The sequence below is a fragment of the Adiantum capillus-veneris genome, chromosome 14 (genome assembly GCF_014529385.1).
Source record: "Adiantum capillus-veneris isolate H3 chromosome 14, ASM1452938v2, whole genome shotgun sequence".
NCBI lineage: Eukaryota > Viridiplantae > Streptophyta > Polypodiopsida > Polypodiales > Pteridaceae > Adiantum > Adiantum capillus-veneris.
In genome coordinates this window covers 68,054,372-68,122,523 of record NC_140944.1, presented here as the reverse complement: position 1 = coordinate 68,122,523, position 68,152 = coordinate 68,054,372, and the positions used below count along the sequence as shown (strand labels likewise).

Genomic DNA, 68,152 nt, shown 5'->3' with positions numbered 1-68,152 from the left:
CTGCTAGCTAGTTAATCCGCCTCTTGATTCTGCTCTCTCCTCACATGCTTGAATTGGACTTCTTCAAAAGACTTCAACATCTTCTTGATAGAAAAGAACCAATGCTTCAAAGAATCGCGCTTTACCTGCCATTGGCCTAACAGTTGAGTGATGACTAGCAATGCATCTCCCTTCACCACCAACCTTGAAATGCCGAACTCTATGCATTGCTTTAAACCCAAATGCAGAGCGAGATACTCTGCCTCATTATTGGTGTGGACATCCTCTAAATCATACGCCTTTGAAAATATTGTTTTGCCATGTGGGTCATGTATCACCACACCTCCTCCTGCTTTCTGCACTACCCTTCGATATGCTCCATCGAACCACATAGTGAAAGAATCTTCCAAGTCGGGTTCCTCCTTAGCTTCATCTCGCACCACTCTTGGATAGGTCGGCAAATCGATAGCTTTGCTGACAAGAATGTCTGCCAAGTGAGACCGACTCGTGTGATCCACCTTAAACTCGAACTCGAACTCCTGTAGCTCCAACACCCACTTCATAATCCTCCTTCCTGGCTTCAAATGTAGCACTACCTCTGGCAATAGATTGTTAGCCGTCAACACAAAAAACTTACGCACAATCAAATGGACTTTGAACTTCCTGCAAGCGAAGACTAGAGCCATCACCCACTGCTCCGCCTCGGTGTAGGTAGCCTCTCCTGGGCTAATAACCCTGCTCTCGAAGTATATCGGCTTGTAGCTTCTCCCTACCTTTTACAATAGAACTGCTCCAATAGCAATTGTGCCCACTGTCATAGACACATAAAAGTCGTCCTCTCGATTGGGAGGACACACCGTTGGCAACTGGCACAAAATCTCTTTAACCCTATCAAAAGCCTCTTGAGCTTCCTCATCCCATCCATAGCCATGCACTTGCTGAGCTCTCTTTTGAAGAGGATGCACATATTGCGACAGCATCCAAAAGAAACATGATAAATACTTCAACTTATGAACAAATGAAGCCAAACCTTGAGCATCTGATGGCGGCTCCATCAACACCAATGCCTTCACCTTCTCAGGATCTGCCTCTATACCGTTTTGCGACACCACATGACCTAACAGCTGCGCTCGAGGCTGTGCTAGCTTGCACTTTTTGGGATTCAACTGGCCTTCTTCTTCATCAAGCCTTTGAAAGCATAGTTGGAGCTTCGATAAGTGCTCCAACCTTGAACTGTAGCAGCCGATATCATCCATGAAGACCCTAATAAAACGGCCCAAGTATGGACCAAATACCCTGTTCATCCAACCTTGGAAGGTAGCGTATGCATTCACCAATCCAAACGGCATCTTGCAGTAAGCAAAACAGCCCCATGGAGATATGAATGTGGTCTTCAGCTGGTCTTCAAGTGCAATCCCTATCTGAAAGTACCCCGAAAAGTCATCCATAATCGAGTACCTCTCATGCCCAGCCACCTGGTTTAGGATTTCGTCTTGAAATGGCAAGGGGTAGTGATTCCTCTTGGTCACGGCATTCAATGGCTTGTAGTCGACACACACTCTCCATTTCCCATTCTTCTTAGGGGTTATGACCACTTGCGAGACCCACTCTGACTCCTTCACAGGATATATGATGCCTACATCCAATAGTTTATTGATCTCCTACCAAAGGGCTTCTTTTTTAATTTCTCCTAGCCTTCTTAGCTTCTGTGCTTTAGGCTTATACCCCTCCTTAAGAACAATCTTGTGCTCTACTCCTTTTGTACCTCGCAAATGCTTGTACTCCGTAGCAAATAGATTTGGATAGGATCCACACAGTTGAACATAGCCCTCCTTTTCCCCTTTGGTAAGGTCTTCAATTATCATGCTCGAAACCTCCTCTATGCTTAAAACATGAGCTTGAGGCTGCATACCTTCTTCTTTAGGTGGAGAGTCGTCTATGGTGACTCCGAACAAATCCGCATCTATCTTCAGCATGTCATCCTCGCTCTCCTCTTCCTCTGTGCTAGTATAGCCTTCATCATAGCCCGTCTCAGTCTCGTACTCATAGCTCGTCGTGTCGCCCTCGTCTTTAACTGCCCTAGGACGAGAACTGCTCTCGTCGTGTCGCCCTCGTCTTTAACTGCCATAGGACGAGAACTGCTCTCCTTGGTCTTCAAATCAAGCACAATTTGTCTGCCTCTCTCTTTGTCAGGCAAAGTGAACACTTTGCTCTCCCAATCCTGCTTTGCACCTATTACCAACAGCCATGGCCTACCCAAAATGATAGGGTAAGCATTATCCCCTGCTTTCATCACAAAGAAGTCAATCAGGCACTCTATGCCCATCACCTTGACCTTCACATCCTGCGCCACACCCAGACACCTGGCTTTAGTATGGTTAGCCATCCTCATGCGCACATTTGACCTGACTACTGCCTTGACTCCCGTCTCTTTCATGGCTGCCTCTGTCATGACGCAAACCTGTGCTCCACCATCTATGTAGGCTTGTACCTGCATCCTCTTCTCTATAATCGCATCCACCAGTGGAAGAACATCAGTGGGGCTACCTACTCTCAAAGCCATGTTTTGCACTGCTTGGACATTTCCCTTAGCTAAGACACCTAGCTTTAGTATGGTTAGCCATACTCATGCACACATTTGACCTGACTACTGCCTTCACTCCCGTCTCTTTCATGGCTGCCTCTGTCATGACGCAAACCTGTGCTCCACCATCTACGTAGGCTTGTACCTGCATCCTCTTCTCTATAATCGCATCCATCAGTGGAAGAACATCAGTGGGGCTACCTACTCTCAAAGCCATGTTTTGCACTACTTGGACATTATGAAGTGGAGAGGGGGAATGGGGGACGACACCCGGCACAACCAGCAACCACATTGAGTGTATGGTTTCATCTATGCGTGACAAATTGTATCAACCGACTATGGCAAGATTCATCATTACAGAGAGCCTTCTTGGACAAGATTCCATACCTTTTGATCGTCAAGCCACAGATGATTGGGATTTTCAACTCACTTATGTGTTGGATGTGCATGTAGAGTCCATACCTGAATTGAGCCACATGGCCCCCCATAAGATGTTTGTAGTTTGGGATGGCAACCGCCGTCTTCGTGCCTAAAATGAGTGGGACAAGTAGGAAAAAGTGGTTAACTTGTGTCCACAGTTGAGTGCACATGCATCAAATTTGAAGAAAATGACAAAACCGAGTTTCTAATGGTACTACACACTATCAACAAGTAAGTGTTTTTATTTATTGAATTGACCTCAATGAAAGGTATTTTTGTAAGTATTGTGCTTAATTAAGGGATTTTTATTAATGAACAAAGTGACCCCCATCCACATATCAAATACCCCTAGGCACGATATTTTCATGATGCAGAAGGTGGGATTTTTGCTTATTTCATAATTCACAGGTACTGATCGTGAATGGACTGAGAAGGAACTAAGCACAAAGCCACCAATAAATCAAAGTGGCTCCATCTTTCAATGGCTCTATTGTCATAATTGGTTTTCAAGGTAAGTGAATGACCTCACAAGGTAGATGAAGATCTTCCATTTTTTATGTTTGAAAAGGATTTTGCAATCAAGAGCATTAAAATTGTTTTGTCTGTGCATTGGTAGTCGGAGTTTGACGGGACATACAATGCAAAGGTTAGTTCATTGGCAAAGAAAGATTCACTTGACTACCTATTTGCCCCATAAGGATACTCCAAAAAGTATGATGATGCATTTAAGGATATTGAAGCCCTCTTTGTAAAGTGGGGTTACAAGCTTGCACAGATCACCAACCCTAACAATGGTAAGAAATTCTTTCGCAAAGAAATTTCTTATACGGGTTGGAATGAGAAGGGGAACAGGTTCACCCTACCAAAGCTTATAGAGATTGTTCAACCACGTAAATCCAATGAGGAGTAAGTTTTTGAAATTCGTTACATTGTGTGCACTATGTAACATTCATTTGTCTAATAGTTGAAATATAAAATGCACAAAGTGTTGATTGCTAGATATTTAATCTAAAGGTCAGGAAGCACTCAAGGAAATCAAAATCCCCCTAGCAAACAAAATTTCTTTATATGGCTCTGATGCCATACATATTGATGGCAATTGTAAGAGTTTACTCTCAACCTCCTTGTGAAGCTAGAGAGCTCCTTTCTCGAGATGAAAAAAGTACATAGAGAGGCTAGAGAGAAATCATGGGTTACTTTAGCATCCACCTTGTGAGCCGATTGCACACTCCATTTTGAGAAGGGCTTTCGCGCCAAGTAGAACAGTCGAATGTGTGCCACAAATGAGCCACATGAGCAACCGCACATGGCATGCATAGCATGTTGCCTTCTTTATATGTAAGTTGCAAATAAAATTTTATTTCTCTAAGTTATACTTTCTCTACCTCTTTCTCAAGCTGAATTGCAAATCATGTAGATGGTGGAGAAAGTGCACACGTAACTAGCTACTCCACCCAGAATATCCATTTGATGCATGGGTTGACTCAGAGAGAGAGGAGACCAATCATAGAGGATTGGATCAACAATCTTTGAAATAAAACTTTGTGGAGGATTCGTCCATGGTGGTTAGATTACCTCGATGGAGAGTTTCTAGCAGAAGAGGCTATCGAGTATAATGGCTAGTAAACACACTTAGAAATAGACTTTGTCTTTATTTTCTTAAGTTAATTTTCTCACAATACAAAAACAATCTTTGGATTATAGCTTCTAAAGAAATACCCGCCCCTAACAAAAAAAGCAACGGAGTGAGGATAACCATGAAGCTTAGTCATCTAGTAGAAAAACACAAAAAGAAGGCCATGGGCGAACAAGATGGGGAAAATGATGAGGTTTCAGTGGTAGGCCATTGAGAAGGCAACAAAGATAGTATCCGCCATAGCCCACGCTCGCATGTGAACACCGATGTTGATGGGAGAGCAGAGTCTTATGGTGTGGGGAAAACTCTCCATACGGCATTGCATGTGCAACAAACGGAAGCGCGGAGAACCCTGCAAAATATTGAGAATCGTGCACTACAAACCATAAATGATAAATATGCATACATGGCAGATCCACAAGCACATAACCCAAGCTATACGTGAACATAGAAAAGACAGCGAGCGACAAAGAGTAGGAAAACAGGTACAGGCGCACCTCCTAGAGCGGAGTGCTACTCTGGCACGCTGAGAGAGAAGAGAAGAGAAGAGAGGAGAGAAGAATAGACAGACACTGGGTGCAATCTCCCCTCCTGCAAGAGTGAGCATGTCCCTCTTGCACGTATTTAATTTATAGAAAAGTTCATGCTCAAAAAATGAGTTACATCCAGTTCACACTTGGGCATAAAATAGTCATGGCTCATAAAGAGCTCAATGTAACAATTAATAACTGTCTACATCTTAACTTATAATTAAACCATAAAATACTAAAGCTTGCCATGAAATCCAATGGTGGCAGTTTTATTTCGAATAACTGCTATCGCCTTATTGTCCAGCACGTGCCAATCACTGATCTACTCACACAACACCCAACAAGTGATCATATTCCACAATTCAAATCAACATTGCAATGCTTCATCAAAATATCAAATATTTAACAAATATATCATCAAAATACCAATTCCATTACATACCCCGGGGTTGAAAGACAATTGTCCCCAATTGTCCCCAATTGTTACCAAAACCAAACTAGCGACAGTGGTGACTAGTAATTTGGTGTTGCTTAGATCGGAGGATCTACACCAATGGTCGTGCTGCCTAAATCGGCGGATCTGCACTAATGCTGCCTAAATTGGCGGATCTGAATTTCAAAAGATAATCATCATATAGAGAATCCGACTTCAATTCCAGTTCCAAATATAATCCAAATCCAAAATATCTTTCATTTTCTATACCCGAGTAACAAAATCATACCAGTTGTAGTGGTGGCCAGCCACTACAACATGATTTTGTGATCGGTGTTGCCTAAATGTGTGAATCTACACCAATACGACGTGCAAATCTGCACTAATGCTGCTACAAAACGGCGAACATGGTGGCCCTGCAAAATATCAAGAACGATATGCTACAAGCAATAAAACCATGAATTTGCATACCTAATGAATCGAATAACCATAATCGAGATTGCACACGACAAAGAGGCAAAGAGTGGGAGAGATTGAGAGGGCACGTGCGGATGCACCTCCTAGAGTGGAGTGCTACATCGGCACGACGAGAGAGAAGAGAGGAGAGGAGAGAAGAATAGACACGAGCACTGGGTGCAATCTCCCCCCGTGCAAGAGTGACCATTTCCCTCTTGCACGTATTTGTTTTATAGATTTCTTAAGTGGTCAATTGTGAGTACAAACTGGCCGGCCGGTCATAAATGACCGAAGCTCATAAAGAGTACTTGAATAATACATGAAATATATTTCTGTATGCATAGGCCTAGCTTGGTCAAGCCTTTTCCACCTATCAGCTGCAATAATTAATAGAAATATCAATTCTAGTACATACCTCTCCATTGGAAAGCAACTGTCCTCAGTTGCGAAGATAAAAATCTGCAAACAATACTTGTCAAAAACAGTGATTAGTATGTTGTGTCAAAAACATCACATAATAAAAGAAAAATTTATGAAACTAAACAACATTAGCTTATGCATGCCGTCATCCACATACTACCTATTCTAGTGTCCCATACCACTAGAATAAGCAGTATATGTCATACCACCGCCGGCACCCACAACCTTAGTAGCTTACAATGGCTGTCGTCACCACTCCATTAACCTCACCTTTTCAACCCCTCTCTTGTATGTTGCTATGCAAGGCGGACGACTAGCACAGAGTGTCCACAGTACACACTCCCACCTTCCTATCAGCTAGCCACACTTAGGCATAGCATGCCAGCTCAAGCATGATCTCTCTTTCATAGAATCCTGGTCGCACCTCCATTGTCTTGGCAACTACAGAGATCATGACTTTCTCTCTCTGTTTCAACTAAAGAGCTTTACTACAGACGAGGGAGATGAACGACATGTACTCAACGAATTTCTTGATCTCCACCAAGCAGCAGTCTCTGTCTCCCTACTCCTAGTACGACTACTTACAGAGACAGACATTGAAAAAGCTCTTCAGCGACGGCTGCAATGCTTTCATGAGCATTGACGACTATGCTGATGACGAAATTTTTTTTCCACTCTTTTATTTGTCTTTCATTTTATTTTATACCCAGATATTGTATTCGATCCTTATGACATTGAATTAGATCATTAAGGATTGTATCAACATGGTCTCCTAGGCTTTTGAACACAAGTAATTTAACATTTCATTTCATTTCACTCTCTTTCTTCAGTATGACTACCTATAGAGGCGGACATTGAGGAAGCTCGGCAGCGGCCGCTGCAAGACTCGAACGACGTCAGAGCATTGGTGATATTGCTTGATGATTTTATTTTTTTTACTTTGCTTCATTTCAATTTGTACCCAGATTGTATGAGTGAGGTCCCATAGGCCTTTGGAAGATGGTTAATAAACTATTTCATTTCATTTCACTCTCTCTTCTTTCTCCCCCTATGACTCCTTATAGCAGCGGACATTGAGGATGCTGTCCGGCGACCACTCCAATACTTTCTCCGGATGCCATACATCCACGGGCATTAATGATGCTGAAGATGATTTCATTCGATTTCAGTCTGACGCTTTTCAACTTTTAGTTTTCATTTTTTCCACTTTCTTCATTTTATTTCTATACCCAAGCATTGGTTTAGATCCACAAGAATTGTATCAACTCGCATCACAAGTAATATGTACCCTTTCATCTCACCTTGCTCTCCCTTTCTCCCTCTTCCTGCTCTCCCCCTACCACTACTGCAAAATTAATGGACATTGAAGACGCTCTTCAATGACTGATGTACTACTTCCTGCAATAACACCCATTGTCGAGCATTCTTAGACATTGGCCATGATGATGATCCTTTTAGTCTGATGTTTTTAAGCTCTTGGTTTTTACATCTTTTGCTTTACTTCATTTTAATTTTGTACCCATATATTGGATTAGATCCATCCGGATTCTGTCCGTTTGATCTCATTATTCTAAATGTCTAGTCTCTACTCTCACGTAGTCAACATCTCCCTCTGTGAATGTCTCTCCTCGTGTTGGCCCACTCTAGCATAAACAACCTGAGGATTCTCATAACTCTAATCAGTGGTCTCTCACTAAATAGACAATGCAAGTGGCTTCATATCTCATAGTATATTGGACGATGACATATGTGATGTAGCTTTATCTTTGTCTCTATACCCTAGCCTCTACTCGTATCCCCCCCCCCCCCCTCAGATTTACATTGACGATATGCCCCATCGAAGATTACAATGTGACTAGATGATAATGAATGCACAAATTTGACTAGAAGCATACTGAGGGATATTGACGAATGGTACAAATTTGCAGTGGGTAACAACACTAATTAAGGCAGAAAGTATTTGGAACACAACTACAAAATGATATGTTGGAGACGGCCACAATCAAGCTTCATAAAGTGATCAAAAGACCTAGGTTTATGTAACTCTAATATCTTCAATGGATTCCATCACACTATTTGCAGAGATTTTATTTTACTTATAATCTATGGATTTTATGGCATGATTTGCATGATGTTTTTTCTGTACATAGCACAATATTTTAAATCCTTTGCGATACCTAGCAATGTTGTTAGCATTTTATTTTCAGTTGGTTAACGTTTTAACTAGCACAAGCTGGTACAAAATGTTCTATGCTCATACTCCTACTGCCAGCTTGCTCGGTGACCACTTTTTGCAACTTCATCTAATTCCGGCTAGGCTATATTGCATGCTCTTTGTGCAATTCCTTGTATCGATCAACATTATCAAATGTCATGCATTCTTAATTGGTGACTTACAATTGGTTGCACTTTTAAAATTTTGAAGATTTTCTAGGTTTCCTCCTCTTCGGATGGCACATTGTGATATTTTACTAGTTGTTGTACAGTAGCACTGCTCAACACCATTACCTTTATTTGGTTTACCACAATTTTAAGGGAATTAAAATATATGTCTTACTTGACCTTAATCAAATGATTTTTATCATGATCTTCATTTGTTTTTGTTACATTTCTCTAACTCATGTAAGGATTCACAAAAATCTATGCAAACCATAATGCGAGGACGTCAGATAAGTCATCTTCTAACTCTAATTGAATTCAAAGGAATTTTTGTGAGATAATTTTGTTGAGATGCTTTGTCAGTAAGCTATGCAGCTACTAATGCGAGCTAAGGTGCTCTAGGATAGTGCACAACCATTTGTAAATCCTTTGGTGATATACTGCACTCTGATGTCGACAACGTAGTAAATAAACTTTTTTTTTCCCTTTATGTCTTGTCTAGTCCATTGGTCACAAGCACACAGATTCGCCGGTTTAGGTAGTGTGTAAATGCTCATCCTAGTGCCGATCTACCGATTTAGGCAACATTAGTGCAGATTCGCCGATTTAGGCAGCACATTGATAAATTGGAGATTCATGATTTTTAAACTTAAACCAAATGCAGAGTCACCGATTTAGGCAGCATTAGTGCAAATTCGCCGATTTAGGCAACACCGATCACAAAATCATGCTATAGTGGCTGGCCACCACTACAACTGGTATGATTTTGTTACCCGGGTATAGAAAATGAAAGATATTTTGGATTTGGATTTGGAATTGGTATATGATGATTTTCAGTTGCGACAGTATTTATGGAAGCAAACTTGAGATTGATGAGAATTGATTTATACAATGCTGAGTGTGACCAATGATATCCTGATTCATCAGGGTATGACATATACTGCTTATTCTAGTGGTATGGAACACTAGAATAGGTAGTATGTGGATGACGGCAGGCATAAGCTAATGTTGTTTAGTTTCATAAATTTTTCTTTTATTATGTGATGTTTTTGACACAACATACTAATCACTGTTTTTGACAAGTATTGTTTGCAGATTTTTATCTTCGCAACTAAGGACAGTTGCTTTCCAACGGAGAGGTATGTACTGGAATTGATATTTCTATTAATTATTGCAGCTGACAGGTGGAAAAGGCTTGACCGAGCTAGGCCTATGCATACGGAAATATATTTCATGTATTATTCAAGTACTCTTTATGAGCTTCGGTCATTTATGACCGGTCGGTCAGTTTGTACTCACAATTGACCATTTAAAAAATCTATAAAACAAATACGTGCAAGAGGGAAATGGTCACTCTTGCACGGGGGGAGATTGCACCCAGTGCTCGTGTCTATTCTTCTCTCCTCTCCTCTCTTCTCTCTCGCCGTGCCGATGTAGCACTCCACTCTCGGAGGTGCATCCGCACGTGCCCTCTCGATATCTCCTGCTCTTTGAATCTCTTTGTCGTGTGAAATCTTGATCATGGTTATTCGATTCATCAGGTATGCAAATTCATGGTTTTATTGCTCGTAGCATATCGTTCTCGATATTTTGTAGGGCCACCGCGTTCGCTGTTTTGTAGGAGCTTTGGCCATTTATGACCGGCCGGCCAATTTGTAACCAATTTGACCATTCAAGAATCTATAAAACAAATACATGCAAGAGGGAAATGGTCACTCTTGCACAGGGGGAGATTGCACCCAGTGTCTGCGTATTCTTCTCTCCTCTCTTCTCTTCTCTCTCAGCGTGCCGACATAGCACTCCGCTCTAGGAGGTGCGCCTGTACGTGTTTTCCTACTCTCTGGTGGTCGCTGTCTTTTCTCTGTTCGCGTATAGCTTGGGTTATGTGCTTGTGGATCTGCCAGGTATGCATATTTATCGTTTATGGTTTGTAGTGCACGATTCTCGATATTTTGCAGGGTTCTTCGTGCTTCCGTTTGTTGCAGATGTTATGGAATTGATATTTATCCATTTATTGCAGTTGACAGGTGGCAAAAGCATTAGCTAATAATGGATTATGCAAAAGGATATTATATTTGATTATTCAAGTGCTCTTTATGAGCTTTGTCCATTTATGATCGGCCAGCCGGTTTGTACTCACTTTGACCATTCAAGAAATCTATAAATAAAATACATGCAAGAGGGAAATGGTCACTCTTGCACGGGGGGAGATTACACCCAGTGCTTGTGTCTTTCTTCTCTCTTCTCCCCTCTTCTCTCTCGTTGTACCGGCGTAGCACTCCGCTCTAGGAGGTGCGCCTACACGTACCCTCTCGCTCTCTCTTCTTCTTTGTTCATGTACGATTTGATTATATGCTCACAGGATTCGTCAGGTATGCATATTTGCGGTGTTTTATTGTTTCTATCATGCTACAGTCGGAAACGTCGCGAGCCCTGCAAAATAGCAAAAACAATATACTACAATCCATGAAACGAACAAATTTGCATACCTCGAATCACACAGACAAAGAGCAAGATAGATTGAGAGAGCACGTGCATGCGCACCTCCTAGAGCGGAGTGCTACGCCAACACGGTGAGAGAGAAGAGGGGAGAGGAGAGGAGAGGAGAATAACACAAACACTGGGTGCAATCTCCCCCCGTGCAAGAGTGAGCATTTCCCTCTTGCACGTATTTATTTATAGATTTCTTGAATGCTCAAAAATGAGTACAAACTGGTCGATCGGACATAATTGGCCAAAGCTCATAAAGAGCACTTGAATAATAAAATATACATAAAATGTACTATCCTTTTGCATAATCCATTATCTGCTGATGCTTTTGCCACCTATCTGAGAATTGATATTCATCATATAGAGAATCCGACTTCAATTCCAGTTCTAAATATAATCCAAATCCAAAATATCTTTCATTTTGTATACCTAGGTAATAAAATCACACCAGTGAAAGTGGTGGCCAGCCACTGCAGCATGATTTTGCGATTGGTGTTGCCTAAATCGGCGAATCTACACCAATAAGACGTGCTACCTAAATCGGCGAATCTGTACTACCTAAATCGGCGAATCTTTTGATATAACTTCAAAAAGCGTGAATCTGTAGTTTGTTGTTGTGCTGCCTAAATCGATGAATCTGCACTAGATGAGCATTGACACTCCGCCTTTCTCTCTCCTTAGCCGTAGGAACAGAGCCCCATGAGACTTCCAGGGTATCAAAAATTTCAAATTATCGTCTATTAATTTGACAGATTGGCCTGGCTTGGTGATAGTAGCCATAGCTCTAAACTCTGCATCGGCTGCTACATCCACGAGAATTGATCCTCAGCGATGTCATCCATAGCCAATGAACATGAGCAATCATAGCATCAACCGCCCAATATTAACCTGCTAACGATGACTCCTCACGAGCTCCAATACTTTGGCCGTGAACATTCAGTTAACTACAGGTTCGCCACTCGCGTGCCCTCGCTCCTCTTGCAAGCCTACGGTTGCAGTCTCATAGACTGAGGTCATGTCAACCACCACCATACGATGACCACCACCATACGATTTTCCTTCATCTCGACCAGTTGTCCCACACACCACCCTCTATTCCTGTGCCTACCCCAACCAACTCTTGGCCCACCCGCATGCAACGGATGAACTGGTGCCAGCAAACTTCTCTCTAGCTCTCAACCACTGCACACAAAGAGTCCAACAGCCCCCATAGGTCATCGCCCGTTTTCCCATGCTTTACAGCCAGTCTCTCTCTCTCTCTCTCTCTCTCTCTCTCTCTCTCTCTCTCTCTCTCTCTCTCTCTCTCTCTCTCTCTCTCTCTCTCTCTCTCTCTCTCTCTCTCTTTCAACCACCAAAGCCGCCAAAACCTAGCATTGACACTACTTCTTGACGTAATATAACCACTCCCATGCACACATCCACAGAAAAGCAGTCAAGCTCTCTCCCTCTCCACAAATCTCACAAGAAGCTCTAGACCGGCAGTTAAGCTCGCTCCCTCTCTCAATTGCTCATAGCCATGAAACATCATGCAGTTCACGCATCACCTGCCTCAACTCCCTATCTCGTTCTCTCCTAGCCACCGAATTCTCTCTCGCTCTCTGTTTACTGAACCATACGTACACTCTCTCTCTCTTTACTGAACCATACGTCCACTCTCTCTCTGTTTACTGAACCAACCCCCGCCTGCAGAACTAACCACCAATTTTTTTTTCTTTTTGAAGTACTGCTATTACGTAATGGCTTTGAGCCATTCCTTCTCACTACGCAGCACGTAGTCCACCACCATCAATATATATATATATATATATATATATATATATATATTGATAGCCGTTTTTCGGCTTTCCATAGTTGCCATAGTAAGCTACCTCACCCTATCAAATCACTCAAACATTTTGGTTATCCCTACCATTTCACTGTACATAGGCGTGTGTGAGTTAGGGACTTTCTCCATATTTTCTTAAAAACCCTCAATTAGCTAGTCACTGCGCTAGTTGAGCCAAAAAATAAAAAATAATAAAAAATATAAGTATATTATGGCCCACTTGTGTGTAAATATTTCATTGTATATAGGACCTAAATAAAAGGATTTTTCATAATTATTTTGGTATTTATTTAAATATTTCTACTGATGGTGTGTTATTTATGCTATGTACATTGATTCAACATTACCATATTTTTTCTTACCATTTTGCATACTCTGTATTCCATATAAAAATAGTTTCATGCAAGCTTCTCTTATTTTTTGTGTAACTCCATCCCAACAAAAATCCAAAAAAAACTAGTTTATTTATGTGTATATTTTTTCACTATTGTCATTTTTTCCTTCCTACATCTATTCTCTATTACTCTCATAAATTAGACCACCAAAAATATTCATCTTTTTATGGTAGACTTATAATGAGAGAGATTTATTTTGACCCCTTTATATTTTTTCCACCTATATTATTTATATTTGACATATACATATTTTTTTAGACCCCTCAATATTTGATTTTCTTAGTTGTACTATTCACTTATATCATGATCTCAACAATATCTTCAATGATAGACCTACCAAATAAGGTCAAGGGTATGTGGCATGCATGCATGCACCATGGGGAGCTCACTCTTGGAGGTATTCAAAAGAATCATCCAAAGAAGGACCTCACAAGGACCTTGTGCAGTGGAAAAAACAGTCGGTTTTGCTGAATTTTTAAAGATCACATGCTCCCCGAATTTGAAAAGGTGATACAAAAAAAAGTTGTAGCTCGTGAGCTGAACTTTCACCTCAAATTTTTTCATATTTTTTTGAGCTACGAGCTGTGAGCTATGATTTTATTGGTGGACCCCAGTTTGCCCGTGCTATGCAGCCACACTCCCTCTTCCACTTTATCATTTTCCTCTTTCACACACACTCCTCCCTCTCCTTCCCACTCCCAAACCTGCAACTCCCATGTCCTAATTCACCCTCTTCACCATTGCCACATCTCTCACACCTCCATAGCCTTCATCCTCCATTTCTACACCCTATGTGTCCCCCTTTCTCTATACATATATGTCCATATTACCATAGTCTCTTCAACTTTGTAAAGAACTTCAAAAAATCAACAAAAATCCAAGGATAACCTCTGCAAATGAAGGCTTTTATCATGAATTTTCCAAGGTTTGAAGATAACATAGCTTCATCGACACGCGCTACTTCGCCATGCTGACCGCTTCTTCTTCCGGTGCTGTAAAGATGCGAATGTCAAAGCTTCAACCTCTCTTTACAAGCCCATCCCTTCTCTAACTTTTCTCATCATATATCTCACCATTTGGTGAATGATTTTGTAAATATTTTTTAGTGATAATTACTAACTACTAACCACTAACCTTATTGTAAAATGCACCCTCTACTAGAGTAGGCACTCCCAAATATTCACTCCATCCTCTCTCCTTTCATCCTCAATAATTCTCTTCCCTTGAGCCCACATCCGTGTGACTCAAAGGACAAGAGAGACCCACCCTCATTAAAAAAAATAAAAATATGGATAATCTTTTATTCCTTCAAATAAACTTGATTAGGCCTAATCCAAATCGGGGCTTCTAAAACCTATAAAAAGAGCCCTTCTCTCCCTTGTAAATCATCACATGATCACACTACACCACACCATTCTCAACACATAACACACCACTCTTCAAGCCTAGTTGTGTAGAGTGTGTGCATTGTGAGTGCTCTATTCCATTACTACACATAGGTGCATGGAGAAGCTTGAAGTTAGTTATGCCATCTAGAGGAGTGGAGTGATACTATACTCTGCAATCACACTTGTAGCATACTCTTGTCCATAAATAAGATTCATAGTTTTGGGTGCAATTGTATGCTGCAACTACGACTCTTCTCTCCAAATTGACTTGATAAGTTGGCTCATCAGGTGGTTGAAGGTATATTGTCCTTGAAGTTTGTTGTGCCATTTCATGCTTGGTGGTTTGAGGGCTTGTTGAATTGTTTGCCAAAACTTTCAATTGTAAGAGGGTGCTCGGTGAGAGGGCTCCCGTGACCCTAAGACAATTTGTGTATTGGCAACAAGGTCAAGTTTTGTGTTTTCTCTCTATTTCTCATCAAGCTTTGTGTGCATCTAGTCTTTAAGGCTAAGACTGAGTTGCTCAAGTTGATTTGTGCGCTTTACCTCTCTCTGGCGTGGTGAATGTTTGTGTTTGGTGTGTGTGGCTATCTTGCATTCCCCTCTCTTTGTGCGTTTGAGTACAAGGAGATATCACGTGTGTCCTAGTTCGCATCTACAACTAGGTGGTGCCCCTTTTCTTGTTTGGTTTCTGGTTGTGGGTTGTTGTTGTCTCTGATTGTGCTTGCCCCAACCCCAATTGAGCAGCACGGGAGCCTCGAAGGGTGTTTAGAGGCCGCTCTTCTTGTTGCCCGCCCCGGACCGCCTCAATATATATATATATATATATATATATATACTCTGGCGTGGTGAATGTTTGTGTTTGGTGTGTGTGGCTATCTTGCATTCCCCTCTCTTTGTGCGTTTGAGTACAAGGAGATATCACGTGTGTCCTAGTTCGCATCTACAACTAGGTGGTGCCCCTTTTCTTGTTTGGTTTCTGGTTGTGGGTTGTTGTTGTCTCTGATTGTGCTTGCCCCAACCCCAATTGAGCAGCACGGGAGCCTCGAAGGGTGTTTAGAGGCCGCTCTTCTTGTTGCCCACCCCGGACCGCCTCAATATCTATATATATATATATATATATATATATATATATATATATATATATATATATATATATATAAATCTCTTTGCGGCCGTGGTTTGCCAAACCGCACATCTCGCTCTCCTTCTCTCTATTGCATGGTGGCACCAACAACACGCGGTTATTGTTCCCTCTCTCTCTCTCCAACTCCACCACGCAGTGCTTATTCCTTGCCTACCCGACTGCAGACATCATCCAAGGGCACGCAAACTTTCACCCAACAGATTTTGTATTGGTTTCTATACTGCTGCAGTTAGCGCTGCAATCACAGCCGTATGTCCTCTCTCTTCAAATGCATGCTCCTCATGTATCCTAAAATTGCCACCCAGTCTCTCTCCCTTCCCCTCCTGCGACCACCTGCAGCACATTAACAAAGCTCTGCAGCGGCGAACCTTGATGAATCTCTTGCAGAGGCAGACCTTGACGAAGCTCTTCAGCGACATACGCCCACTGTCTGGCATCCTCCGATAATGATGATGATGACGACATTGATTATGATAACCTCAGCCTAACAAAATTTTATCCTTCATTTTACATCATTTTATTTTGTACCCACATTGTATTAGATACAAAATATTCTATCAGTTTTTCCCATAGGCCTTTGGCAACCGGATAATAAAATACTTCATTTCATTTTGCTCTCTCTTCCCTTTCCCACTACGATTTTTTATAACGACAAACATAGGCGAAGCTCTTCAATAAGCATCCACTAGTTTTTCGGACATCACCGGACTGCCAAGCATATTCAGACATCGACAAATCTCCTCAGCGACCAGCTTCCTGCGACAACGGTGCCTGATGCCGACCATACCAGGCATTGAGATGATGATGATGATGATGATGATTTCAGTCTGACGATATTACTTTTAGTCTTTTAATCTCATTTTTCACTACACTTCATTTTATTTTGTACGCGATATTGTATTAGATCCATGAGGATTATACGAGTTTGACCCCATGGCTTTTTAAAGACGAGTAATATAGTTTCTTCGCTCTTGATGCAATACTTCTTGCAACAAACCGAAGCGCGGAGTACCCTGCAAAATATCGAGAATCGTGCACTACAAACCATAAACGATAAATATGCATACCTGACAGATCCACAAGCACATAACCCAAGATATACGTGAACATAGAAAAGACAGCGAGCGACAGAGAGTAGGAAAACACATACAGGAGAAAAGTTCATGCTCAAAAAATGAGTTACATCCAATTCACACTTGGGCATAAAATAGACATGGCTCATAAAGAGCTCAATGTAACAATTAATAACTGTCTACATCTTAACTTATAATTAAACCATAAAATACTAAGGCTTGCCACGAAATCCAATGGTGGCACTTTTTTTTCGAATAACTGCTATCGCCTTATTGTCCAGCACGTGCCAATCACTGATCTGCTCACACAACACCCAACAAGTGATCATATTCCACAATTCAAATCAACATTGCAATGCTTCATCACAATATCAAATATTTCACAAATATATCATCAAAATACCAATTCTATTACAGCATGTGAGTACCCAGGAGATATCATAAACACATGGATTGCCATTGGAGCATAGTGGCCACAGCCACTCCGAGTAGGATGATCATCACATTCGTAGTCCACTGTCAGATGATAACATTGAGGAGATGTTTGGGTTAGGTAAAGGCATAATCTTTTTCGAGCATAATATTTAACTTCGTGTACAGATTAGTAAGTTTGATTGGCAAATAGTTATAAGGTAGTTTTTTGTTGTAGATGGTACAAACGAGGAGATCAATCCACTACACCTTGGAGTGTGTTGCAACATCAACTACATGCAATTAGAGTTACAAGGCGAGAGGTCAAAAAGCAGGTAAATTTTACTTTTGAATTGAGTAACATAAATACAGAGTAATTGAATCAAATTTTATATGTTAACTGCATGATATAGATAAACAAGTGCGGTTCCACAATTTTTGGGCTCCTTGACCACTAGATGAATGGATCCTATTGCTCAAATTGGGGGGGGGGGGGGGGGGGGGGATGTGATTGGTGTGGGCATATTTTCCCACTCATTGTGCAATCCCCCACTAAATTCAGTAGTAGATGGAACTTTTTCTCTAGGGATCTACTAGATTCGGCCTTTACTTTAGCGGCGCAGTATGTTCTACCACACGACACAATGGTTCTAATGCTTTGAACAAAGCATCTCGGCATGGTGGAAGTAGATGCAGGTGAATGCGGATTCAAGCTTTGTCACACATTATGCTTGGAACTGCCGCATCCTTATTACTTGATACGTGACGATGGACGGGAGTAGGTATTTTATTTTATGTTTGTAATTTGAGTTGTTATTGTGCATGCTATATATACATTTGTATAAGCAAAGATTTCATTGATTATTGCAAATTTTCTTTCTCATCTTGGCCGTGATTACTCGAGCAAATAACGATAGCTACGAGCATCCTCACTATGATTGAGAAGCTGGTGACATTGCTGCCAATGCTGAGGCTTAAGAGGTAGACGTGGACATACTTGAGGAGTAGATGAGGATATACTCAAGGAGTCAACGCCTTTTGTTGGGAATCAACCATATAGCACAAACAATGATAAAAATCCGATTCGTCACATGGACGAGTGTAGCAAGATGTTCACGAGGTGTTTTTGGCTAGCACAACCACTTGCTTAAGGACATAAAAAATTGTTATATTTCCTCTATGATCTAGAGTGACATATATTATGTGGATAAATATAGAGATGGATGCTTGGCACATTCACTCAAGAGTGAGATGCATTGCTTGATTGTTTTCTTGACGCAGACACTATGGCAAGAGCGTATAAACATCTCAACCATCATTGCATTAGTAGAGAGATGTGCTTCAAGAAATGCATTGCTCCCATCATGTACCACCCTCCTTTGGGGTTGCAATCTCATATTGGCGAGGTTTCCCGCTCCGCAACAATGCAACGGCCACCATTGGATCTACAACTATGCGTCCATCCACCCATCCATTGTTGGAATTAGGGTTGCAGAGAAACACACACAGCTTGGAGAAGACGAAGGAAGCTCAAGGCACACAATAGAGAGTGTATTCCTTAGTGTGCAATGGAAAGATAGATAGCCCTAGAGTGATGGGCGTATATACAATGCACGGGGGAAAAAACCTCCTAAAGAGGGAAAAAATGCCCCGGCGGTCCTAGTGTGTTCACACACATCACTACCACATGTATATGGTAACAAATCCCCCCTGGAGTGATGCGGTGAACGAGAGCTGGCACATGAGTAAAGGGAAGTGCCATGCCCTGAGGACAGGATCAGTCCACAAAGGGGAGTAAGCCCAAAGCTTTGCGGAAAGCTTCAAGCTTCTCACGAGACAATGCCTTTGTGAAAAGATCTGCAAGGTTGTCCTGTGTTGGCACATAAGCCAAGCTGATCTCTCCTGCTGAGAGCCTCTCCCTGACATAGTGGTAATGCACCTCAATGTGCTTTGTGCGAGCATGAAAAACTGGGTTCCTCGCAACTGCCAATGCGCTCTGACTGTCAGTGTAGATAGTGTTGGCAGTGTCCTGTCCAACACCCAAGTCAGCCATAAGGCGTCTGAGCCATACACACTCAACCGTAGCTGTGAAGACTGCCCTGTACTCAGCCTCACAACTCGAAGTGGCCACAGTAGGTTGCTTCTTGCTCAACCATGATATACATGAACTGCCAAGCATGAAACAAAAACCACTTGTGGACACTCGCGTGTCAAAACAACCAGCCCAATCTGAGTCCGAAAAAGCATGTAAGTCTGGCGGCAATGATCCCCCCTTGGGATAAAACAAGCCAAGATGTAAAGTGCCACTAAGGTAGCGGAAAATCCTCTTGACAGCCTGCCAATGCTTAGACCCTGGGCTATGCATAAATCTGCTGACCTGCGAGACTGCAAACTGAATATCTGGCCTCGTGTTGCATACATAAATGAGGCAGCCAACAGCAGTTTGGTAAAGAGTGACATCAGCAGGATCGCCAGCATCATGTAGACTCAACTTCAAACCTGTTTCCATGGGAGTGGCAATAGGTTTGCAATCCTCAAGTCCAAACTTACATAGCAATGTCTCTATGTAACTTTTCTGACACAAGGCAATACCACCATCACACTGCTTAAACTGTATACCCAAGTAATGATGCAACAGCCCCAAATCTTTCATCTTGAAAGTAGCATTCAAATCAGCCTTAAATTCAGCAATATGTCTCTCATTTGGTCCAGTGATCAGCAAATCATCAACATAAAGAACCACAATGAGAAATACATCATCCTCACGCTTTACATACAATGTGCTTTCTGTTGGACTGTTACGAAAGCCTCGTTTAACCAAATGAGTGTCAGCTTTCTCATACCAAGCACGAGGAGATTGCTTCAACCCATACAAAGCCTTCTTACATTTGCACACTTTGTCCTCTTGTCCTTTTATGACAAAACCGCGAGGCTGCGTTACATAAACTTCCTCAAATATGTCACCATTCAAGAAAGCAGTAACAATGTCTGATTGATGTACATCCCAACCAAAATGAGCTGCCAATGCACATAGAAAACGCACAGTAGTCATACGACAAGTGGGAGCAAAAGTCTCTTCATAATCTATGCCTTTTTGTTGTGCATAACCCTTTGCAACAAGTCGAGCCTTATGGCGATCGATCTCACCATCCGGCTTGCGTTTCAACTTGATAACCCACTTCGTACCAATGGCCTTTTTGCCAGGAGGCAAATCACATAAAGTCCATGTGTCATTCTCTATAAGTGCATCATATTCTGATTTCATGGCAGCAATCCAATTTTCTGAATTCTGTGCTTCATCAAAAGACAGAGGCTCTTCAACATCATGTAAACTAGACACAGCCAAAGCATAACAATCTGATGCATAAGATGCATGGCGAGAGCCTGAACGAGTACGACTAGATAAAGGTGCATCCAATTTACTGTCACGCAAAGTGTGCACCAGCCATTTTGGCATACCTCTAGCCTGCTCATTTTCAGCCCTTTCCTCATCAAGTACATCATGTACATCTGCATCAGTAATAGGCTGTTCTAAAACATTTTCAGAAACCCCCATAGGCTGTACATTTGCCTCATTGGAACTTACATTCGTATTTCCACCACTGAAAAGAGGCAACAAAGTGTCATAAATGTCCTGTGAGCTTACATTACTGTCTCTAGTACATGACAGCAAGGGTTGAACAGAATCTTCCACAAACACTACATCCCGTGAAACCAAAATACGTTTTGTTTGCGGATGATACAACCTGTAACCTTTGCTTTCAGCACTATAACCAACAAAAATACATTTGACAGCCTTATCATCCAATTTTCTGCGCTGCACTTGTGGCACCAAAGCATATGCCAAACAGCCAAAAACACGCATGTGCTCAATAGAAGGTTTTCTATCATGCCATGCTTCATATGGAGTAATAGACTGCAAAGCTTTCGTAGGACACCTGTTAAGTACATAAGTGGCACACATGATGGCCTCAAGCCAAAAAGAATGCGGCAAAGCTTGACTTTTGACCATACATCGTGCCATTTCCGTTAGTGACCTGTTTTTCCTCTCAGCAACACCATTTTGCTGAGGTGTATAAGGCACTGTACATTGGTGTTTTATCCCACGACTAGCCAGAAATGCATTAAATTCATGAGACATATACTCCCCCCCTCGATCGGAACGGAGGGTGCCCATAGTACATTTTGAGACATTTTCAGCCATAGCCAAAAATTGTTTGAAGCACATAAAAACTTCGGACTTTGCTTTAAGAGGAAATACCCATGCATGCCTGGAGTAATCATCAATGAAAGTCACGAAGTACAGGTAATTGCCCAAGGACGGAGTTTGCATGGGCCCACAAACATCACTATGCACAAGCTGCAACCTGCATGTGGCCCTAACTGAACCATCCTTTGGAAACTTAGAACGCTGCATTTTACCCAGAATACAGCCTTCACAAACATGTTTGATAGGTGCTTCAAGAGGCGGCAAAGAAGCAACCATATCAGATTTCTGCAAATGTAGCAAACTGGCAAAATTCAGATGACCAAAACGTGCATGCCAAAGTTTTGCATCTGAAATAGCCCTTGAATCTGCAACAGCATTTGCAAAATTTTGTCCACACTTGTCATACAAAGTGAGCTTATACAGCCCACGGCACAAAAGCCCAGATGCAACAATTTCATCACCAAAACTGAGATCATGAACTGTACATCTGTCATCCACAAATTTGACTACAAGTCCAAGTCTAGCAAGTGCGGATACAGACAATAGATTCTTCTTGATCCCAGGTACATAAAGTGCATCAACAAGTGTGAAGGAACTGCCATTAGCAGCAGTGAGCACAATCTTTCCAACTCCCTGAACTGGATAAGAGGCGTTGTTGGCACAAGTGACTGAATTTCCATGAGGGACAGACTCGAGAGAGGTAAACAATTCACGATGTGAGGTAATGTGCTTTGTAGCACCACTGTCGAAATACCACACATGTGAATCTGCAGCAACTGACAAGCATGCATCATGGACAGCAGGATTGTAAGTGCACTCTGCGCTAAAAGCCCATTCTGCATCAACATCAGCATCACAATCTCCTTTCACAGAAGACTCAACAATGGCTGCATTTGTAGTGGAACCAGCATTTGCAGTGGAACCACCCTCTTTCTTCTTAGCCTCTTTGGCCTTCAACTTAGGACACGACTTGATCAAGTGATCATTGGCTTTACAATAATGGCAACGCATCTTCTTTTTGCCCTTATCACCAGAATTGCCAGACGAAGTGCTGCCAGCAGAAGCATTAGGAACAGAATTTTTGCCACTCGCAGCAGAACCATAAGAAGTGGCTGCATTACTGTTACCACCCTTTCTTTGAGAAGCAATAAAAGCCTGTTCAACTGCACGCTGCCTAGTCCTGTTTTTTCTAGAAAGTGACTCTTGCAACAGCAATGTGCATAATGCATCAAACTTGACAACTTCAGGATTTCCTTGGGTCATCAGTCTCCAAGTACTAGCAAAAGTCTGGTAGGAATCTGGTAAGGCATCAAGAACAGTCTGCACAAGGGAACTGTCAGAAATGACTTCACCTGCAGAAATGAGTTGCTCATTGATATCCTTGACACTAGCAAGGAAAGTGTCCATATCATCTTCCTCATGCATAATCTTCGACTCTAGCTCTTTACGCAGCAAAGCAATTTTAGCCTCATTGCGGCTTGCATAAAGACCTGCTAGAATATCCCAAGCCTGTTTTGCAGATTTTGCTGAACGGATGTGAGGAATAATGGTGCGCTTCACAGACAACGCAATCAATGCATGAGCCTGCGCATCCTTAACATCCCAACGAGCTTGTTCTGCTGTAGGCAAAACAACTCTAACAGGTGCAATCCTTGCAGCAAGACCTGCAACATCCTCAATATCGCCTACATCTTCAGAACCAGGACGTACATCAATGCCCTGCACAATGTTCCAGACACCTTTTGACACAAGAACGTGTTGCATCATATAAGCCCACATAGGGTAGTTGTCCCCATCCAACCTGTCCTCAGCAGCAAACATCTTGAACACATCTGTGTTGTTGTTGTCAGCCATGGTAAATGCTGCACCTGATGTGAAAACTGCCCGAAAATAGGAGAAATGGAGCGGGAACAACTTGTGCTATATAGCACAAACCGTAGAAGACTATAAGGCACCTGTTATGCAGAAAACGGCACTGACAGAAAATCTGCACAAAATGACGAAATAACCTGTGCAGTACTGCCCGTAGTGGAAACGGAGGCCGAAATGAGCCCAAATCAAAATTCTGAGCAGACCGAGCCCTTCGAGCTCTCCCAAAATATTTGTCGACCTGCGAACGCTTGCCAAAGCTCACTGAAATCGGAGAAAGTGAGCAGGCGTGTGCTGGAGCAGCTGGCGACTAAGCCCGGGAGGACGTGACCTGCTCTGATACCAATTGTTGGAATTAGGGTTGCAGAGAAACACACACAGCTTGGAGAAGACGAAGGAAGCTCAAGGCACACAATAGAGAGTGTATTCCTTAGTGAGCAATGGAAAGATAGATAGCCCTAGAGTGATGGGCGTATATACAATGCACGGGGGAAAAAACCTCCTAAAGAGGGAAAAAATGCCCCGGCGGTCCTAGTGTGTTCACACACATCACTACCACATGTATATGGTAACATCCATCACCTATATTTCCTACTAGAAGTCTTATCATGAGTCCCACACACTCCACATCCACCATGCCACCCATCGTTCCATTGGATCCTAGACTTGCATCTCAATATGCATGGTTGGACGTCCCTTCGTGCCTCCAATGATAGGTGCTCCCCTTCTTCCTTTTTTGTATGGATAAGGAGGTTTTGTCCCATACCAGTGACCATATGGCATTCTATTGAAGATGTTTCCACAATTGCCTTACCCTCGTCCACCTCCCCGTTGAGGCCATTGTAATCATGTTTTTTATTTGAATGAAAGTTTTCTCTTGCTCATCAATTCTCTCTCTTCGTGGTCAACTATGGATGTCTTTGTGGGGAGAGAGAGAGAGAGAGAGAGAGAGAGAGAGAGAGAGAGAGAGAGAGAGAGAGAGAGAGAGAGAGAGAGAGAGAGTACACTACCATCATGTATTTATTTTTAACCACAATCCTTGATATTGTAATACTAGAAGCCATAAAATTTTAGCACGAAATCTCTCTCTCTCTCTCTCTACATTGGTTCATGGTCTTCAATGAACATGAAACATAATCTTTTGAAAGATATACTATTCTGCTTGGATGTTTGTGCAACTCCTTGTTATTGTTTAATATGTTAACATTGGTTGAACAAATGAAGACAATCATTGTAGAGAGAGAGAGAGAGAGAGAGAGAGAGAGAGAGAGAGAGAGAGAGAGAGAGAGAGAGAGAGAGAGAGAGAGAGAGAGAGAGAGAGAGAGAGAGAGAGAGAGAGAAATAGTTTGCAATTTTTCTTGAGCAACGGTGGTGCCAAGGGAAGGGGAGAGGAAGAGACATGAAATGGGAGAGAAAGAGAGGCAGAGATGGAATGAGGGAAGAAGAGCGTAAGAGAGAAGCAGAAAAGGGGAGAGAGAGAGAGAGAGAGAGAGAGAGAGAGAGAGAGAGAGAGAGAGAGAGAGAGAGAGAGAGAGAGAGAGAGAGAGAGAGAGAGAGAGAGAGAGAGAGAATTATTTCTGGAATCTGCTCGTCCGATTCTAAAAAAGTGCTTGCCAATAAATATTCCCCTTCTCACATGCATCTACACTTTGCTCATTTCAGGCTTGTTTGGCCATTTTCCATTTTGTGGATGAATGTAAAATAAAAAATTTTGGTTGCAGTAATTGCTATTGTTCCCACCCAAAACCTTAGCCTCATAGTCATATTTGGAGAATAGAGTGTCGTTTCTTACAAAATATAGCTAATAAATTACTTTAAAATAACAAAAATTTCACCAAATTTGGCCAAAAAAACTATGATAGCAAGCTCCAACCCTCCCATTCTCTTGGCACAATACTCGATTCGTTCATATGCATCGTCACTTGGCCCACATGTCTGAAACCATGGCCTTGCATCCTTGCAGTAACTAAACCATTAGTTGATTCTCAACCTTTGAGACCCAAGTGCCGCTCCTTACTGAGCATCACACACTAGATGTGTTCTACCTTAGGACAACTCACCAAATCCTCACTGCCTCTAAAGATATTGTCCTCTTTTTCATCTTCATTGCTCCATACTTCACACTTGCATCATCTTCTGCCTCATTACTGTCACACACCTTACAATTCTTATAGTAGGATCGGAAGTATATATGCATGCGAGCTCCTTGGAGAACCAAGGTCTACCATCCGTAGCATCTAACACTCTTTTTCATTCAAGCTTTGTGAAATGCACATTGGCATTCACCTCCTTGTTGCCTCGTCTTTGGTAAGATTAAGGATGAAGCCATAGCAGTCCCTCCATGGATGTGGCAAAGGAGAGGGCTCCTGTGGTATTGGACCATTGTCTTCCCCCATACGTGTGTCCCCCTACATACCCAAGAGTCTTTGTGTTACTTCACTTTCCACATCGCCTCTAGATTTTGAACACACTAGGCCTCATGCGTGAAACCAACCACATCACTTGGCGGCCTTTCCCTTTGATACACCTTCAAGACTCCTTCGATGTCACATCAACTAGACTTTGTTGATACACTCTAGGTCCCCACTCTAGACCTCTTTTTGCTTCAACTCCTCTATATGTACTTGTATGCTCTCCATCCTTTACATCAAGTCTTGCATCATCTCTTGCAATATACTCGAATTTCCCTCTGGCTCTTCCCCATACCATCGTTGTACTTGAATCCTTGCATGTCTACTCCTTCAATCCCTACTCTCCCTGGACTATCTTGCTCCATATTCGAGGTTTTTGCCTCTTTCTGTGACCACATAGCCTGTAGAGTAGGAGGCAGCGAGCAGAGAGTCTTCATGCAGATTCAAGCAAATCTCCTATCCCAATGGTAGTGCCTAGCGAGAGCTTTAATTTTGCATCATTGGTGGCGCTCTTTTCTTAGCCGCGCTCACCAACCCGTTTTCATTTCATGTTTCTAAGGGCAATGTTTTCTCTAGTGCTCCCGCTCTCGCACATCTCTTGGGTTCATCCCTACAAAGGCAAAGTTTGCTCTCCTCCTAGTCACCATTGGACTAACACCCTTTGTTGCTTTCTTCTAGCGTAAAACTAGCCATTTATCAATCGGCATTGTTTTCTCAGCCCAACCAACACCTCCCTCATCGTTTTTGCTATGGGTTGGCCTCCAAGTGATTGCAATAAGAGACGGACCTCGTCTTGATTCTGGGTGGTCCCAACACTCACCCTTTCATCCAGAGAGATGGCTCACGTTCCTTGCATCCTGCGGGTAATTTAATTTTTTGTTCTGATTCGTCGGGTGCTCTTGCTATTGCTCCTTGTTGTGCTCCAAGTTGTGGAACTGCTCCTCCTTTGCGACATCACTGCAAGGTTATTTATTATTTGCAACGTTGAATTCAGCTATTAAAATTTACCCAATCTCTCTTGATTGACTCTCTCTTGCGCTCAACACAAGAAGATTTAGAAATTTTCTCATGTAGGAAAACGGAGTCTTTTCCAGTGCTTTTCATACAATGAATAACATCATGAGTTTCTGCTGGAGAGGCACCACATACCTAGCTAGGTGCGATTGGGGGCAGGGGACCCCCACCGGGCCGGTGGTCCCCTGCCCCTAATCGTACCTAGCTAGGTATGGAGTGCCTCCCTCACAGAAGGTCATGATGTTTTGGTAAGTCACAATGTGGGAATTATTGTGAGAATTTGTCCAAAACTTCTTGTGTGCAAGTCGACAAGATCCCTCTTAGGTGGATTTTATGACCGATGATGTTCACACACCTTTAAAGATCCCTTCCGCCGGCTCGTCTCCGAAAAGCTTCGCACAGTGCAGTGCCAAGTTGCCAACAAAATAGCGTACCTACTCATGCGTTTCGAACCCGTGCAGCGAACGAGAGGAGCTCAAATGAAAGCGGCAGCGGGAGGAGAAGCTGCACCCGGACGTGGGTTTGCTGTGGATCCCAATCTTCCCCGATGGTTCTGTCAGATTTGCAAGAACACTCTTTGCATCGTTGGTGCCGAGTCTGCTCAAGACCCATCATCACGTCCCCCAAGTAGGAGAGTCATCACGTCCCCCGCGAGAGAGAGAGAGAGAGAGAGAGAGAGAGAGAGCTCTGTCACATTGCAGAAGGTAAGTTTAATAAAGATCACTCTTTATCGGTAAGGAGATTTCTCACTGTTGCAACAGTGTTTGCCGGGCACTTGTCTCTTTCACCAGGATTTAACAGAGATTGCAGGTTTTTAATGAGTGTTGACGTGAGCTAAGGGCTAGGTTCTTAGTGAACAACAAAAAGAACATGATAACGAGAGTGAGAATGTATAGAAGCCTATCAGGGTGAAAAGTAGGGCTAACAAGGCTCATAGATTCAGTGTATTCGGAAGACTTTCGAGCAAACTTTATTTCTAACTTAAGAGTTACCGAATCAAACCCTGGTGTATGTCTTAAGTCCTATGAGAGTCTTGCATTTCATTTTATGGGTGGATAGTGTTCAAGCCAACAAGATATCTCATCGCTATTAGGAGCAGAAACAAAGTTTCAAATCAAATTACTATATATGTGGCATATGAAATTGCAAAAATGTAAAGTTTTGTTGTATTAAGTAGTACGTGTTTGTGTTTGTATGGTGTGTGTGTGTGTGTGTGTTTTCGTTGTTTTCACTTTTCTTTCACCTCTTCTTGTCTGGGGTTGTCTATGGTGGGTGGCCTATTGTTGGATTTAAATTTTACACCACTGTTGCTTCACAGGTCTAGGGCATACATGTACGGCTAGTGTGCCTTGAGGCTGGCCACCCTTTGCATACGCATATAGACTGCACTGTCCGACCGCCCACTTATAGGGCCAGCCGCCCACCTTGTCCGGGCGCCCTCATAATTCATTTATTCTTTGTTGGATCGTGGGGGATTTTTCCAGGCTTTGCCCTACCTCCCCTTGGGCACCTATTTATAGGGCCAAGGGGTACCCACTTCCACAACATTTGGTTATTGATGTATTGGGTCTTCTGCTCATGGTAGTCATGGGTGGTTGATCGCCCCCTCTTCCTACATCTAGTGTTTGTGCTCTCTCTCTCTCTCTCTCTCTCTCTCTCTCTCTCTCTCTCTCTCTCTCTCTCTCTCTCTCTCTTCCGCACACACGCACTTTCACACGGTATCAGCAGCTTTAGGCTCTTCATGGTCAGGAGCGCTTCACCATCCGCATCAGGTTCTTTCCCAAGAAGATCAGATCAACCAGCGTTTTTGGAAAGCATTAGCGTTTTCTGCTAATCTGCCAGCGTTTTGCAAAAGCCAGACACGCGATGGACTTTGACGCTTTTTTGTCGTGGAGGACCCCCCTCCACCTGCGTTTTCTCAGACCAGGCCATCATTTTTACTTCTGGCTGCCAGCGCTACACTTTCTAGGCAATTTCGTCGTCGGAAAACCCCTCCAATCTATTAGCATTTTTACTGCCTCTTGCATTTTTGGGATCTGCCACGTTTTCAGCATGGCGGGACAGCGCTCAGCTTCTCACCCACCATGGATCTTGCCACCACCCAACCAGCTTGGCATCCGATGCCTTGCCGGCCCGTCATGCTAGATGCCCACCATAGTATAACATCTGTCAAAATGCTTGTACAAATTATTTATGCAAGAGGGTTTCAAGATTGGAAAACCTAATCTAATGGAGTCATTCGGACATGTCGGTCGTGTGAACAGGCTCACAAAATTACGGATACTAATCCTCTTAGGATTCTAGATATTCCTATCTATAGATATGTACAGAATTGTCTTTGGAAGTCGATGAAACACAGGTTGGACTGCATGTTGCAAAAACGCTAGGCTTGATTTATTGTCTGCAAAAACGCCAGGCTAATCTGGGAGTTCTGCAAACACTAGGTGATCTGCTGCAAAAACGCCAAGGCTGATCTGCTGCAGAAAAGCTAGTTGTGTCTTGATGGCTGAAAACACTATGTAGTTTTGCCGGGGGTCTTGCTGAGAGGGTGCACTGTCAAACACTTGGTACCTGCTGCCTCTTCCGCCAGAAAGTGCTAGCGCTAGTTTTTCTTATATACTGACTTGCCAAAGTTGCCCTACCCAGTTTCCCAACAGTCACTTATTAATAATAAGTGAAAAATGGCTAAAATAGGGTAAATAGGTTTTGTGCACTGCAAAATGCTCCCGATGGATTCTGATGGTAATGCTGATGATCATGCTGTGTGCAACCAGAGGATATGCATCTACTCTAAGTGCCTGGACATGCACGGCTTGCGAACAGACTCACAAAGGTGCCAGAACACTTTCTAAGCTAACTGAACCCTAGACATGAAGTAGCTTGTCCACATGCACATAGGGTTAGATGTGCACGTGACATGAGAGAAGCATCCTTGGGCGAAACGCTACAACAAAAACACTAGATAGATTTTTTTTTTCAAAGATAAGCGGATTAATGCAAAATCACAAAGCTCTGGTACCGATGTGAGGTGCAACGGAATTGATATGGTGATAAGATCTAGGACTTTAGACTTCCACAAATCTTTACTTCTTTCCTTGCTTGAATTTGTGTTGTTTAGCACGAATGATTGTTCCTTTGAGAGAGAGAGAGAGAGAGAGAGAGAGAGAGAGAGAGAGAGAGAGAGAGAGAGAGAGAGAGAGAGAGAGAGCGGACGGGGTCCCAACCAACACTCTCAAGGACCCCCCATAGCGTTGCCGATGTGGTATTTGCTTTTGATTGCGTAAATGGAATATACACATATGCAATACCTCAATGCAAACTCTACTGACTCAATGGGGAATGTCGTCTGACTCAATGGGGAATGTCGTCGAGGTAACTTGTCAAGATGAAGCACCTTTGGGTTGATTTGATGCACCTTTGGATCCGTCTTGATGAGGGGTTGCTAATGGCCACCAAGGAGTAGATCTGGGGCTGATTTGCGCTCCCATATTTCAAGCAAACCATGCCAATGACTATCTCTGCAAGGCATACATTCACAGAGCATACAATTCAGAAATCACACACTTAGTTCACACTGAAGAGTGTTTCAATAATTCAATCGAGCCATCTCATCCCATCCAGAACTTTTGATGTACCTAGATCGCTGTGCAACCATCTCATCCTTCCGGAACTCTTGATGCACTCACTATAGTATCCAGTCATCTCATCCAGGTATAAATCTTGATGCACTATAATCACATTCATTCCACATTCACTTAGCCATCACATCCGATCTTGTTGATCTCTCTAGATGCACTAAGTTTAAATCATTCATTAGATAAAATGTTGGAGACATTTCATTTTTCCAACACATACTCTAACAATACACATAGGAAAGAGCATGCTCAATCTAGGAAATTTCCAATTCAACGTACATATCTCATAAAGTCATTCTGCAAGATACTGTCAGCCTATCAGTATCCCTAAACTCTCAAGGAGAAACTAGTGACTTTATTCAATCTAGGCAATCTGTGACAAAGGGGTCCTCTCTTGCCGCACCGCACTAGATTCAACCTGGTGATTCATCGATAACTTACTACTAATAATCCAAAAGCCTCAAGGTACAACTTAAAATTGAAGAGAATCTGCGAGGTTCTCTCCTCCTCAATCGACTTTGCATCGAGAGCCATAAAATCCTACCCTTGACCAAATTATTGGTGGATCTAGCTTACCTTTCTGTTCTTTTCTTGAGACCTGTTGGTAGCCCTGCTGGCCTCCCCTGTCCATTGGCATCTCATGTGGAATCTTTGGAATTCTCTGATGAACTATGAGCTGATTCCCTTACTTCTTCGGAAGTCTCTGATGAAGTTTCAATTGATTCCCTTACTTCTTCGGAATTTTCTGATGAACTATCATTCGGTTCCCTTGGGTCTTTCTTTTCCTTGGAAGACTTGCCCCGTTGAGGTGGACACTGGCTTGTTTGTAGGATAGGTCAATGAGTTGACATTCATACCAAAACCTTTCTTGGCATGTCCCATAAGTCTTTGAATGGAGTCAGGCTTCTTTTGTAGACAATACCGTCGAATCTCTTTTGGCAATCCACAACAAAACCGCTCAATTTGGTCCTTTAAGGTGATCCTCCAAAATGAGGACACTGCCAAATAGGTATCCCAAAGTCTATGGCAATAGTCATCCAAAATTCTTTCTTGTTCATTCTTAGATGATCCCAAGCCGTGATGACTTCTTCTTCATATTCTTCTGTCAACCATGCAGAAGTGAAAACTCTCTTGAATTTTACCCCCGTCTTAGTTGCTTCTTTGTGCAACAATTGTCACAGTCTTGGTCACCTCCAAGACGAGAATCCAACACGACACACGAGAGAATCACTTAAAATAATTCACAACTTTAAAATCACGTTTACTTTGGTTGACACGGCCCGACGTAGTTCCGTGCCCAGAGAGATTGCCCTCAAAGACTAGCGTCGCTTTCGGTATTTCTTTTATATTAACCTTTGAGCAAAGTACAACTCTTGAAGTTTCCTCTGCTCTTAGACTTTGCATCCAGATGCTCTGAAGAGTGAGGCCCTTGGGTCCCTTTTATTCTTACAAGGGATGCCAAAAGTAGAGCCCCAAAAGCAGTTAACTCAAAAGCAAACTGCTACAAATGCAACTGGTCCTTAAAAACTGCCAAAAAGCACCAGTGCAAATTACAAAAATCCGTACAATTTGCCACGTCAGCAACGCTTTTCGCAGAAGTTCGTATTGCCACGCCAGCGGCTTGTCAACGTGTTTTACGGGCCTCCATACTGTCTGCCATGCCATCATCTGCCATACTATCCTATTCGTATAGTGTGTCATTCTGCGGGCAGCAATGCCACGTCATTATTTTGTGACATACCCCCCCCCCTTTTGAAAGAATTGTAATCGCCCTCGATTACGCCTGTAAAATCAGACATAAGCTATAAACCAGTTTAGTAGACACCGACTCTAAGTACCGATGCACTAGATGACACAAATCCAGCAAGATGACAATCTCATCGCATCACATTTAGATCACAATCAGACCACATCACATGGAATCTAGGATCGTGATTCCTGACGACATATTTAGCAATCGCATCTAGATCCGCACCGGACCTCATTGATGTCGATTCAACTAATCCCATATCGCGATCACGTCCATGGATTCGGTTCTGATCTAGGAGCACGATTCTTGGTAACGTATTTAGTAACTGTATCTAGATCTATCCCACATCTCGCTGATGTCGGATTGACTAATCCCATATTGCGATCATGTTTATAGATTTCTACACTCCAACACCGTCGTGTGTGAGTGATCATTTCATTTGTACTCCAACAGTATCGTGTGCGAGTAATCATTTCTGGGGATCCCAATCCATCACTAAGTTCATACCGAATAGAGTGGTCCAATCATTCAGTTCTAGCTGCGTGGCCATCTCATCCTGCAGGAACTCTTGATGTACGCACGGCAGTTCCATTGAATCGGTCGTGATTCAATATTCATTATTAGGTTCATTGGGGAGCTGTCATTGCCCCAAAATCATCATCATCTTATTATCAGCTTCATTGGGGAGCTCTGAATAGCGGGCTCCAAAAAATGCTATATCAATGTAAAGCCTTGGGAGCATCTCAAAACCCTGAAAAGTAGTCAAACTTTACTGCCTGTCCTCCCTCTTTTGAATTCTTTGGCCTTTTTGCCCTTGTCGTCGAGGACATCATACTGATTAGCTCTGTAAAAGTGCTTTCTTTTTGCATAAAACATGTGATCTTTCCGTGGTTTTGTGCCCTTTCTGTCCTCATCACTCGAGTCAGAAGAAGACGAGTTGTCTGAGTTGTCTGAAGAAGATGAGGGCGAATTGGGCAATCCTTCGAAGCGTACATGCTTCTTCTGTTTTCTTGCGTTTTCAAAAGAGGGTTTTTGGCCCAAGTAACTGGGAAAATCAACTCTCTTGTTACGTTCTTCAGATGCTCTTCTTTTGACCCCAATAGGTGGTTGACTCGTTTTTCAACAACGTCCTCGAGTTCATCTTCAGTAAACATCCGTGGAACAGAAGGTTGCTTGTGGGCTGACTTGATTGGGGTATCGATGGCTTTCTGCCAATGGGTGTGCACCCTTCTCAATTGGATGCCAAGTCATATTGTGGATCCTTTGCAAACTTGAGCATCTGCTTTGCGCACTTGTCAACCTGCTGTTGTCGTTGCATCTCCATTAGCTGATGCTGTGTAGGCCGAGGTGCCAACACTCAAGGGCCCCCTTGCTCTGTTGCCAAGTGTTGGTTTTGCCAGTCTTGCCAAGTGTTGGCAAGGGATGTCGGATCCCAACCCTCAAGGGCCCGACATCTCTTGCCAAGTGTTGGTTTTGCCAATCTTGCAAAAGCCATTTGAGGTATATTATGATACCTGCGGCCGCAGTTTGGGAGCGGTCTTAGTATAAGAAGGCCGTGTTGCAGCTTATGAGAGTCGAACGTTTTCTAGACCAGAACGGGTTGCACAGATTTATGAGGAGCTGTCAGTTGCAACGAAAGAGAACAAGGATTTGCTCAGATCCAATACTCCGCACACAAACACAAGGGACACTTTACTTCACTTGAAATAACTGAACTGAACTGAAAGAAAGAGAGAGATGAGAGAGACAAAAGAGACGACACAAGGATGTCGGGTCCCAACCCTCAAGGGCCCCCTTGCTCTGTTGCCGGAGCAAGTACTTTCTTTATTCTTGCACAATGCTGCTACAATGACTAAATACTGAGATGGGATGCTAATGGGTACTGATGCTGGGTACTGAGGTACTGAAGGGGTATTGAGGTTCTATGTCGAAGACGGGGAGGTCGACGACGAGGTCTATGTCGAAGACGATGAAGTCGACGACGAGGTACTAAGGGTCTTTGTCGACGACGAAGAAGTCGACGACGGTACTGTGTCGAAGACGGTGAAGTCTGCGACCGTTCTGTGTCGAAGACGATGATGTCGACGACGATTCTGTGTCGAATACGGTGATGTCAACGACGGTGCTATGTGGATGACGGGTACTGCTTGTCTATGTCGACGATGACGATGATGGTGGTTGTGACGATGACGACGATTGTGTCGTCGTCAAGTCCGGGACTGCGATGACGATGATGAAGGTGTCGTCGTTAAGATAGGGATCTGCGATGACGATGACGATGACGATGTTGACGATGACGACGTCAAGGCTGAAAACTGAAAATGCTAGATGCTCTGTTGGGGATTTGCTACTGTGGCGGTACTGCGGCCTGGATCTGCAACCGCTTCGCCGGACTAGGCCTGAAATCTGAAACTGTTGGCTGATCTGGTTGAAATCTGAAAACACTAGGCTGATCTGTGTCTTGACGGGGAAAATGGCGAGGATCTGCAACCGGAGGATGTGTGTTCTCGCGAGGCTAAGGCTGGAAACTGAAAACGCTGGTGGTGGTGGCTGAAAACACTGATTGCTGGAGGCTGAAAACGCTTTGCTGATCCTTGAGAAAACGTTGGGACCTGTGGGTGCCTGCCTGCTCTATCGCGGGTGCCTGCCCTTCTGTGTCCTGCTTCTTCTGCTTCTACTGAGTGCCCAATGGTTTCTTTTATAGCTCTTTAGCAATTTGCCCAGTCACTTATTAATAAATAAGTGAAAAATGTGTATTTTGGGAAAAAGGGTTCAATGCTCTGACAAATGCTCATGCTAACTGACTGTACAAGAGAGGGTATGCAACTGTGACCGGCTTGGGCATGCACGTCCTGCTAGAGGCTCACAAAGTGCCAGGCTCGCTCCTAAGCTGATGCTAAACCATGGCTGAAGCGTGTCCACGTGGCGCAAGTGAAGTGTGCACGTGACAGGCGCTTTTGGCAGTTATCCATGCTCTTACTCAGTGGCAACACTTTTTACTTGGACCCGATTTTGCAGTGTTCACCGATCATCAGAGTTTTCGCTATTTCTTATCTTCGAAATAGCTTTCAGACAAGCATATGCGGTGGGCAAACACTTTGTCACAATTTCATTTGCAGATTGTGCATGATCAGGGACAGAAAGAGTGTGGTGGCAGATGCACTGTGTCGTTAGCTTTTGGTTTTGGCTATTTCGGCAGTTCATCACCATAACTTCGAGGGTATGGTAGATCAGTGTGCCACAGATCGAGATTTTGTAGACATCTTTGACTGGTTATAGAGTGGGGAAGCAGTTGCGGGCTATTCACTCAAGGAAGGCTATTCGATGCGGAAGAATTTGTTGTGTGTTACACAAGCATTGAGGAATAAGGTTTTGATAGAGTGCCACTGTCCACCTTTTCCGGGCCACAGAGGCATTGAGACCACCATGAAAGGGTGTGGAGCAGTTATTCTATTGGCTGAGGCTCAAAAAGGATGTGGACGAGTTTGTTCACAATTGTTTGATATGCCAAAAGGTCAAGTTCGACAGGCATAAGGCACCAGGACTTTTACAACCTTTACCTATACCTAACTGACCTTGGGAAAGTATAGCAATGGATTTTATTTTTGATCTTCCCAAGACTCAGAGTGGGCACTATGGCATCTGGACAATCATCGACAAATTTAGCCAGTAGGCTCACTTTCTTCTAGTCAAGAAGACAGTTAAGCCAGACCAGTTGGCTAAATTGTTTGTCTCACAGATATTTCAACTTCATGGCATGCCTCAATCTATTGTTTTAGATAGAGATTCCCATTTTACTAGTTTGTTTTGAAGGGCAATCTGGGAGAATTTTGGTACTTGGTTACTATTCTCGTCCTCTTTCCACCCACAAACAGATGGGCAATCGGAGATTGCGAATTCAGTGGTTCTGGACTTGTTGAAGTCTTACATCTTTGATCAGAAGGCTCAGTGAGCGAAGTATTATCCCTTGGTGGAGTTTGCCTACAACAACAACAATGCATACGGGGAAGGCACCATTTGAGATCATCGAGGGTGCTGAGAAGGTTCCACCTATTCTAAGCACCAAGGACAAGATTTTTGAAGCAGATCAGCATGTCTTGGATCTGGACATTGCTTTTGCTAAGGTGCGCGGGTCCAGACAGGGAGATACAGCTATAGCGGCAGATTACAAATTCTTTTGGTCACAAACAGAGGAGTCAGCTCCGCAGGCCCCACAATATAGCGGCACTAGAGGCACATTGCTTGATCGAGCGATAGAGTTGGGACGGTCCCGTTGCCCTCGGATGAGGGGCCCGTCTAGACACTGGCGGAGACTACGACAAAGGATCCACATTTTACTACATGACACTGGAGTCGCCAGAGTGCTCACTATGGAGGACATTGATGTTACTCTCAAAAACAAATGTTCTTTTTAGCTTTTATTTTACTTCATTTTATTTTGTACCTGGACATTTATTAGATCCACCAAGATTGTATCAGTTTCATTCTCTCTCTCTCTCTCTCTCTCTCTCTCTTCCCAGACCTCACTGGCATCTTGCTCTTGATAGGGTAACATCTGTGATCAATATCCCTTCTTGGTTTGTCTTATCTGTTTCAGTGTAACTCTGTGTTATATCCATGCATATCCACACATTTGTGATCAATATTCCTTCTTCGTTTGTCTATCTGCATTCAATGTAGCACTGTTATATGCATTCATATCCATTAGTTTTATTTGGTTTCCTGTTAAACTTACTTATAACATTGTCTTGCCACATTGGTTTCCTTGTGGTCTTTTTGGAGCATGTTTTAATATTTTGTGCAGATGTGCTCTGAGGTTGTTTTATGTTAATGTCTGTATGTGTGGTCCATTCCAGACATCCTCTGAGGTTATATTTGTTCATTGCCATCGTTTGCAAGTTTATGCTACTGGATACATGTGAAGCATGGCTACATCGTAACTTACAAGGATTTTTTTCCTTTGATTACAGTCCATGGGTTGGCAAACGAAAGAATGGACCACTCTTTTGTGGTCCTTCAGAAACAAAGAGTTCAGAATTCAAGTGCTGTTCAAAATCGTAATTTGATTCCAAGCTCTAATATTGCGTATCCAAGCTTTCCTCCTCCTCGTCCACGACCACCATCAAATGCAGGTCTTCCAGGGCAGGGGCTCCATCACCATCACCCACCCATTTCAGAGGGAAACGAGAGCCCTGCTGCGAGAGCTCTTGATGAGTCTTTTGTTGTTCTACCATCTGCAGCAGCGTCGATGTATCGATGGGAGCCTACAGCTGAAAGTATGAGCAGCCATCCTCCCTCAGCTTTAGGTGCTGGTGTCACAATCTCCCAGCATCCCGGAAACGCTACTTTCAATGCCAGCATCCACGTTCTTACTCGTGTTTTTGATATTGCTTCCTCCCAAACACAGGTACATAAGTTGGTTTGAACACCTATATGTGTTTCACAAGTGTTATGTGGGGTGAAAGAGAAGTCATCATGATGGCAGGTGGAGCAACCTTTGTGCTTGGAATGTATGAGATCTTTATGTGAAGAGCTTGATAAGCAAGGAGAGGAAATTCAAAGGGACATAAAAGCTTATGAAGCATATATTAGCACCCTTGAAAAGGAACAAAGCAGTGCTTTGAGTGAGGAGGAATTTTTAAAAGAAAAGCAAAAGGTGTGTGCCATTTAGTACTCTTGTTTGACGTGTTTATTTTGCTTCAAAAGTTGATGTTGTAATTTTTTCACTGTCTTGATATAAAATTCACATAATTGAGGTTTGAGTCATTTATGCCCAGCGCTTGAGTGAATTTAGGATGGTTTTCTTGATATCTAGGTGTCTGGTTGTGCATTCATTAAACCGTTTGTCTTTGAGTGACTCCCTGGCAGCTGTACTCTTGTAACTTATCAATATAAAAAAGTACCGCGTGGGGCGTCCAACGTAGAGGCGAGTGCATCTAGGTAGAGAACTCCACTCTACAGTGTGTCTTGTCTGCAATGCTCTCTCTTTCAAGGTCAAGTGGTATCAGTTTGCAAGCTCTTGCCGATTGTTGGACCATGTACTGGCTTATGAGAGTTGGATGCTTTCAAGGACAAAAAGGGGTAAATAAGTCATAACGATCATGATTTGTGTCTGAGATTGCCATGGGGATAATGATGTGAATGTAATTTGTTGATTCTTCAGTGACCAATTTGCTAGGGTATCGTTTGAGTAGTCGAATGCATGTCTGCATGAAGTCAGTGTGAAATGAAGTCGAATCCATGTCTGCACGAAGTCGGGTCATTACTCGTCTTGGGGGAGGGGGTTTTGGGGGGTTGGGGTTATGTCACAAAGTGATGATGTGGGATGACCAAGCACTGGTCGGGTGGGAACAAAGGAGCGAAATGAGGTGGGATTTGTGGCGAAAATCACGTCGTAAAAGGCGGCGTTTTTTTGGGTGACACGTGGCAGGGCTATATGGTACAGGGGATTGCTTTTCCGGCCATAAGTTATTGAAAGCATCGACTTATCGGGTGCAGCTTTTGGGGCTTTGTTTTTAGCAATCGTTCCTTTTGAGCCCGTGTGCCTCTAAAATGAGGCTTAGAAGGCCACTTATGTCTGATCAGTGCATGTTTGCGCAGTTGTAGAGTGACTCTTCTGCAGGTGTACTTTGTGATAAAAAAGTACCGACTGGGACGCCTGGCCTAGGGGCCAATGTATATGGGTAGAGAACATTGCTCCACCGTGTCTTGTCTCCAATGCTCTTTCAAGTACAAGTGTTATTAGTTTTCAAGTTTAGTTGTTTGTTTGCTGTGGATTCACCGCCTTGTCAGTGGCTTGCCGGTTACATATTCAAAACACTGATGAGGCAAGAAACACAATCAATTATTGTAGGCGGTTTTGACACCATGTTAGAGTGCACAACAGAAATAGAGGAATGAGAGAGATTCTCTCTCTCTCTCTCTCTCTCTAGCAAACAAAAATGAAAGGAGTGTCCCTATAGGCGATTGGCCTGTCCTCCCGTGACCACGAGCAACCTGCACCACAGGAGCTTTCCTACTATGAGGGAGGGGAGTGCTAGCCAAAGTACCCATCAAAGCATTTAAAATGTGTAAAGATTCCCTATAGCATCCTGAAATGAGACGGCACCACGTGCCAAAGGAAAATAACAGATTGAACCTGAAAATGGCCATTCCCTGTTACTATGGATGCATAGTAACAGGGAATGGCCATTTCATGCATGTTGCCGTTTTCCGTTCCCCGTTCCGATTTCCCGTTCCGGGTAACTATGCTTTAGACGCTTCAAAACAACTGAATAGAAAGAGAGACACTTCACACAAGACATGGAGTGGCGTAGTTCCACTTTAAGAGTGCACTGGCCCCAAACTGTGGCGCCCCTTTCGGTATTTCTTTATATTACTTCAACGACGTACAACTCTAGCAGCACCGTTTTCCATTTGCCACGGGAAGGATGTTAGAGAGTGAGCCTTGGCTTCATATATAAAGGCCCTTGGCCATCAAAGGCAGTTTACATGAAAAGCTTCAAGTCTAAAAGAATCTGGACACAAAAGCAACTGCCTATGGGCTATCCGCGCAGTGTGCAACGTGAGCACTTGTCAGGGCAATTTGCGGGATCGTCCGTACAACTTGCCACATCAGCGTGTATCACGGATATTCTTAGTGTAGGTAAGTCACGTCATCAGCTTTTACCTAGGTTATTATTGTGGGTGTTTGTGCGCTTTACTTTTAGGCCCCATTGGACGGGGGTCCCCTAAGTTGTTGGGGGTTAGGATTTTAATCCTAACCCATAGGCCACTTGACGAGGATCTGTAAGTTGGTGAGAACTTCTTTTTGTTTTGCTTTTGCCAGCGTTTAGGCCCCTCGGCCGGGATCTGCAGGTTGTGTCACAAACTGATGACGTGTCAAGCCATTAAAAAACGGAGCCAACCTGCAGATTCCAGACGAGGGGCCTAAACCCTAAGAAGAAGCACTACAAGAAGTTTTACCAACTTACAGAACCTTGCCGAGTGGGGCAATTTTTAAAAGAATTCCTACCAACTTATGGGACCTTGTCCAATGGAGCCCAAGTGACACAAAGGATATTAAAATAAAGCAAGAGCGCACACACAAAGGACTAGCGTAAAAGATGATGACATGATAGCTATGCGGATGCCCCGCAATTTGCGCTGACATGCTGATGTGGCGGGTGTACGGATTTTTGTGAAACGTACTGGTAGCTTTGGGCGTCAGCTTTTGGCCCAGATGCTTTTACAGTAGAAGCTTTTTATGTAAATTGCTTTTAGAGGCGAAGGGCCTTTAAATATGACCCATGGGGTCTCACTGTAGCAGTCTACACGCGGGAGATGCAGAGCAGAACAATGGGAGTTGTACCATGTTGAAGCAAGATAAAGAAATACCGAAAGGGGTGCCAAGGTTTAGGCCAACGCTCTCTTGGGGTGGAACTCCGTCACTCCCCATTTCGTGTGTCGTGATCTTTCTCTTTCAGCTCAGTTGTTATTTGAAGTGCTTAAAGTTGTTCAGTTTGTTCTTTTCCGTTGGCATGTGGTGCCCGTCCCGTTACAGTGGTATCAGAGCTTCAGGTGTGTGCTTTTTTGAAAGCATATTGGTCCTACCAAAGAGCAAATAGAGCAAGATGGCACTTCCAAAATTTTGAGAGATTTTTATCAAAGAATCTTTGAGTCCTTGCCCTTGACTTACTACCACTCCCACCCTTAGTCCATCACACATTGGGCGCGCTCCTGTCTTCATCGCTGTGTCGTACGGGACATAAGCCATAAGGAACCCAAGACCACTTGCAAGAGAAGGATCAAAGATTTTTTTTCGAGCCACCGTTTTTCTCAGAGGCAGAAGTGGTGGATGCCTATAGGTACCAAGCATCACACTCCAAGGACTTGGTGAGCTTTCAAGAAAATTGTTACAGACATCTTCCTTCGTAGTGCAGCTTCTGGCAGAGTGGGGCATCCTGAAATGCTTGCCACGGAAACCCTAGCATATTAGAACTTAAAATGTCTCGACATCTCTCAGCAGGTGTCTCTTCTCGAATTGATAACCTTGGAGGTCCAGTGTGATTGATACACCTGTGTCAATGACGTTATCATTCTGTCCTACCTGTTTTCGTAAACGGTTAACATGAAAAACAGGATGAATTCGTGAGTGCTCTGGAAGAGCTAACTTATAGGCCACTTGACCTATACGTTTGAGAATGGTAAACAATCCACAGTAGCATGGTGAAAGTTTAGAAACTTTTCTCGTCTTCAGACTTTCTGAATGCTCCGGAACTTTGAGGAAAACCTTGTCTCCTTCTTCGAAAGTAGCAAGACGACGATGTTCATCTGCGTACTTCTTATATTGATCTTGAGCTTGCTTAACATTCTGTCGAGCAACTCGAAGCATGTCAAAATGGTCTTGGAGAAAATCCTTCGCTTGTTGTATATTCTCCTTAGCCAACCCCACTGTAACGGGTGATTTACGTTGAAATCCATATAAAAGCATAAATGGACTAAACCCTGTAGTCACATGCTTTGAACTATTATAAGCAAATTCCAATATAGGTAAGTAGTCTTTCCAATTGTTTGCTTCTTGCTAACATGCGTACGCTCGTAGCATATCCTCTAGCACTTGATTGACTCTTTCTGTTTGACCATCCGTTTCTGGATGATCAGCCGTACTTGGATTAAGTTTAGTTTTCAACTTTTGGAATACAGCTCTCCAAAAGTGATTATCGAACTTTCGATCTCTGTCACTAATGATACTAGCTGGAAGACCGTAGAGTTTATATATATGCTCTACAAATAGCCATGCTAATTTCGGTGTTTTAACCGTAGTCTTAGTGAATCGACCCATCTTTGTGAGACGGTCTACAATTACCCAAATGGCATCATGGCCACGATTTGTAGTAGGTAGTCCTACTACAAAATCCATAGAGATACTCTCCCACTTACCTTGTGGAATCTCTAAAGGATGTAAAAGGCCACCTACCTTGAGGCGCTCTACCTTATTAACTTGGCACTGTTGGTGTTTTAGCTTATGGACCATGCTGCAGTCAATTACAACCTTATGGAAGAAATCTAACCCTAATTTTCGTGCAGGTTTTAGGACGGAAGCTCTGTCTACTTCCGAGCTCGACTGATGTCGAGAATGCTTTTTCACTTTGATTTAGCAGTTTTTTCAATTTTGAGAACGTGTTTGGTGATCCTGTTTGGAATTTGTTTGAAATGGATAGTATCTGTTTTAAACGTGTCTTGGTACCGATTTGAATATAGGTTTCAATGCTTGGTGATTTGCTCTCGGGTGGAGTAGCGAGAAATGTTGTTTTAGTATTGTTTGAACCTCGGAACGACACAGACGGGGAGTGTTTCGTTGTATGCTTGAAAACCTCGGAACAATGCAGACGGGATGTCTGAGGAGCGGTTCATTGTATGTTGGAAAACCTCCGAACGACAGAGACAGGACGTCTGGGGAGCCTCAGAACGACACAGACGGGATGTTGGGGAGTGTTTCGTTGTATGCTTGAAAACCTCGGAACAATGCAGACGGGATGTCTGGGGAGCGGTTCATTGTACGTTGGAAAACCTCCGAACCACAGAGACGGGATGTCTGGGGAGCATTTTGTTGTATGCTTGAAATCTCCAAGTGACACATGTTGCGGTCTAGGGAGCGTTTGGTTGTAAAAGTCCTCTGAGCTCATGGCCCGGACCTTTTTAGGTTATTTGCGGGGGGAGTGACGAGGTAGTCGTTGAGTAGCTTCATACCGCAGACCATCTCTCTCGGGGGAGTGCTTAGTGGCGCTGCTTGTTGCGTCTTGTAACATGCATATGTGAGCATTTGTGTTGCATTGTGATGTGCCAACCAATGAATATTCCTAATTGGGTGAGACTGCTTGGGTATGTAATTGTAGTGCATCGAGACACCTGTTAGAGATCAACGCGGTCTGGGTGTGATGACCAATTTTGCTACGCCAAAATATCAAGAGCTCTTGTAATGTGCAGCGGAAGAGAGAGATTGTGTATGGCTCAAGATTAGTGATGAATGGGTGCTAAAGGTTTCCTTTTACTTAATGGAAGGGAGAGCCTTTTGTGCTTAGAGAGAGAATGTGCAATGACCAAAACAAAGTGGGTGGAACTGAGAGTGCAAGTGCTTGAGAGTGCTAAGGAGAGAGAGAGAAGATACGACACCAGATGGGGTCCCAAAACCCCTCTAAGCCCCCCCCCCTCTCTATTACAGGAGTATTTGCTTTAGATTGCACAAATTTGGTAGAATGGTCTGGATGCTATGAAGCAAAAGGAGGCTATGTCGATGATGACGGCGACAATGATGACGACCACAAGACGACTAAGACCTGTTTTCTGAAAACGCTGATGCAATGGCTGATCTGGTGCTGAATCTGATTCGCTAAGTGCTGAGGCTGAAAACGCTACTGTGCCAGGGCGGAGACTGACCGTGTGGTTAAAATCTGATTGCTAAGAATCTGCTGCGACAGAGTGGAGGCTGCGAGGCTCTGCAACCAGTAAGGGCTGATTGGCGAAGCTTAAGGGGCTGTTGAGAAAAACGCTGATCTGAAACGCTGAGGTTACAACTCCCCAAAACGCTGGCTTGTTTGCTGAGAAAACGCTGGATAAGCTGGGCTGTGTTGCACGTTTACACTTGTGCACTGATGCTTGGCTTTGTCTTCTGGTTGTACTGAGCGCCCTCTACCTCCCTTTATATCTCTTTAGAGCTGGGTCGAGCAGCCATTAGGACTAGTCCAGGATCCCCTTTTCATTTAATAAGTGGATGTCACTTATAAGTTATAAGGTAAGTGCTTAAGAGGTGGTTCATGCGCGATTATGAAATTGGGTTCACACGGGTAATGCTCGTGCTTGTGGTTACTAGGAGGTAATGCTCATGCTATGGGTTGTGCAATAATAGGGTATGCAGCTACTTAAGTACTTGGACATGCACTGTGACAAACCGGTGACGTGGCAGATCCCGGCCAACACAATTGCTGACGAGGCAGATTCTCGCAAAACACGCCGCGACAGGCCGACGTGGCAGCATCGTACGGATTTCCGCGAATCAAGCTTACTGTATGGATCTATGCAAAACGCGCTGACATGCTGACGTGGCAACGTACGGAATTCCGCAATCTGCGCTGCTGCTTTTTGTTGGCTGATTTAGCGCGGGCAGCTTTTGACTTTAACTTTTTGGGGCTTTGCTTTTGGGCATCCCTTGTAAGAGTAAATAAGCCCAAGGGCCTCACTTTGCAGGGCATCTGGACGCAGAGATTGAGAGTGAGCACCCGCGGGCTCAGTTGTACTTTGCACACAGATTAATATAAAAATAAATACCACATGAAGCGAGCCTTGAGCTTGTCTTGGAAGTCGCTCCAACTCAAAGAGAGGAGAACGCCTTCTTCGGCATGCTCAAGGTGCTTAAGCCTTAGCCAACTGTGACTCTTGCCAAGCTTGATACCAATTAATGGCATCCCTTGCTAGATACACGGTAGCTGTCAAAACTTTACCGTTACTTGTTTTCTTGTTAGTCGTAAAGCAAGCATTAAATTGATGCAACCACGAATGAATCACAGAAGCATCCATTGTCAGGTACAACGCGCATAGAGCTCTGATACCAATGTCCGGTGTGGCGGAAGAGAATAATGATTTTGTTTGGATCTAGTACTCTGCACACAAACACAAGGGTTGCTTCACTTCAATTGAAAGAACTGAATTGAAGTGAAAGAAAGAGAGAGACAAGAGAGAGAGAGAGAGAGAGAGAGAGAGAGAAAAGAGACGACACAGGGATGTTGGGTCCCAACTCTCAAGGGCCCCCTTACTCTGTTGCCAGAGCAAGTACTTTTTTTATTCTTGCACAAATTCTACTACAATGATGCTGATGCTAATGGGTACTGGTGCTACTGATGCTGGGGACTCCATGGAGGTACTATGTCGACGACGACGACAACGACTGTCACGGACACGACGATGTTGCCATGAGACGACGACGACGCGAGGTTAGGACTGAAATCTGAAAATGCTGATCTGATATGAATCTGAAAACACTGATCTGATCTGATTTGATCTGAACTGAAATCTGAAAACGTGGAACTGATTCGATCTGATCTGGAAAACGCTGATCTGATCTGATATGAAACGCTGATCTGAAATCTGAAAAACTATGGGGCTGATCTGCAATTTGCAAAATGCCCTGGGGCTGATTTGCAACTTGCAATACGCTAGGGGCTGGTGGCTGAAAAACGTTGATGTGCTTCTTCGCCGGTATTGCTGAGTCGAGGCCTTGCGAGTTTTGAAACTTCTTCTGTTGCCTCTTTTGCCTCTATTGAGTGCCCAAAGGGTTTCTTTTATAGATTCCTTTGCAATTTGCCCTACCTACTTTTGTAACAAAAGTCGCTGTTTTATAAATAAGTGTGTGTAATTTCGAAAAAAGGGCTCTATGCTCTGGAAAATGCTCATGATGGGATAATTGTTTTTTGTAACAGAGGGTATGCAACTATGACCGGCCTGGGCATGCACGTCCTACTAGCACCGTCCTAAGCTAAGCTATTGCTGATGCTAGACTATGGCAGAAGCATGTCTACGTGGTGCAAGTGAAGTGCGCACGTGACATCCCCCCCTGTTAAGAGTGAGGCACAGCTGCCGAACTACTATCTGTACTTCTGATGCTGACTGATGAATGCTTCTGATGCTGTGGATGCATCACCAATGAAAATTCCTCCAAACGGGTGGATACTACGGATGTAGGTACTACTGCAATGTAAACACCGACCGTACGAGTTACTAGGTAGCCTTACTAATGTTGCAACTCTGTCTGCAAGCAAGCACTACCAGAAAGGTAAGGGTGCTCGGAGAAAAATCCAAGGGTTTCTTGTCGACGGAAGTGGATGCATGCTACATGCGAATGCAAATGTAGAAGAGGTTAGGGATCCCGTCTCCCAACTCCTTCCATATCCGCATAAGAGGCTAGTAGATCTTGGTACTCAAGATCTTGGTTTTCGTGTAGATCTTCCTTCAAAGACATGGCAATGAAGATGGGATCTGGTAAGTCCATGGTCGGGACTCAAAGATTCTTTAGGGAAAAAAAACTGGGAGAGGTTCCTTGGGTTCTTGGGTTTTTGATGGTTCTTCCCTTGTCTTCGCGGAGTCGAAGCACACACAGAGCTCTGATACCAATGCCAGGTGCAGCGGAAGAGAATAAGGATTTTGCTCGGATCTAGTACTCCGGACACAAACACAAGGGTTGCTTCACTTCACTTGAAAGAACTGAATTGAACTGAAAGAAAGAGAGAGACAAGAGAGAGAAAAGAGACAACACAGGAATGTTGGGTCTCAACCCTCAAGGGTTCCCTTGCTTTGTTGCCACAGCAAGTACTTTCTTTATTCTTGTACAAATGCTACTACAATGATGCTGATGCTAATGGGTATTGATGCTACTGATGCTGGGGACTGGAGCTACTATGACGACGACGACGATGATGTTGACGATGACGACGATGTCGCCGCGTGACGACAACGACACCAGGCTAGGACTGAAATCTGAAAATGCTGATCTGATCTGAGTCTGAAAACGCTGATCTGATCTAAACTGAAATCTGAAAATGCGGAACTGATTTGATCAGATTTGGAAAATGCTGATCTTTGAAACGCTAATCTGAAATCTGAAAAAGGTTGGGGCTGATCTGCAATTTGCAAAACGCCCTGGCGCTGATCTGCAACTTGCAAAATGTTGGGGGTTGAAAAACGTTGATGTGCTTCTCCGCCGGTAGTGTTGCCTTGCGAGTTTTGAAACTCCTTCTGTTGCCTCTTCTGCCTCTACTCAGTACCCAAAGGGTTTCTTTTATAGATTCCTTTGCAATTTTTCCTACCTACTTTTCCAACAAAAGTCACTAATTTATAAATAAGTGAAAAATGTGCAAATTGGAAAAAAGGGTTCTATGCTCTGGAAAATGTGCATGATGGGATAACTGTTCTGTGCAAGAGAGGGTATGCAACTATGACCAGCATGGGCATGCACGTCCTACTAGAGGCTCACAAAAGTGCCAGGCTCCGTCCTAAGCTAAGCTATTATTGATGCTAGACTATGGCAGAAGCATGCCCACGTGACACAAGTGAAGTGCGCACGTGACGTCCATCTTACCGTCATACTTACTAAGCGTCAACTTCTCAGTGACTGGATTGTTGGAGTCGTCGCCTCTACCTGTGCTACGAGAAGATTCACCTGCTTCTTTTAGTGGCTCGGTCTTGGGGTTGAGTACATGTAGGATCAACTCTTGCATACGTTGATCCCTCTGCGCCTCCCGCTCTCTTTTCTTCAGCCGCAATGTGTTGAGCCTCACATGCTTTCTCACACTCGAGCTCCATAACTGCCTGTCGTTCTTCGGCCACCAGGCGTGCTTGCTCATGCTCAAGCTCCATGGCTGCCCTTCTTTCTTCCATGGTGGCGCGTTGCGCCTCTTGTTGTAGCATCATGTCCATCATTGACTTGACCAAAGCCTCCATAGGGTTTGGTGCAATCCGTGGCGTAGATGGGGATGGGGAAGCCTGGAGGATCGGGGAACAATCCTCCTGGTGTAGGGACTTCTTCTTTTCCAACATCACTCTCATCACCTTCATGCAAAGTATCCATTCCGCTTCGGGTGATGACCATGCACTGAGTTCTTGAGGGTCGTGAGGTTCTTGAGTTCTTGGCTTGCAATCTGCGTTTAAGAAGGCCTTTCTCTTACCCAAGCTCGACTCTTTCCTGCGGGTGCACCCCTTGGCGGCCTTGCGCTCACACCAAGGTTGCTCTTTCCCACCTCACATCGATTGAGGAATGAGGGGAGACTGGACAAGCCCTTCTTTCTTGGTTTACCTTCCACTTCAGAAACACAGATTAGGGATTGACACGCCCAAGTGGTCTTGGGTTACGTGCGACCACAACAAGCAAAAAAATTTCTTGTGGTTCTTTCCTTGAATGATGATACCCTTCCAAAGAGCTCTGATACCAATATAATGTGTAGCAGAAGAGAATGATGGTGTATGGCTCAAGATTAGGGATTAGTGGGTGCTCAAGGTTTCCTTTTACTCAATGGAAGGGAGAGCCTTCTGTGCTTAGAGAGAGAATGTGCAATGACCAAAACAAAGTTGGTTGGAACTGAGAGTGCAAGTGCTTGAGAGTGTTAGGGAGAGAGAGAGAAGATACGACACCAGATGGGGTCCAAACCCCCTTCCAAGGGCCCTCCCTCTATTAGAGGAGTATTTGCTTTAGATTGCACAATCTGGTACAATGGTTTGGATGCTATGAAGCGAAATGAGGCTTGTCGATGATGACGGCGACAATGATGATGATGGCAAGATGACTAAGGCCTGTTTTCTGACAACGCTTATGCAATGGCTGATCTGGTGCTGAATCTGATTTGCTAAGTGCTGAGGCTGAAAACGCTACTGTGCTGGGGCTGAGACTGACCGTGTGAGGTTGAAACTCTGATTGCTAAGAATCTGCTGCGACAGAGTGGAGGCTGCGAGGCTCTGCAACCAGTAAGGACTCATTGGCGAAGCTTAAGGGGCTGTTGAGGAAAACGCTGATCTGAAATGCTGATGAGGGCTGAAACGCTGAGGTTACAACTCCCCAAAACGCTGGCTTGTTTGCTGAGACAACGTTGGATAAGTTGGTCTTTGTTGCACGTTTACACTTATGCACTGATGCCTGGCTTTGTCTTCGGGTTGTACTGAGCGCCCTCTGCCTCCCTATATATCTCCTTAGAGCTGGGTCGAGCAGCCATTAGGAGAAGTCAGCGATCCCCCTTTTATTTAATAAGTGGATGTCACTTATAAGGTAAGTGCTTAAGAGGTGGTTCACGCGTGGCTATGAAATTGGGTTCACACGGGTAATGCTCATGCTTGTGGTTACTAAAGTGCTTGGACATGCACGGCTTGCGCACAGGCTCACAAGGTTGCCAAAACACTTCCTAGGCTTCCTAAACCTCCGATCTGGAATGAGAATATACTCCTTATTGGATGAGATTTGTTTGGGAAGCCAACAACCCAGGGTATCAAGAGCTCCTATTTGAAATGAAAAAACTAATTGTCCCTTGGAAAATTTTGAGCTAACTTGAGTGGTTTGGAAGATATATTGCAATCGCGGATGATTACTCTTCTTTCAAGAACGGGGGATGTCTCAAACTGATGACGTGTCAAGCCACTAACGAATGGAGCCAACCTAAAAGGAGCGCACACACAAAGGACTAGCGTAAAAGATGATGTGTGGCAGCTGTACGAATGCCTCACAATTTGCACTGACATGTTGATGTGGCAGGATTACGGATTTCTGTGAAACGTGTTGGCAGCTTTGGGTGTCAGATTTTGGGACCGGATGCTTTTAGAGTAGAAGCTTTTTATGTAAACTTCTTTTAGAGGCCAAGGGCCTTTAAGTATGACCCATGGGCTCTCACCTGCGGGAGATGCAGAGCAGAGCCATGGGAGTTGTATCATGTTTAAGCAATATAAAGAAATACTGAAAGGGGTGCCAAGGTTTGGGGCCAGTGCTCTTTTGAGGTGGAACTCTGCCACTCTCCATTTCGTGTGTCGTGATCTCTCTCTGTCAGTTTAGTTGTTATTTGAAGTGCTTAAAGTTGTTCAGTTTGTTCTTTTTCGTTGGCACGTGGTGCCCATCTCGTTAGAGGTTAGCTAGGGTCTTCAGTGACTTGACACGTCAGCAGTTTGTGACATCCCCTCTTCTTGAAAGAAGAGTAATCGTCCACGATTATATATGAAAAACAACTCAAGGTAGAAAAATAATATCCGAGGGTCATTGTGTTTTCTCATTCCATATCGGAGCTCTTGATATTCTGGCATAGCAAAATTAGCCTTCGCACCCCAGACCGCGCTCATCTGTTTGATGCACTAAAGTTACATACCTAGGCAATCTTACTCAAGTAGGATGGCACATCACGATGCAACACAGATGCTTACATATGCATGTTATAAGACAGTGAAACATATAGTCGTTGATGGACACTCCCGCTGCAAATAACCATCCAGGTCCCGGCCATGAGCTATTCACCCTCATCATTCCTCCTGCAAATGACCTAAAAAGGTTTGGGCCATAAGATATAGAGGCCTTTTACAACCAAAACGCTCCCAAGATTGTAGCCTGCGTCGCTTGGAGGTTTTGAGAGTAAATAGTACTCAAACTATATCCAATTTCCTTTTCAATACTCCTTTGCAAATAACCAAGGAGGTCCGCGCCACGAGTAAAACACCATTTTGCAATCATTCAATACGCCTCCCGTAAATGACCAAGAAGGTCCGGGCCATGAGTATATTCAAAATTATCAAGCATCAGTCCTTCTCTTTAGTATTCCTCCCGAGAAAGCCCGAGGCATGAGTTAAAAAATTCCCAAAAGCAGTGAAACCAGTATCAAAACTAGAATCAAGCAATCTCAAGTCGTCACCAATTCAACATCCATTTCAAACAAGTTCCAAATAGTATTTTTGAAACAAAGCTCAAAAAGTATCTAAATACAAAGCAATTATTATCCAGGGTTTTCTTTGGATAGTTGAACTTTAAGGATGACTGGCTTGTCTTTCTGCATCGAAGTGATTGTACGGTTCTGGATTTGGAGTGTTGCATCATTCTTGTCGTGCAAAGGCATGCCCAAGAGAGCGTTGCAATTGCCTAACTTCATGATGTGGAAGTCTACCTTTCCATGGTATCCTTGGATAGTGACTGGAAGAGCACCATTGAGGGGTACCACTATTTGAGTTTGCTCAGTGGCTAACTCGACTTTAAGCTCTCCAGCTTGAGGATCGTACTCGCAGTCCATCTGCTTAAGGAAGTCTGAATGGATGAAGTTCTCGGTGGCTCCTGGGTCAAAGAAGATAAGTGCTTTGAAGCGGTTGATCTTGCCATAGGTTCGGCACAATTCATTGGAATTTTCGAGATTAATGCCATAAATGTCGGGAACAAGGCCAATTGCAGGTTGAGCTCGCTTGGAGGTGGGCGTGAGGATCTGTTGGCTGCCAGAGCAGGGGTAGGCTTTGCGGGACTATCTGTTTGTTGTGGACAATTATACAAATTATGCCTTGATTGAAAACATCCAAAGCATCGGCCTTCTTGTAATAAAGTTTCTCGTTGCTATAGCATCAAACGAGGCCTTTGTGGTTGATTGTCACGAGAATCCCGTGAATTTTTTCGTTGTGGCCGAGCATTTTGATTGTTTGCCGGGGGCTCTTTTGTAGTAAATTAGAGCTTTTCTTTCATAAGCTTGTATCCGACCGCAGCATGGTCCATAAGTTCTTGTTGATACTTGTTTAGAGAGACAATATTCGTGTAATGGAGATGGCAGTCCAATTGCACATTGCTCACATTGGTCTCCAACGGAATCAGCTTAAAGAAATACACCGGAAGATAAACATAGAGGAACTGTTGGTTGTAATCTTCCATGGCTGAAACTCTGTTTCTCCCGTTTCCAAAACCCCTGGCAACTATGATGGAACCCCCCCACTTCATGTCGCTACTACTTCGTGTTTTCAAGTTCAAGCGTTAAAATTTTCAGTCCTGTTCGTGTGTTGCAGCGAGATTACTGCCATGTCAGTGCCAAGCTGGTTACAAAGGGATATTAAAGGCATGCTGTAACTACTTTTACAGCCTTAAAAATCCAGTTTTATTGTTTCATTGACCAAATTTCAACTCTTGGGCAGAACAGGGCTAGGTATCAAAATTACTCTTTCTAAGGCTGTTTAGACCTCTTAATTTATGGCAAACGTCACTGAATTTTGAAAGAGGTCAGCATTGAGGTGCGTCCTTTTTGTGAAGGTTGAAGAAGAGGAGAGAAGAATAGAAGCAGCTTTGGAGGTGGTGGAGCTACAAAACGAGGAGGTGGTTGCTCAACTGAAAGAGCTTGACCTGAAATCAAAGCATTTCCATGAATTGGAGGAGAGGTGATTCTTTTGCTCATATAAGCAGCACACTGGGTGTAATTACACATGTTTACATGAATTAAATGTGGGATTCTGTGACAGATTCTGGCACGAGTTCAATGATTTCAAGCTGCAACTGACAGTACATCAGGTATGTTCTGTTATTCATATTCGTCAGCATCAAAGCAAACATTATGTTGGTTGTATTTTTAAGTGTGGTAACTTTACTAGTGGATTTTATTCACCTTCCAGAACCGGACAACTCGTAAGGTATGTAGAGTAGCTGAAATGTTATGTAGGCTATACAAAGCTTTGTATAAAACTGCAGAGCAACTTGTCATGATTAGATTTTGTGTGGCGCAATGCAGATCAATAATGCTTTCTATATGATTGATACAGGGGTTGTGGTCCTTGACGTCTATGGGGATAACTTTATTTGGGTGACTTTTAGATACAAGAAGTCTACACAAATTTTGGACATTGAGGTCATTCATTGGCCTAGCTGAATTTGGCTGTCACAAAGACTGTTTTTTTGGGGAGATGTCCAAAATTTGGAATAATCCTGCTCTCTTAGCTTTTTGGAACTTGGCAACCAACTAGATGTGCAGATGCTTATGCCTCTGAAATTTTATCAGAATTGTGGCCAGGTGCTACTTTGAGAACGCGGACATGAATTGTTTTGAAACCTTAATAAATGTGAGACACCTTCCAATTTAGTTGTTTAGTGAAGAGACTCTCTTATGCATGGCGTTCCTCACAAAAGGGGATCATTTTACCCTCTGCATATTAGCCATGAAACTTGGGTGGCCATGGACTGTGCAAAGGGAAAAAACTTTAGAAAATCCAGCAAGCATGTGGACATGGTATCTTTTCTGAGTAGATGCTGGTAGTTTTGAACCCACAAGAACATTGAAGTGCAAGCCTAGAGGCCAACATTTTTGGGGGTAAATCATGTAGTTTTGAATTACGTTTTTCTTTCCATCAGGCTATAAACCTTGGAAGTGTCTTACTAATATGTTTACTTTTGATTATAATAATAAGCAAATTATTTTCTTCTTTAGGATGAGAAGGATGCTGTACTAGCTAAAATTGAAGTTGCTGAAGCTCAATTGGATATGCTCAAGCGTGCAAATGTCCTTAACGATGCATTCCATATTGACCACGATGGAGAGTTTGGAACCATCAACAACTTTCGCCTTGGTCGTCTTCCTAACGTTCCGGTATGATGAATTTTTGAATAGCAAATTGCTGTAGGAGCTTTTATACATCTACCATAGTCAAAGCTGTGTCTATTAATACTCCATTGTTGCATCTCACAGGTTGAGTGGGAAGAAATTAATGCTGCCTGGGGTCAGGCGTGTCTCCTGCTCTTCACCATGGCACAATACTGTCGCCTTAACTTCACGTAATTTACCTCAATTATTTATAATGTTGTTGCTATTGTCAAAAATTTTGTTTACTTTTGGTGTTTTTTACTTGTTTGAAGGTACTAAGTTAAGCATTATGCAGATATCGTATAATTCCTATGGGTAGCTATCCTCGCATTGCAGACTCCAAGTATACCTATGAACTGTGAGTTAATCAAGGCTGTTAAAATTCTACCCACAACCTTAATGGGTTGTTCTTCTTTTGAGAGTTTCTCATATGTTCTTTTGAATCAGTTTTGGCCCAGTTAATTTGTTCTGGAGTACGCGATACGACAAGGCAATGACGTTATTTCTAGCTTGTATCAAAGAGTTTGCAGATTTTGCGAATGCGAAGGATCGGACAGCAAATATTCCTGCAGACAAATGCTTTCAGCTACCTTATAAGTAAGTTTTGTTTTGTATGATGAAGATCATTTTGATACTGTGGATTTATATGTGTTTGAACAAAAGATATTATGATGATAATCAAATGAAGTAATTTTGGTCGATGATGTTTACACTTCTTAGTTCGTTTCAATCAAGTTGCTGACTCTTCGAGGTTTCATGGTGTTGGACCATGAAGATTGCTTATCTCATAGATTTATTGCTATTGAGATGATTATGCTCCACGGAGTTCTTCCATGATGCCATTTAAACACACCCTAAAACCCCATCAGCGATCGCTTTTGGCAGCTCAGATCGTTTTTTTGCACTTCGGTCGCTTTTTGCCAGATGTTGGTCCAAGATTGTTGTTTCTAATTTTTTGTTAATATTACAGATGGCGAATGTATTCCATGGAGTTATGTCCAATGATTTATTGCAATTGCAGTGGTTGTACTGCATGGAGCTATTTAATGATATAAAAATCATACTAATTTTGGTGGGTCGAACTGCAGGATTGAGAATGATAAGGTGGAGGGGCTCACAATCACTCAGAGTTTCAATCGTCACGAGAAATGGACCAAAGCTCTCAAGTACATGCTATGTGATCTTAAGTGGGCCTTATATTGGCTTATTGGTAACACGACATTTCAGCCACCTACATCACCTTCAACATCTCTCACTCATGGAAGAGTAAGGCCATTAGCTGATTCTAAAGGTCCGTCGAGAATGCAATCTGCCAGCAAATAATGCAACAATTTTCAATCATTGTAAAAAAGGCTGGTGGTTTATCTGATAAAGTTACAACAAGTGTATATGTATATAGCCAAACTATGTATTCAAGGGTTTTTGCTTGTAAAATTATATGTTTTTGGCCTTCTAAAAGAGGCCGTAGAGAAGAAGGGAGAAGGGTGTACATATTATATTTTGATGTTTCTTATGTTTGTATTAATGGCTTCATTTGAAACTATCCGAAGTTTTTTTTCTAACTTTCAGTTAAATTTTAAGGTTTCTTTTGTTTGTATTTTTGCCCAACTTCCATCGCCCTAAGAAGAACATCGTGGAGCTCAACACATCACTCATTGACATGATGTGAACAGATGGTTACATTCGTGTGTAGTAGTTCCTATTGCACTTTGGCTCTGTAATGTAGATACATGATAGAGCATCTTACTTCTTTCAAGCATATGAGAACAGAAGGGAAGAAACATTGGCCCTGTTTCGATGCCAAAGTTCCTTTGTACATGCAAGCTCGCTCTGCCTGTAGCAAAGCTTGTACAAGAGAAGCCAAATGCACGGGCATGCATGCGGTTTGCGATTTTATCCTTGACAGTTAATATCTTGCAATTTGTATGATGTGTTTGAGAGCTTCTACTAAACGCCCAATTGCAATTTTTATAAGGAGCATGGTTGCTTTGTGCACTACTGAAGCCGTTAACACTTGCCATGAACACCTTGGGAAAGTTCACCTTGGTGGTTCTTCATTTGATTGCAAGGGTGGACATTGGTGCACAAGAAAGCAACATGTATTACATGAATACTAAAAATTATGTTTAAATAAGGTGATTACTTATGGGTATTTGTTAAGAGAAGATGCACCATGTTTTTGCAAAATTAGTCGAGGCATTGTACATTAAAATATGGTTGTGAGCTCAAGTGTCCAATATTAAGAAGGTACATAAAAATATGGAGAGTAAATCTTGTTTGCAAATGGTCACATTGAAAATCTTATTGTATTGAAGGAGTGGTTAATTTGTAGGTTATCAAGTAGCAATGAGAATCTAGACGAGGATTTTTGGAAGGCTCAAGCGTGAGATTAGATATAAGTGACTGATGATAACATTTGTGGGTGGAAGGTCCCTAATATATGTAATAGAAAAGCTCACTTGTTTGGTTGAATTAGAAGCTATGCCAAAGGTAGATTAACTTATTGGATGATTTGTATACATATGGTAAATAGAATTTAATTTTATTGGCACATAGCATCATTATTTGTAACAAAAACAAATTTCTATACTTCGTACATTAAACGTCATCCCCCTAGCTTCAAGGTCTCGCCCCCTCCTTGTAGGGATTTGGGTTGACCTTCAAGCACAAGCCTAGATTTAAGCGTTATCAAGCATCTCATGCACTTTTATCATCAAGCACCTCAAGCATAGGCCTAGCTTAACCTAAGTTCTAAGGACTTCTACACTAAAATTTGGAGGTCTTTTATGCAGCTAACTCTAAGGTCTTTCAAGCTCCATTAGCTAGCATTGCTCTTTGACAGACCATCTCCCATTTGGATCCATTGACTTTGGTCCCGTGTTGAGATAGATCCATAAGCATATGTTTATATTCTAATTCTTGTTCCCATTTATTCTCCCACATTAAATGACGAGTTCAATATGAGAAAATCATTTGGGTTGGTTAGATATTAGATTTTATGACATTACCTTTCTCTTGCCTCGAGGTAGAGAAGATAAAGTCTTAGTCATTAGTCGGAGTTTCTTAGCGGGTAGAGGATCCCTTTTTACCCTATGACATCATTCCAAGATGGATGACTAATCCTTTAGGGCTTGGGAGGCTTAGCTGTTGCAATTGTGTCTGCTCTTTAGTCCACATCATAGTTCCAAAGTAGAGTGACAATTTCTACTTGGTGTTTGAGAGACGTCGTCAACACAAACATGATTCTAAGCATGCATACTACTTAAATTTGTGCACAATAAAAAAAGAATTATTCTTATAAGACAAAGATACTGAAAATTTAAAAGTTCTTTTTTTTGTGCTTACTCTAATGTAGCATTGTAAGCATTGACAAGGTTCATACTATCCTTAAGCTGTATTCTTTGCATCCATCGAGCATCTTCAAAAGGATAATTTTTAAACTTAATAAGATATCATCAGATAATCTTACCATGCCGTAGTACCTTGTCCTCATGTCGAAGGATAGCTTTGGGTTGTACACCTCTTCTTGGTCTTCGATTTTTGGGCGGTCTTCAATAATTGGGTTTATTGGTGGCTCTCCTTTGTAAGGCTTGAGTAGACTCACATGAAAAGAATTTGTATGAGCCAATGGTTGGACAATTTGAGTTGATAAGCCATGTCATTGATTGGCTTCAAGATTTGAAAAGGATCATAGTATCTTTTTGCTAGTTTAGTATAATACTTTTGGTCGCCCATAGGATTTTGCTTGTCGTTTGCCTCAATTGAGCCTTGGGAAACTTGAGCAAGATCCAATTATCTTCTTTAAATGTTAAGGCTCTTTGGTGCTTATCAACATCAGCTTTTTGCCTTTGTTGAGAGATGGATATAGTCTCCTTAATCTTTTGGAAAGATTCTTATAGGTCGCGGTTATACTCATCGGCAGCGAAGATCTTTCCATGTACTTTAAGTAGAAAGGGATTTTTAGGTCTTCCCTCTATGATTTTAAAAGGCGCCTTTCATGTAGTAGTATGGTATGCATACTCTACAAGGGGTAAGTACTTCTCCCATTGTGAGCGTTAATCTACTTTTGTAACATAAGTCTTTAGTAGATCAAGAATCGTAAGATTGACTATCTCACTTTGGCTATCCGTTTGTGGTGATAGGCCGAAAAGAAATTCAATTTTTTAACCTAGATTTTCAAAGAGACCTTTCCAGAAATTGCTGGTCATTCTAACATCTCTATCTGACATGATGGATGTTGTCAATCCATGGTGTTTGAAAATCTAAGATATGAAGAGGTTGCCATTTGGTGTGCCTTAATAGCCTTTTTGACAGGAATAAAGTGTACTTGCTTGCTAAACCTGTTAACTATTGTCCATATATTTATGTATTCCCATGGATAGACTTGGATAATCAAAAGATAAAATCCATGGATATACTCTCCCATGGCGAATTAGGGATTGGCAATGGTTGGAGTAATCCAGGTTGTTTCTCTCTTATCATACTTTGTCTTTTGGCATATCACACATTTGGATACATACTCTCATATGTCCACTTTTATGGTAGGCCAATAGAAGTACGTTTTTACTTGTCAAAGAGCAGGTTGAATCCCTCGATGCTACGCATAGGGAGAAGCATGGGATTCATATAGGACTTTCTCACGAAGGGAGTGAGTAACACATAGCGTGTTGTCATGGAGAAGATAACCATCCTGTAGTAGGTGAATGGTTCCTCTTTCTTCCCTAAGGCAAGGGTTGACATTATGTCTTTAAAATCAAGGTCAATAGCGTACTCATGTATCATAGAAGATAGATCATTGTGAGCTGCTACAGACACTGCATTAACCCTCGTCATTGTGAATAGTGCGTCAGCCACTTGATTATGCTTACCAGCAATGTGAGCAATATGAAAATTAAATTGCAAAAGAAAATTTGCCCACCTCATTTGCTTATTGAAAAGCTTCCTTTGTGTCATGAAGTACTTGAGACTTTGGTGGTTCGTTCGCAAAATAAATGGAGTCCCCAATAAATAGTGCTTCCATGTGTCTAGGGCATGTAGAATAGTTAAAATCTCTTTTTCATATATGCCCAAGACCCGGTCATTAGCATTGAGCCTTTGGCTCTTATATGCTATGGCATGCCCTTCTTGAAGCAAAACTGCTCCAAGAAAATCACCACAAGCATCACATTGGACTTCAAATGGTTTTGAGAGATCCGGAAGCATAAGCACTGGTTGGGAGATAAGGTTCTTTTTGAACTTGTCAAAAGCATTTTGTTCTTTAGTAGTCCATGAGTACTTAACGTTCTTCTTTGTTAAGTCATGTAACGGTCCTCCTATTTGAGAGAATTTTGCTATGAAGCGTCTATAGTATGCACACATACAAATAAAGCTTCGTAGCTCATGTAGATTCCTTGGATTAGGCCATGCTTTTATTACCTCCAACTTTGATGGATCCATACTAATACCATCTTGAGAGATAATATGGCCTAAGTATTGAATCTCTTGAAGAAAAAATTCACTCTTCTTTTGATTGATAAAAAGCTTGTTCTCCCTTAAAGCTTGAAAAATTACATAGAGATGTTGCTTGTGCTCCTCTAAGGATTTGGAGTACATGATGATATCATCAAAGAACACTCCAGTAAACTTACCGTGGGTTCTAAAAGTTATCTCCATTAAATGATTGAGTGTGGCTGAAGCATTTGTCAAACCAAAAGGCATGATTAGATATTCATAAAGACCAAACATTGTACAAAACGAGGTCTTTACCATATTTTCATTCACTATCCTTATTTGATGATAGCCACTTTTAAGGTCAATCCTAATAAAGTAGATTGAATCTTATAGCTTATCAAACAGGTCTACTACCCATTGTACAGGAAATTTGTTTTTGATAGTAAAATAATTTAGTGCTCGATAGTCCACACACATGCGATATGTATCATCTTTTTTTTTTGCACTGAAACACTGGGGAACAAAAGGGAGAGGAGCTAGGCCTCACCATCCCCTTGGCTACCAGCTCATGTACTTGCCTCATAATCTCCTCTTGTTGAGCTTGAGAAACTCTATAAAGAGGTTTATTAGGCGGTGAGCTAGGCCTCACCATCCCCTTGTCTACCAGCTCATGTACTTGCCTCATAACCTCCTCTTGTTGAGCTTGAGAAACTCTATAAAAAGGTTTATTAGGCGGTAAGCTCTCGGGTAGAAGCTCTTTTATATGGTCATCATCCCCTCGTTTTGGAGGTAACTCCATATGATGTCATCAATGAATACATCTTGGAATCTAATTTGAAAATTAGAAAGTCTGATTCTTCTTGATTCCTATCACTTTGTTTTGTTAAAAAATTAGCATCATTCAGAGACTCTTTGACAAAAATCATGTACGAGAAAACCGAGCTTTTCGTTGACTTATCAAAAGAAGGTGAATCTACAAGTGCTTAGTACGACTAGACTCATTAGCATCTATATACATGCTCTTTTCCCTGTAGGTGAAGTAGAATCTCCTGTTAGGGAACTTCATGTTGGCAGCCATGCAGTTGAACCATGGTGCCCCTAGGATAACATCCTCATGTTGGAGAGGAAAGATGAAAAATTCTTCTTTGTCGACGCAGCTTTGGACATGAAGCCTCAACTTCCCAATCAAGGGAGTAACGGAGGCTTGCTATCCCTTGAAAGCTCCATTATAGCAATTACAGTATCTCCCATCTTGAAAGTTTGTATGCCCAGCTTTGTGGCCAACTCCATTGATATGAAGTTGTAAGTAGAGCCATGATCAAATAGGATAAAAGCATCATGCTCCCTCACCTTCCCCCAAGCATATGAAAGAGATGATCCTTTGCAATGAGCATTCTCGTTTGGAGCTTCAACTATGGAAGCTCTAGGAGTCTCATTGCGGGCATTCCTTTTGGGCCAAGAGCGATAGTCATGTCCTTGCTCCCCACACTTAAAGCATTTGTGATCTTTGCAAAAAGCCTCTAGCTCTTCAGGAGAGAGTTTTTTTTTAATCTTTGTAAAATCCTTTCTCCTTGGTTTTTGTTGTTGTTGTTGCAATTGCCTTGGGAAGAATTTTGAGCATTGTTCTTCCCCTTTGCATCATTTCAATCTTTGTTTTCCATGGGCTTGACATTCCTTTTAGCCCCTTGTTGAAAATTGATACGAGATGAAACCATAGTGTGGTGGATGACTTTGATGATAGAACTGGACCATTGGGAGTTGACATACTTGACCATTCTTCATGTAATCCCGCACAAAATTGTTGCTTTTGCTCGGTGAAGCCTATCCTTTGAAAGACAGTAGCCTTGAGATGTAAGTCCCAAAACTTGTCAACATATTTGTGGATAGACTCGTTGGAGAGCATCTTTAAACTCCGCCATTCAGTGAGCACTTTATCCTTGGCATTGCCTGCCAGGAATTGCTTCATGATGGAAACTCGTAGAGTTTTCCATGTCCTTGGGGCTTTGCCATTGAAGACTAGCCCACCATTGATGAGCAGATTTTTGAAAGTGCATAGCTACATGACATAGCTTGGAGGACTTTGTTCAACCCTCGTCTCCAAAGGCCGCGTTGAATTGCTAGATGAAGGCCAATACTTTGTTAGTAGCACCAAAGGTTCCATCATAGGTGAGAAAAGCCTCTTTGAATTTCTTAAGCTTTTGGGACATTTTCCAAGCAGGGTAGGATGTGTGATGTCCTCTCCTCTTGTATTCTCTTTCGGAGTGACAAGGAGAACTATAGGATGATCTTTTCCTCTTGGGAGGAGTTGGGGATCGTCGAGACCGCCGTCTTCGTGGAGCTACATCCTCAGAGGAATTCGGAGATTCACTTCTTTCTCATTCATTGGATTCCTCCTCTTCTCTTATCGGAGAGTCTTCTTTTGGAAGTCTCAACAAGATTGTCAGCCATGCTAACTAAAATTATGTGTATGTTACTTTGTGCTTTGGTACCCTCAAAAACCTTAGTTGATACTCTTCTTTACCTTTGAAAATTAGCTCTCAAGCACTCGTGGTTTAGAGACTGTTGATTGCAAAGAATAGTGGAGAGGGTATAACATTGCTTGGTTGATTATGGTTCCTGTTGATCTTGCTAGTAGCTCAATAATGGTTAAGCAACCAAAGGCAAGCCCCGAGAGACTCCATTATTAAGACTATAGTTCCCAACGGTGTACCTCGAACTAAGTCCTTTTCAACGAAGATAATAGATCCCTATCCCACATACCCTATTGCAATGAACATGTCCAACCTTTCATGAACAACTTAAGGACCTCTCTTCTCAAGCAAGAAAAGAGAAACCAAAAGCTCTGACACCAATGTAATGGAAATGGCCTAGGAACATTGAAAATAGCGGAATTAAGAGAACTGTAGTGAGCATTTTATGAGACTACTTTGAGAAAATAGAGGCAACATAACCATTATACTTTATTAACTTGGCATGAAAAATAATTTGTAAGAGAGAGAATTAGAGAACTTAACAATTGAGGACCGGATTTATGTGGAGCCGGCGGTCTTCCCTCCAAAAGGCTTTTGTATTATAATTTCTCCCATAAAGAGAGACTTGGTATAATACAAGCTTTGTGTTCCTTGAGACCTTGATGGTGCAATGAACATAGAGAGCTTCATGCACCACAATTATGCCCGTAACTTAGCTAATGAAAGCATTAACTTGTCCCCGGTCTCAGTCCCAAGACCTTAAACACCTTCAAAGTTGGAGAGAGCTAGCAGGAATGAGGGTAGGGAAGAGAAAGAAGGAACATTCTTACGAGAAAGAAATAGTTCCTCACTTATCATCACTCTTCTTGCTTAGCATAGCATAAGAGCATAGTAATGATGATGAAGAAGATGGAAAGCTTAAGCATTGAATCATGGCTCTTGATTGGATTTGCATTCCATAGCCAAGAGTGTTGGTGTAGGCTCACAACTTCTCAACAAGCTTGGAGAAGGAGATGAAGTTTTTGCACTTTGCACTTTTCACAATGAGAGTGTGTGTGGGTGTGTGGGAGAGAATATACCCCTCAAGCAAGCCCTCTACTTGCATGGTCAACCTCCTCTTCTAGCTCATGCTTATGGCTCATTGGCTCTCTCAAGCCTAGCCAATCACACGACTATGTCAATTCAAGCAGTAGAGGTAGCCTTTGGACAAGTGTCCTCCTTTTCCCTTTGAGAGAGAGGGCTTAAATAATGCATAAAGCCTAGCCAATAGGATGCAAGAACACCATGTGGCTAAGCATAGGGATAACCTGACATGTGTCCTTGTGCCCCTTGAGGAAGGGGTGCCCTTTGGGTGAGTGAGAGATTGAGGAAGGGGTGTCATTTGGGTGAGTGTCCTTTGTTACCATATACATGTGGTAGTGATGTGTGTGAACACACTAGGACCGCCGGGGCATTTTTTCCCTCTTTAGGAGGTTTTTCCCCCCGTGCATTGGATATACGCCCATCACTCTAGGCCTATCTATCTTTCCATTGCACACTAAGTAACATACTCTCTATTGTGTGCCTTGAGCTTCCTTCGTCTTCTCCAAGCTGGTGTATTTCTCTGCAACCCTAATTCCAACAATTGGTATCAGAGCAGGTCACGTCCTCCCGGGCTTAGTCGCCAGCTGCTCCAGCACACGCCTGCTCACTTTCTCCGATTTCAGTGAGCTTTGGCGAGCGTTCGCAGGCCGACAAATATTTTGGGTGAGCCTGAGGAGCTTGGTCTGCTCAGAATTTTGATTTGGGCTCATTTCGGCCTCCGTTTCCACTACGGGCAGTACTGCACAGGCTATTTCGTCATTTTGTGCAGATTTTTTGTCAGTGCCGTTTTCTGCATAACAGGTGCCTTATAGTCTTCTACGGTTTGTGCTATATAGCACAAGTTGTTCCCGCTCCATTTCTCCTATTTTCGGGCAGTTTTCACATCAGGTGCAGCATTTACCATGGCTGACAACAACAACACAGATGTGTTCAAGATGTTTGCTGCTGAGGACAGGTTGGATGGGGACAACTACCCTATGTGGGCTTATATGATGAAACATGTTCTTGTGTCAAAAGGTGTCTGGAACATTGTGCAGGGCATTGATGTACGTCCTGGTTCTAAAGATGTAGGCGATGTTGAGGATGTTGCAGGTCTTGCTGCAAGGATTGCAACTGTTAGAGTTGTTTTGCCTACGGCAGAACAAGCTCGTTGGGATGTTAAGGATGCGCAGGCTCATGCATTGATTGCGTTGTCTGTGAAGCGCACCATTATTCCTCACATCCGTTCAGCAAAATCTGCAAAACAGGCTTGGGATATTCTAGCAGGTCTTTATGCAAGCCGCAATGAGGCTAAAATTGCTTTGCTGCGTAAAGAGCTAGAGTCGAAGATTATGCATGAGGAAGATGATATGGACACTTTCCTTGCTAGTGTCAAGGATATCAATGAGCAACTCATTTCTGCAGGTGAAGTCATTTCGGACAGTTCCCTTGTGCAGACTGTTCTTGATGCCTTACCAGATTCCTACCAGACTTTTGCTAGTACTTGGAGACTCATGACCCAAGGAAATCCTGAAGTTGTCAAGTTTGATGCATTATGCACATTGCTGTTGCAAGAGTCACTTTCTAGAAAAAACAGGACTAGGCAGCGTGCAGTTGAACAGGCTTTTATTGCTTCTCAAAGAAAGGGTGGTAACAGTAATGCAGCCACTTCTTATGGTTCTGCTGCGAGTGGCAAAAATTATGTTCCTAATGCTTCTGGTGGCAGCACTTCGTCTGGCAATTCTGGTGATAAGGGCAAAAAGAAGATGCGTTGCCATTATTGTAAAGCCAATGATCACTTGATCAAGTCGTGTCCTAAGTTGAAGGCCAAAGAGGCTAAGAAGAAAGAGGGTGGTTCCATTGCAAATGGTGGTTCCACTACAAATGCAGCCATTGTTGAGTCTTCTGTGAAAGGAGATTGTGATGCTGATGTTGATGCAGAATGGGCTTTTAGCGCAGAGTGCACTTACAATCCTGCTGTCCATGATGCATGCTTGTCAGTTGCTGCAGATTCACATGTGTGGTATTTCGACAGTGGTGCTACAAAGCACATTACCTCACATCGTGAATTGTTTACCTCTCTCGAGTCTGTCCCTCATGGGAATTCAGTCACTTGTGCCAACAACGCCTCTTATCCAGTTCAGGGAGTTGGAAAGATTGTGCTCACTGCTGCTAATGGCAGTTCCTTCACACTTGTTGATGCACTTTATGTACCTGGGATCAAGAAGAATCTCTTGTTTGTATCCGCACTTGCTAGACTTGGACTTGTAGTCAAATTTGTGGATGACAGATGTACAGTTCATGATCTCAGTTTTGGTGATGAAATTGTTGCATCTGGACTTTTGTGCCGTGGGCTGTATAAGCTCACTTTGTATGACAAGTGTGGACAAAATTTTGCAAATGCTGTTGCAGATTCAAGGGCTATTTCAGATGCAAAACTTTGGCATGCACGTTTTGGTCATCTGAATTTTGCCAGTTTGCTGCGTTTGCAGAAATCTGATATGGTTGCTTCTTTGCCGCCTCTTGAAGCACCTGTCAAACATGTTTGTGAAGGCTGTATTCTGGGTAAAATGCAGCGTTCTAAGTTTCCAAAGGATGGTTCAGTTAGGGCCACATGCAGGTTGCAGCTTGTGCATAGTGATGTTTGTGGGCCCATGCAAACTCCGTCCTTGGGCAATTACCTGTACTTCGTGACTTTCATTGATGATTACTCCAGGCATGCATGGGTATTTCCGCTTAAAGCGAAGTCCGAAGTTGTTATGTGCTTCAAACAATTTTTGGCTATGGCTGAGAATGTCTCAAAATGTACTATGGGCACCCTCCGTTCTGATCGAGGGGGGGAGTATATGTCTAATGAATTTAATGCATTTCTGGCTGGTCGTGGGATAAAACACCAATGTACAGTGCCTTATACACCTCAGCAAAATGGTGTTGCTGAGAGGAAAAACAGGTCACTAACGGAAATGGCACGATGTATGGTCAAAAGTCAAGCTTTGCCGCATTCTTTTTGGCTTGAGGCCATCATGTGTGCCACTTATGTACTTAACAGGTGTCCTACGAAAGCTTTGCAGTCTATTACTCCATATGAAGCATGGCATGATAGAAAGCCTTCTATTGAGCACATGCGTGTTTTTGGCTGTTTGGCATATGCTTTGGTGCCACAAGTGCAACGCAGAAAATTGGATGATAAGGCTGTCAAATGTATTTTTGTTGGTTATAGTGCTGAAAGAAAAGGTTACAGGTTGTATCATCCGCAAACAAAACGTATTCTGGTTTCACGGGATGTAGTGTTTGTGGAAGATTCTGTTCAGCCCTTGCTGTCATGTACTAGAGACAGTAATGTAAGCTCACAGGACATTTATGACACTTTGTTGCCTCTTTTCAGTGGTGGAAATACGAATGTAAGTTCCAATGAGGCAAATGTACAGCCTATGGGGGTTTCTGAAAATGTTTTAGAACAGCCTATTACTGATGCAGATGTACATGATGTACTTGATGAGGAAAGGGCTGAAAATGAGCAGGCTAGAGGTATGCCAAAATGGCTGGTGCACACTTTGCGTGACAGTAAATTGGATGCACCTTTATCTAGTCGTACTCGTTCAGGCTCTCGCCATGCATCTTATGCATCAGATTGTTATGCTTTGGCTGTGTCTAGTTTACATGATGTTGAGGAGCCTCTGTCTTTTGATGAAGCACAGAATTCAGAAAATTGGATTGCTGCCATGAAATCAGAATATGATGCACTTATAGAGAATGACACATGGACTTTATGTGATTTGCCTCCTGGCAAAAAGGCCATCGGTACGAAGTGGGTTTACAAGTTGAAATGCAAGCCGGATGGTGAGATCGATTGCCATAAGGCTCGACTTGTTGCAAAGGGTTATGCACAACAAAAAGGCATAGATTATGAAGAGACTTTTGCTCCCACTTATCGTATGACTACTGTGCGTTTTCTATGTGCATTGGCAGCTCATTTTGGTTGGGATGTACATCAATCAGACATTGTTACTGCTTTCTTGAATGGTGACATATTTGAGGAAGTTTATGTAACGCAGCCTCGCGGTTTTGTCATAAAAGGACAAGAGGACAAAGTGTGCAAATGTAAGAAGGCTTTGTATGGTTTGAAGCAATCTCCTCGTGCTTGGTATGAGAAAGCTGACACTCATTTGGTTAAACGAGGCTTTCGTAACAGTCCAACAGAAAGCACATTGTATGTAAAGCGTGAGGATGATGTATTTCTCATTGTGGTTCTTTATGTTGATGATTTGCTGATCACTGGACCAAATGAGAGACATATTGCTGAATTTAAGGCTGATTTGAATGCTACTTTCAAGATGAAAGATTTGGGGCTGTTGCATCATTACTTGGGTATACAGTTTAAGCAGTGTGATGGTGGTATTGCCTTGTGTCAGAAAAGTTACATAGAGACATTGCTATGTAAGTTTGGACTTGAGGATTGCAAACCTATTGCCACTCCCATGGAAACAGGTTTGAAGTTGAGTCTACATGATGCTGGCGATCCTGCTGATGTCACTCTTTACCAAACTGCTGTTGGCTGCCTCATTTATGTATGCAACACGAGGCCAGATATTCAGTTTGCAGTCTCGCAGGTCAGCAGATTTATGCATAGCCCAGGGTCTAAGCATTGGCAGGCTGTCAAGAGGATTTTCCGCTACCTTAGTGGCACTTTACATCTTGGCTTGTTTTATCCCAAGGGGGGATCATTGCCGCCAGACTTACATGCTTTTTCGGACTCAGATTGGGCTGGTTGTTTTGACACGCGAGTGTCCACAAGTGGTTTTTGTTTCATGCTTGGCAGTTCATGTATATCATGGTTGAGCAAGAAGCAACCTACTGTGGCCACTTCGAGTTGTGAGGCTGAGTACAGGGCAGTCTTCACAGCTATGGTTGAGTGTGTATGGCTCAGACGCCTTATGGCTGACTTGGGTGTTGGACAGGACACAGCCAACACTATGTACACTGACAGTCAGAGCGCATTGGCAGTTGCGAGGAACCCAGTTTTTCATGCTCGCACAAAGCACATTGAGGTGCATTACCACTATGTCAGGGAGAGGCTCTCAGCAGGAGAGATCAGCTTGGCTTATGTGCCAACACAGGACAACCTTGCAGATCTTTTCACAAAGGCATTGTCTCGTGAGAAGCTTGAAGCTTTCCGCAAAGCTTTGGGCTTACTCCCCTTTGTGGACTGATCCTGTCCTCAGGGCATGGCACTTCCCTTTACTCATGTGCCAGCTCTCATTCACCGCATCACTCCAGGGGGGATTTGTTACCATATACATGTGGTAGTGATGTGTGTGAACACACTAGGACCGCCGGGGCATTTTTTCCCTCTTTAGGAGGTTTTTTTCCCCGTGCATTGGATATACGCCCATCACTCTAGGGCTATCTATCTTTCCATTGCACACTAAGTAACATACTCTCTATTGTGTGCCTTGAGCTTCCTTCGTCTTCTCCAAGCTGTGTGTGTTTCTCTGCAACCCTAATTCCAACATCCTTGTGCCCCTTGAGGAAGGGGTGCCCTTTGGGTGAGTGAGAGATTAAGTCAAAAATTCCCCTAGCTTTGGGGATCGCCCCCTCCTTTGTAGGGAACCTCTTTGACTCAAGTCCCTCAAGCACCTTACCCTCCAAGC

General features: G+C 42.9%; 1 protein-coding gene across 2 annotated transcripts; it reads left to right on the top strand.

Moving 5' to 3' along the window:
• Positions 1–27,446: 27,446 nt before the first annotated feature.
• Positions 27,447–55,081, top strand: ATG6 (AUTOPHAGY 6). 2 transcript variants are annotated; one of them, XM_086528709.1, is made up of 10 exons: positions 27,447–27,694; positions 37,423–37,859; positions 37,938–38,108; positions 52,221–52,345; positions 52,427–52,475; positions 53,386–53,544; positions 53,644–53,729; positions 53,834–53,896; positions 53,986–54,135; positions 54,627–55,081. In XM_086528709.1, exons 1-10 carry the CDS (start codon positions 27,508–27,510, stop codon positions 54,859–54,861), a joined length of 1,662 nt encoding a protein of 553 aa, XP_086384835.1. In that variant the 5' UTR covers positions 27,447–27,507; the 3' UTR covers positions 54,862–55,081. The 2 variants fall into 2 exon arrangements, with proteins under 2 accessions (XP_086384835.1, XP_086384836.1); XM_086528710.1 differs by having other exon boundaries at positions 27,630–27,771.
• Positions 55,082–68,152: the final 13,071 nt, after the last annotated feature.

Excerpts from the sequence above, each read along its gene's own strand:
- ATG6 (XM_086528709.1), top strand. The coding sequence starts at position 27,508 with ATGCGTTTCGAACCCGTGCAGCGAACGAGAGGAGCTCAAATGAAAGCG. Across the intron at positions 38,109-52,220 it reads TTTTAAAAGAAAAGCAAAAG|GTTGAAGAAGAGGAGAGAAG; the intron begins GTGTGTGCCATT and ends CTTTTTGTGAAG. Across the intron at positions 54,136-54,626 it reads TGCTTTCAGCTACCTTATAA|GATTGAGAATGATAAGGTGG; the intron begins GTAAGTTTTGTT and ends GTCGAACTGCAG.